Source organism: Perognathus longimembris, chromosome 3, assembly GCF_023159225.1.
Source record: "Perognathus longimembris pacificus isolate PPM17 chromosome 3, ASM2315922v1, whole genome shotgun sequence".
Taxonomy (NCBI): Eukaryota; Metazoa; Chordata; class Mammalia; order Rodentia; family Heteromyidae; genus Perognathus; species Perognathus longimembris.
In genome coordinates this window covers 48,092,630-48,164,718 of record NC_063163.1, presented here as the reverse complement: position 1 = coordinate 48,164,718, position 72,089 = coordinate 48,092,630, and the positions used below count along the sequence as shown (strand labels likewise).

General features: G+C 38.7%; 1 pseudogene; it reads left to right on the top strand.

The window, feature by feature from the left end:
- The first annotated feature begins 41,842 nt into the window (after window positions 1-41,842).
- Window positions 41,843-71,453, top strand: LOC125347599 (annotated as a pseudogene).
- The last annotated feature ends 636 nt before the right edge of the window (window positions 71,454-72,089 follow it).

Below are 72,089 nucleotides of genomic sequence, written 5' to 3'. Positions count from 1 at the left end.
AAGAAAATGTTCCAACTTCATAGTGTGTACTGTGTTGCAAAGGTATGGCCAGTAGTTTCAGAAAAAAAAAACAAAAAACAAAGAAACAATCAAGGTGACAAGAGTATCAAGATATGATTATTCTTCCCCGTGTAGTATAGTGCTGGTGAGCCACATAGGGCTCCCTTTCCAGTCATCACAGCCAAAATAAATTCCTGATTCATTTGTGTGCTTGTCTCATTCCTCACTGTGACTGAGAGAGATGAATGGAATCTTTTGGCTGTCAGCTTCATTCTTATTAATTGCTGCCCCTGGAGTACTGAGGTGCTGACATAGTTTCTTACCATCACTTCATAAAGAGGAAGGTCATGACCCTAATTCTAATTCCACATATCTTCAACTTAAAGGTTAAGGTATAAAGATCAGTGTACATATTCGTAAAAGGAAAGCAGCATAGAATTAATGCTTATGATTCTTTCTCTGTATATATTTTGGAGTCATTTCCTGCCATCTCTCAAAACCTCAAACGACTTCACTTACTTATGCGTGAATCAATGATGGTTTTTTAAGGAGGGATAACCGCTAAGTCATGGAGACATTTGTACCTAATCAATGCTTTGTAAAGAGAATTTTCTGAATGATATGTTAATTCTCTACTGAGATTCAAGCTTATCATTTCCTCCTTGTTTTAGAAAATCCACATCAATCATTTTTATATAAATATATTGTCAGATCTGTTTAGGGCTGGAAACCTAATACCTTATAAGACATGTCAAAACTTACTGCTTGCTTTAGAATTCCTTTAGAAGTTTATATGATGGTTGCAAAGAATCTACAAATATATGTGCACAAAGTACATACAGCATACGTATACATATACTGGAACTTTTCACTCGAGCATAGCCCACTGTGATGAAATATGGTGCAATTTGAAAGTGTTATTAAATTCATAATTTTTGCTCATTGTATTTTTTCAAACAAGAAGTAGAATAAATGATCACGATACTATTAAAAAATCAAAAGTACATTCTGATGATTTAAAAGTTTAGCAAATTGTTAGGATATAATGATTAAACAGGTCTTTTTTTTTCAACCTTTGATCACATATCTCTATCAGTTTAAAAACTGTGTGGTGTTGTATCTGCCTAGAAAAAATGAGATGCAAACAGAAATGGAGGAACAAAGGGTGAACAAATGCACCAACGGTACTAACTAGTCACTATGTTGAAAATGAACTATACAACTTGTTGGGAGGATGGGCAGGTTGGGGAGCAGGGTGGTAGAACAAGGGAGAGAGTGAAGGAGTGACAGAAAGGTGACATTGTTCAAAAAGAAATGTACTATTTATCTGACTTATATAACTGGAAAATCTCTGCACATCACCTTTACAATAACCATAAAATATGAGGCCCAGTGGGTTCAATTCCTCAGCACCACTATACAGAAAACGGCCAGAAGTGGCGCTGTGGCTCAAGTGGCAGAGTGCTAGCCTTGAGCAAAAAAGATGCCAGGGACAGTGCTCAGGCCCTGAGTTCAAGGCACAGGACTGGAGGAAAGAAAGAAAGAGAGAGAGAGAGGGAGAGAGAGAGAGGAAGACAGAGAGAGAAAGAGAGAGAAAGAAAAAAGAAAAAAGAGAGAAAGAAAAAAGAAAGAAAGAGAGAGAAAGAAAGAGAGAAAGAAAGGGAGTAAGAAAGGGAGAAAGAAAGAGAGAAAGAAAGGAAAGAAAGGAAGAAAGAAAGGAAGAAAGATCCTTAAAAAAATGAGGCCCAGTTCCATCCTCAGTACAATAATAATAATGAAAACAACAGTAATATTTATAATAAATATGCCCTAGCATATAGATTTATATTTGTAAACAATGTTTGTGTACTGCTATACTAATCTGTATGTACTTTATAAAAGTTCTGAAAAAAATAAAGCAATGAGCTAAATATCACAACAGCCTTGCAATCTACTGGTCCAATTTTGTAGAACCACTGGCTAACAAAGATGGGAGGGTGCTAAGGATTGTCCATAGGAAGAAGAAGAATTAAGTTAGCATCTTGTGGAGTAATTGTACAGGTTAGTTAGACTTGTGGAGGTGGCTTTTGGAAAATGCTGACTTATTAAATTTCCTACTGACTGACTGTTAGGATAGCAATTAATCACAATCAAATATCTGCACTGTCCCACCTGTTTTATATATCAACATTGCTCTTTGGGAAGAATTACTTGCTGGGAAGGGCAAAACCACTCCTGCTCAGGCACATCACCTGACTGACATCTGAAACCATTTGAACAGGTTGCTACACTTTGATTGCTTTCCATTTTATCAGGCCAGAAAGCTGGGCCTATAGCCAATACCGCAGAGTCATCACTGTGCTCAAATTAGTCCCTACAGGGGAGGGGACACACTGGGGCTGAGAGTGTGAAGCCTGCCGATGACCTTTCAGAATAAAATTTTTTTGCGGGGAAACTAAATCTAGGTCAGGAGAACTTTGATTTATGCTTTTTCAAGTTTGGATGTGGGAGAAACCATTTCCTGTTTCTGAAGAAACTTCATGATTATGGTGGCCAAGGGGAGATGTACCTATTCATGAAACACAGAACAAAAAAGCTGAACAGCCAGAAGACTGGGACAAGGGGAACGCGCCCCAGAGTCAACTATGGGATAGACATTTTGAGAACAAAGGAACTTCCCTGAAGAGCTCTTGGACCTAGTGGTGGCTAGGGGGGAAGAAATAGCTTAGCAGTAGACATCATCACAAAAACAAGTTCATCTGCTAAGTTTGCTATGGGGAGGGTCAGAATACTTGGAAAGTCAGCAGCAATGGTCTATCAGCACATAGAATGCCACCATAGACATGCCAGCTGGGTCACTGGGCAGAGAATGTGTCACACCTCCTCACCAAAGGGGACAGCCATTAACATTTGCCCATGGCCTGAGCATCAAGGATCAGGAAAGGTCAAGCTCTCTTCCCTAAAGAGATAAATTTTATGTTTAGAAGTTAGGGTGTCTTGGAGATTATTTTAGTCCTACTTCATTCACTCTGGGCCCACTTGTTTGATTTTGAAAGCCAAACCGGAATACAAGATTAAAGATGATAGGGCTGACTGGAAAATGGTGTGATAGTTCACAGAGGAGTCTTTCTCAGAGGAATTGGGAACATCTCTGATTAAGCAGAAATGTGGGGACCCATCAACAAAGGAACTGTGATGAAATTTAAGACAAGAAAATAACACATATCAGGATAAAACTGAAAAAATAGCTTTTCAATCAAGTATCGGTGACTCTTACCTGTATACCTAGGTATTTAGGAGATTCAGATTCAGAGGGTCACAGTTCGAAATCAGTTGGGGAAGAAAAGTCTGTGAGACTCTCTTTCCAAATCAATAAAAGCAGGGTTGGAGAAATGGCTCAAGTGGCAGAGCATTAGCCAAGCAAGCCAAGCAAGTGGAAGTTCTTCAGTTTAAATCCTAGTAAGGTCCCCCACCCCAACCCAACCAATTAAATAAATAATAACAACAGAAGACCTCATAGCTTTTCAAGATACACAAAAACTCTTAAACAAGTTGATGTGAATGTGTGTGTGTGTGTGCACGCGCACGTGGGGTGGTAGGAGGGGGATTTTAGGGCTTGAACTGAGAACACGGGTAGTATCCATTAGCTTTGTTTTTGCTTAAGACTAGCATTCTACCACTTGAGCCACAGTTCCTGCTTCTTGGTGGCTTACTGGAGATAAGAGTCTCACAGACTTTCTTGCCCAGATACCTTTGAACTGCCATCCTCAGATCTCCTCTGGCTGAGTAGCTAGGATTACAGGCCTGAGCCACCAATGCCCAGCTCATGAATTTATTTTGTCATTAGTTTTTACATATCAAGACTCTGTCCTTTTTAATAAATAGAAATGAATTTAATTAAAGAAAATAGGTGCTGAATAAGCTGTTGGAAGTTGTATCTGGAGAATGAATTCTAAGACTAATATTACAGAACTAGATTAGTAGAAAAATAATCACTATTTCTAACACTGCAAGGAAGAAGATAAGTCAGAAAGTGAGAACAATGAATGATTAGAAACATACCATATCATAGTCTTGGTAAAAGAATTGAGGACTTGCCAGGTACTGCTGTCTCACATTTGTAATCCTAGCTACTCAGGAGACTGAGAGCTGAGGATTGTGGTTTGAAGCCAGTACAGGCAGTAAAGTCCATGAGACTCTTATCTTTAATAAGCTACTCAGAAAAAGCCGGGAGTGGCACTGTGGCTCAAATGGTAGAGTGCTAATCTTTTTTTTTTTTTTTTGGCCAGTCCTGGGCCTTGGACTCAGGGCCTGAGCACTGTCCCTGGCTTCTTTTCGCTCAAGGCTAGCACTCTGCCACTTGAGCCACAGCGCCATGTCTGGCCGTTTTCTATAGATGTGGTGCTGGGGACTCGAACCCAGGGCTTCATGTTTATGAGGCAAGCACTCTTGCCTCTAGGCCATATTCCCAGCCAGAGTGCTAATCTGGAATACAAAGAGGCTTAGGGACAGCACCTCTGTCCCCAGTTCAAAAATAAATAAATAAAAGACATGAACACTAAAAGTTGTTAGCTCTAGATTCACATTAAGCTTGCTAGAATTATACCAAGAAAATAAGTGTCCTTGCCTGACTTACTTTCTACTTGATATGGTTTTGAATCTGAGTATTTCACAAGCACACCTGAGTGGATAAGACAAGTAAATTTACAGGCTTTGCCCCAGGAAGGCCGACCAGAAAGAGGCAGAACAGATGCCAGTTGGCCAAACTCCTGTACTTGTCAAATCTTTTAGAAGAAGGAGTCCCGGAATTTGACATTGTGCCAATACCCATATTCTTATAGTGTTATAATAGCAAATAAAATTGAAAAGGCTCAACACAATGATTGACAAAATGACAGGTAAAATTCTTTTTAATTAAAAAATCTGAAATGGCATAAACAGGGTGTGGAGAATATTGAGTAAGAATAGGGGAATAATTACTTCACAGAAAAGAAAGTTTTAATAGTACAGAAATAGCACGAGTGTTCCTCGTTGGTGAATGAGCAGAGAAAATATGATACATAAACACAATAGAATCTAATATTCTCCCATAAAAAAGTGAATTCTGCCTTTTGTCATATCTGGGATGGAGCTGAAGATTATATTAAGTGAAATAACCTAGGTACAACTCTAAAAACCATTGCACTGGTGTCAAGGTCCCAAGTAGATGAAATAAGAATCGCAGCATGTGGCTCCAGGTAGTGTACCTTCATCCTTTTAGGGGACTTTTGTCATCACTGAAGGGCTGAGATGGTTCACCTGCAGTGTAGGTTTGCATAAGGAACTGAAAGAGAGAAGAAAGAATAAATGCCAAGAAGCTGACTGTAAGCTTCAGATAGGCTATGGTTATGTAAACCCAAGAGCACCCTCCTGTGCTACTAACCATATCCTCTACAAAAAGTGGGAGAGAGATACAAGGGTACAGGGACAGATCAAGGTGAAATCCAATGGGGCTAGGAGAACATGTATTGTAAATATCACCCAGATGCTGGATTTAGGTAGAGGAACAGCCTGAATCCTCCAGGAAAATGACAGAGAGCTAAATGTGAAGGACCATAATCAAGAATATCAAAGGACAAGCTCTACATCGCATCTCTTGAAAACTGAGAGGATGAGAAAGCATGTGACAACCCAGATTTAATCCTAGGAGGTCTGTCCTTTGATAGTGCTTCTGATCTTACCAAAATGGATGGATGCTGCTGGATAAAGGTTAAGTCTTATGAGCACTTATATTGATAATTCTGCCTTCAACTCTGTTTGGAATATCAGGGCTACTGGATATCAAGAACTGAGGAATAGCTTAGCATCACTACAGAGGCTTGGTTAGCTGGTTGGGTTTACAGGACTGGACTCAGTCAACTACAAATAAACCAGAAAGAAATTTGTGAGTACTTATATTTGTGTTCTAGTGTATCATCAAACTCTGGGACTGTTCAGTGACACCAGCTTTTAAATGTTTTTAATTTAATTTTTAAAATTTGTTATTGCAAAGGTGACATACAGAGAAGTTACACTTACCCAAGTCAGATAATGAGTACGTTTCTTTTTGAGCAGTGTCACCTCTTCCCTCGTTTTCACCCAGTTTTCCCCTCCCAACATCCTTCCCAAATTGTATAGTGCATTTTCAACATAGTGTCTAGTGAGTATCAAGGGTGCATTTATTCATCCTTTGCCCTCTATGTCTGTGCTCCCATTTGCCCTCCCCCAATCAGATAGACTTACTTACAAGACAAAAGGTCAGGAAACAAAAACAGTGACAAAGGAGAAACAATAACAACAACAACAATAACAAAAACCCTACAAAACAGTATAACTCCTCAGGTTGGGCTGGAAATATGGCCTAGTGTCAAGAGTGCTTGCCTCCTACATATGAAGCTCTTGGTTCAATTCCCCAGCACCACATATATGGAAAACGGCCAGATGGGGCTCTGTGGCTCAGGTGGCCGAGTGCTAGCCTTGAGCAGGAAGAAGCCAGGGACAGTGCTCAGGCCCTGAGTCCAAGGCCCAGAACTGGCCAAAAAAAAAACAAACCCAAAAAACAAAAAAAACAAACTCCTCAGGTTTCCATTTCTATTTCTTGGAATTCATTTTGATAAACATAATTTTATATGATCACATACACATAGCTATTGAGCCTTTGTGATCCTCTTCTAAGAATATTCTCCTTTAGCAGTGGCATCATCTTGCCTCTGATAAGAGAGTATTAATGGGTCCTTTCCCTAATGGGAAGCTTAATTTATGATCATATGGAGTCTGAAACATGACTGCTCCTGGGCCCACTCTCCTACAAAGCTATTGTCAATAGTTGTTGCTTAGGCACCCTCCCCATTTCCAGCTACTCAATCCTGATGTATAAATTAAACCTGTGAATTTCATATTGGCATTGGATAGTTATGGGGGGAGGGGAGAAAAGAAAATACTATGGAATGTCAACCAATTTCTAGATTCTGACAAAGCAATGCATATATTCTCCAAAAGAAAATCTTACAAATAGCATGTTTATTACCTAAGAAAAACCAAATGGCACAACCATCATGCAATGAGCTCTGGAAAACTAGGCATTTGATATCACAGTCTCCGTGATGACCATAGAACTTTATTACTACAAATACATCCCCTAAATTGTACCTCATTTCCTATAGAACATGTTCTCTCTCTCTTTTTTTTTTTTTCCTGCCAGTCCTGGCGCTTGGACTCAGGGCCCAAGCACTGTCCCTGGATTCTTTCTGTTCAAGGCTAGCACTATGCCACTTGAGCCACAGCACCTCTTCTGGCCTTTTCTATATATGTGGTGCTGAGGAATAGAATCCAGGGCTTCATGTATGTGAGGCAAGCACTCTTGCCACTAGGCCATATTCTCAGCCCACATGTTCTCTTTTTAAAGAAAGAAAAGGAAGCAATCATAAATTAAAAAGAGCATAAACAGAATTAGGGCTGAAGCATGGAACCTCCTGGGGAGATGGGTAGGAGTGCCCCCACCTGGTAGGTACCATAAATACTCCCTTGGGTCCTACCTTGAGATGTCTGAGCAGGCTGAGATCACTCTACCATCCTCATTCTCCTTGTGGCCCTAATATGCCAAAGAGAATTCATGGCTCAGAGGCCCCTTTTAATCATCTTACTGTCTGTTTCTTTAAGTCACTTTTGCGTTTGCTTTGGGCACTCAGGATGTCTCATTAGAGCTTTATTTTGGGAGTGTGTATGCCATCCCTGCTGGCAATGTCAGGCCCTGGGCTACTAATGTGAACTACCATTTTTTCCAGCTCCTGATGTAGTCATCTGAATAAGAGAAAGTATTGTGTGCACAGGTCGAGTGGAGAAGCTGCTAAGAGTTTGCAACTGCCACTAATATTTGAGCAACTTCAGACAGCATCACAGGACTACCCACAGACTCAATTTCTTCCTAAGGAATAAAAACATGGATCTTCTAGAAGTCGTCCGCTCTCCTCCTTGTTCATGGGAGATAAGGGTTTCACAGTCTTTCCTGTCCAAGTTGGCTTTGAAATGTGATCCTCAGATCTTCACCTCCTGAGTAACTGAGGATGGACAGGCATGAGCCACCAGCTTCTGGCTCCAGGAGTTCTTTCATGCTAACAGTCTATGACAGAAAACTGCTTTTAAATGAAATCTGAGAGGCTACACTGAGAGATGAAGTCCAAAAATAATTGAGAAGAGAAATATCCAAGTGATCGAAGTGAATGGCTTACCTGAGCCACCATCGTATGTTGCTTGTAGCTAATATAGTTAAGGATCACAGAAAAAAATGAAGCCCAAACCCACAGGTTTAGGCTGCTCATATGAATGGGCCAGCCCTTGGACCTCTAGTTGTACAGCTTGTATACCATTGTTTGTATTTACTTAATTATTTATATTTTGATTTCCAAAAAAATGACATACATTAAGGTAACACAAATAAAACTGTAAAAATTAAAGTCTTCAAATTATTCTCAGTCCTTTTGTTTTGGACACACAGAAATTTGTGAGGAAGAAGGTATGATTGTTATTATGTTGTTGTTATTATCTTTAAATAGTTGTACAAAGAAATTGCCATTCAATGAAACAGTTTATGAATACAATGCATATTGATCATTGTCACTCCTTTCATCATTCTTGCTCATCATTTCCACTCCTTCCCACAATTTTCTTAATTTTGTAGGCTATACATTGAATTTTATGACTGCATGCTCCCTGCCCTGACTTCCTCTCTTTGTCTACACCCCTCCCTTTGATTCCATTCCTGGTGGGGCTTTTTATTTTTATTTTTTTTGCACTATGAGTTCGCATTTCTAAGAAATTAGATCGTTTGAATTATCCCCCGAATAGACCATAATTTAGTCAATAAGCTTATAGACACTTGGATCATATCCCCAAATGTTTACTTATATATTTATCAATTAACTTTAAGTTTGCAACAGTTGTTAATTTATCAATTTACCTCTTACCTCTTTTCTTTTTTTCGAATCATGGGGCTTGAACTCGGGGCTTTACACTTTTGCTTGGCATTTTTGCTTGAGTCTGGTGCTCTACCGCTTGACCCATGCCTCTATTTCTGGACTTTTGCTGGTTAATTGGAGGTAGGAATTTCCCAAATTTCTCTGCCCAGGTTAGCTTTGAAGCTAATCCTCAGATCTCAGCCTTTGGGAGCTACAGGCATGAGCCATCAATGCTTGGCTTTTTAGCTCCTTTTTGAAAGTTCTCAATACAGAACAGCCCTCTTACCGGCCACTTTCAGATAACCTATTCTCCTAAAAGATTTTTCTGTGGGTTCCGAATACTAGCCAGTGTTCTATCCTTGTCAGAGCAATAGTGAACTCCTGCAATGTACTGAAATCATGCACCCCATTATCACTCCTAAAACTCTGCCTTAACCCTTTGCCTTGCAAGACAAAAGCTCATAGTAGCCATAAATCATTTTGATGGTGAGGAATAAAGCCTGCTCCCCTAGAGTAAACCCAGATGATGTCTGCATTGCTGGGTTTTAATCACCAGCTGTCTGTAGCTTACACCTGTAGAATCAACTATTCAAGTAGCCATTTCTGCTATCGTTCAACCGCTTTTCATTTCTTTTCTCTTCCTCTTACCATCTTCCTACTCATCCATCAGCCAAAAAGAGGCACATGAAAAAGATGTCTTTTCAAAGAAAGGCATTTTTTTTCTATCTTCAGGCTAACCTGCAACTTGGATATATTCATCAATACTTAATAAAGTAATTTATATCATGCCTTGAGCAGAGGTTCTCAAAGGGCTTTGCAAGTACAGCTTCATAAATCTTTAGCCCAGAATATTATTATTGTATCATAGATAGGAAAAAAATGAAGACACAAAATTGTTACAAGTGTCTCAATGTCTTATGTTGAAAGATATCCCAAGATGTACATTTTGCACCCTGAAACCATGAAGCAAAAGAAAGCACAAGACAGTACCCAGGTCAGAGATGTGGAGGTACCAAGGTACCTGGTATTAGAGACGTTGGCCTTTTCTAGTCACTCAGCTCTTCATGTCTTGGAAGACCAGCTTCCCTGGGAATCCACTGCCTCTCTTGAATTTCCTAAGACTAGATAATGATATTTCAGCACACTGGGTCTTTCTTTTTCCTCTCATTTCTTCTCTCCTGTGTCACCAACTACTATTAATTCTACCCCTGAATTCTCTCGCAAATTCCATTTCCTTTTTCTTTTCACTGATACTGCTTGTCGTAAATCCATTATAACCTTTAACTTTAACACGAGTCTTCTAATTAATTTTCTACCCATCTGACCCACCTTTTATTTCGCCTCCTAGGGTGATATTTCTTTAAGGAAATGCAAATCTGTGTATGCCATTCCCCTTTTTATATATAAAAAATAAAATCTGTGTGTAATCTTTGCAATTTCTTCAAGTTGCATCACTGCTGCACACATTTGTTCCTATTTTAAAATTTCCTTCCTTTTCTTTTTTTAACTACAACTCTAGACTTAAAAAAAAAAATCAATCAGCCCTACCTCCATTGCTGTCAGCTTTCCTGCACACAGCCACTATCTGGGCACAGTCCCACCATGCCACTCAGACACCTAACATATAGCTTAGACTACTATCACCAGCAGGATGAGTTGTATATTTTTCAGTTGCCCTATGACTTGGAAACAAATTCCTGTATTGTGCATTCAGCTCTGTCTTAGGGTCTTTTGTGAGCTCCATTTGACTCCTCATCCTTCTCTTGAGTTCCTGCAAATATTCTTTCTCCTCCATCTGGAGCCTCCATAGTAGTTAGATGTGGGATATATTTCATCTGGTGAAACTGAAACTGCTTTTCTCATTCTTGCTGGAATGGGAAGCAAATGGTTCTTCTCTGGAATGGATTCCTAGTCAGGTATCTCTGCCCCTGCATGGGAAACAATCCTTTAGTGCCAACCCCCCCCCCCCCCCCCCGTGATTGATATTACTTGAGACCTTTTCTCTAGAATCTTGTTAGCTCCCGTGAGTATTAAGCAAAACAGTCACAGAGGCTCTTCTCTGTGCACTTCTTGCACTGTTGGGTTCAAATGGGTCCTCAAATTATGTTTTGATGTCCCTGAAATATCTGAAAAGTAAAAGCAGACATTTCTTATTCTATTATACATGAATCCTTTAAATTCCTGCTCTTCCTGTCTTTTCAGTCTCATTTTTCCCCCCTCATTCCTGTCCTGAGTTTTATTGCAGCAGAAGCCCCAAAATATGTAATCCACTAACATGACCCTTTTGGCCACAGATTCTTATCTCTGTCTTCTACTTGGAGTTCCTTTCTTGGAAGCCCTGACCATCTAACTCTTTTTCCAACATCAAGCCCTCGATCAGATGTTTCTTCCTGTGAAACCTTTCCAGACTTCTCCTGGAGGAGCTTATTGCTTGGTTCCCTATGTTCCCAGAACCACATGATTATCCTAAAACATTGTTAGTACATCCTTACCCACAGTGGTGAACCCTTGGAGGACAGATATAAATGAGTGAATGAAAAGGCCAACAAGTCCAACACAAAGTATATCCTCAGTGCAGGGAAGAAGGTTTTTGCTACTGCAGCATCACAGATGGGCTAGTCCCTTTTCAGGCTGTATAGATCTTCTGCCTTTTTATTTAAGAACATCATAGAAGGAAGGTCTTCTAGTCCCAGTGTACTCTAGCTGAGAAACGAATATCTTATTAAACCACCCCAATGGTATTTTCCACCCAATGTTTCTAAATTAGAAAGGATGACCTAAACTTAGAAACTACACTCTGACATATATCCTGTCCTTTGTAATTAAATATTTTGTTCACTAAGACTTTTTTAACTGTGAAGGAAATCACATTTAATCGTATTAGTAATAGCATTTCCAGAACATGTTAGATTCTATCATGTCATAGTTCATCCTTAATTAGACTTGCAAGTAAGTAAATGGCATGAAGAAGAGATTACTGTGGCATGATGACCCTATGATGTGGAGATTAGTTCTTTCCCTGAACCCAGCTTTCTGTCTTGCTATGCATATATAGTACATGTTCTTTTTCCCTTCCTCTGAGTCTTCACCTTGGCTATTGTAAATTAAATTTAAATGAGCATGGGGAAGCTCCATATTGAAGATTTCCATAGTGGTTGAACTAATTTACATTGTCATCAAGAGTTCATATGTCTTAAAAAAAAAAAAAAAGAATCACCATACTCTTACTAATACTTTTTGTCTGCTCCTTTCTGATTCCAGCCATTCACATGTCATACATATAAGTGCATAGTAGCATCTCATTATGGTTTCATTTTTTATTTCCTTAATTATTACTGTTGGAGAACATTTTTATCTTATGAACTTTTGGGGGGGCTGTTTTTAGGTTTTCTTTTTAAGAAATATCTGCTCGAATCTATTGTACATTTTGAAAGTCAGGCTGTTTTCTTCCTATTGAGTTGAGTTCTTTATTTATTATGAATCCTTTCTCAGATGAGTTGTTTCCAAATATTTTCTCCTACTCTCAGTGTTTGTGTCTTCTCCCTATCTCATTGTTTCTTTCACTTGGTAGATAACTTTTCAGTTTGATCCACTTCCATTTGTCTATCTTGGCATTGGGTGACAGTGTTTTTTGTAGGGGCTATCCAGAAATTTATGTTGAGATTAATGTTGGGGAGCTATGCTCTCTGCTACAATCCAGGTCATTTTTCATCCTCAGGTTTCACAGTTAAGCTTTGGAGTCAGTGTGTGTGTGTGTGTGTGTGTGTGTGTGTGTGTGTGTGTGTGTGTGTGTGTGTGTGTGTTGAAATAAAGAACCCATTTCATTCTTTTTCTTGTGAATATCTCCTTTTCCAAGCATCCCCCCTCCCTGGCCTTGGTGGCACTAGGTCTTGTGCTTTCTAGGTAAGCATTCTAGCACTTGAGACGTACACCTGTTTTTCTTTTCTTTAGTTACTATTTCTGGTAAGGTCTTGTGGTCTTGCCTGGGGCTGAACTCAGAGCCTAATGCTACCTGCATCACATGTATACTGCCATGCTCACCTAACTGACTGAAAATCCATCTTGCTAACTTTTTGTCTGGGTAGGTCTCAAACCGCAATCCTCCAAACATCCACTTCCCAAGTATGGCATTGCAGTTGTGCGTATGCACACCATTCTTAAAGATTTTTTTTTTCTCTGTTGTGTTGTTTTCAAATGGACTTCAAATAGGCTCCCCTCTCTAGAATTTATTTTTTATTTTTGCCAGTCCTGGGGCTTCAACTCCGGGCCTGGGTGCTGCCCATGAGCTTGTTTTGCTCAAGGCTAGTACACTACCACTTGAGCCACAGGGTCACTTCTGGCTTTTTCTGTGATTAATTGGAGATAAGAGTCCCCATGCACTTTCCTGCCCAGGCTGGCTCCAAACCATGACCCTCAAATCTTAGCCTCCTGAATAGTTGGCATTATTGGTGTGAACCGCTGATGCCCGACTGGAATTTTTATCTTTTCCCATGAATCGCTGTTTTAATGCCCAGTACTGGGCTGCTATGGTTTGAACAGCTTTATAATATATTATAAAATTAGGGAATGTGATACCTTCCACTTTTATTGAACATCGTTTGTGTATTTGGGATCCTCTGTGGTTCCATGTGAATTAAAGGGTTGTGCTTCATATTTCTGTGAAGTAACATTTGAATTTTGATAGAGATTGAATTGGACCTGTAGATCACTTTGCCAGATATTTTTTTTATGTTGAGTGAGTAATAATGACAAAATAGTCGATGAATTACCATTATGGTATCTAGTTATCAAAACTGTTATTTCTGAGTCAGTTAAGAGTATAAATATTTAAAATATAAGAAAAAACCAATTAATACTATTATTATTTAGACAAAATAACAGATCCTCTTGTGATTTAATATGGCAGATGTCCTCTGTGTGAGGCCATGTCCCCTGGGCTTGTTCAGGCTCTCTGCACTTCCAACCCCACAGCTTGGCACAGGGGTGGGAATGACTCATCCCTGACTTTGTGCCTGTGCTTGGCCATATGCTTTGTCTGTTTCCAGTGAGTTTTGCTTGGCTTTTGTTGCCAGTCTTCCTGGTTTGGCACAGGGCCACCCATGACTTAGGTTTTCACTGGATCATGGCAGGCCTTAGACCTTTCTCTAGCTACTGTAGCAAATTACCATAAACTTAGTTACTTAAACAATTTATTGTTTCTCACCTCTGGAGGGCAGAAACTTAAACTCATTAGATTAATATAGAAGTATGAAAAGATCTGTATTCTTCTTTAGATATTCTAGTACAATATACAATGTATTAGTTGCTTCAGAGAAATAGACTATATATATGTATGTATATATTTTTCTGTATTCTTATTTGTCTATGTGTGTTGTATGTATGAGCATGCAAGTGCTTGTACTAGGGTTTGAACTCAGGGCCTTGTGTTCTTGTCTGGCTTGCTTGCTTTTAGCTTTTATTCTACCACATGCCTTCAGCCCTACTATTTTCTAGTTGCTTTGAAGATGAAGTCTTCTGGCTGGATTTGAACCACAGTCTTCCAGGTCTCGATCTGGATTACAGGAGGGAGACTGTAATGATGAATCTGTTCTAGCCAGCCTACTTCCTCTGATTTTTCCTACTGAGTCCCTCAAAGGATTAGTACCACCCTGTTAGTGAGTGTCAGCTACTTTCCTCAATCTATTGACTGAAACAATAATTCCATTCAAAAACACCATCGTAGACACATCCAGAAATAACATTGAATCTACACACTCAAGGTGTTGACACATAAAATTAATCAGAACAGGGACAATCTATTTCTTCACCTTTTCTGATTTCTACAGGTTGCTTCCATTCCTTGACTTATCTCCACTTCCTGTTTCTCTAAAGCCAACATTATCCAGCTGTGTCCTAGTGACAGAGAATCCCTGCTTCTGTCATCATACCCCTTTCTTCTGACTCTGAATTTTTTTTTTTTTTTTTTTTTTTTGCCAGTCCGGGGCCTTGGACTCAGGGCCTGAGCACTGTCCTTGGCTTCTCTTTTTGCTCAAGACTAGCACTCTGCCATTGAGCCACAGCGCCACTTCTGGCCATTTATCTATATATGTGGTGCTGGGGAATTGGTGCAGGGCAAGCACTCTTGCCTCTAGGCCATATTCCCAGCCTCTGAATCATCTTTTGCTTCCTTCTTCCTGTGATCACATTGGAGTTGCTCTAATACATCAAGATCAGACTATTAATTTGTCTTATTTCCATCTGTAATGTTAATCCTATTTGCTCTATAACCTGCCATCTTCAAAGGTCCTGGGGATTTCAAGATGTGGTGGGCCTGAATCTACCACAACAGAACGCATAATCATTCATATGGTGAGAGTTATAAGGAGGGGATAGCAGAGTGCAGATGGAGTAGTATATTGATGGACCATATGACCTCTCCACTCACACAAAATGGAATTCCATTCAGGACCTACCACTTGTAACATGTCTTTGGGCAGGTCACCTCACAATAAAAAGGATAAGTTCAGTTCCATCATCAGTTTTAAAATGCAGTGGTTTAGCAGAGTCTAAGCCAAGTGTCAATAGCTCATTCCAATAATCCTAGCTATTCAGTTTGAAGCTAGCTTGGGCAAGAAAGTCTTTGCAACTCGTATCTCTGATTAACTACCTAAAACTCAGAACTAGATCTGTAGCTCAAGTGCTAGAGTGTTAGCTTTGAGCCCTAAGGGACAGTACCCAGGCCCTGAGTTCAAACCACAGGACTGGCACCAAAACAACAACAACAACAAAAATTGCAAAGTCTGAAACACAAGAATAACAATGAGAGTGCTGCTATTTTGGGGCATATCTGTGATGATAATGATGATGATGATGATGATGATGATGATGACAAAGATGATGATGATGATGATGACGATGTAGGTGAGAGTAAATTAGGTAATGTGTGGTGAGTGAACAATGAGGCCTCAAACCATAGCAAAGTTCTTGAGTCTATGTTCATGGTCATAATTACTCAAAACTAGCCAAATCGTATTTACTCCAGTGAAAGCCTGGGAAAACACTGTGCCCTCTTAGCTAAGTTGTGTAAAGTGTCTCATCTGCACTCACTGCCCCTACTGGCATTTGGAATCACACTGTTCACATCTGATCTAACTCTCCAAGGGCATTGTCCCATGGCAGCATCTCGCCATACAGCAAGACACTCAAAAATTCATCCCAAGAACCCCGTGTGGTAGTGTGTACTTTTCTACAATCAGGAGGCTAAGGCAGGAGGATCCACAGTTTAAAGAAAGCTGGAGCTTCCTAACGAGACCTTGTTTCCAAATATCAACCAACCAATCATCCATCCATCAATCAATAGCAGAACCAAATCCAAATTTTCAGAGTTTGAGACTGGTGTCTCCAAATATCTCTTTGTTATCTACTTAGGGTATATTCTTGAAGTCCTTTAAAAGGAAACCCTAAGTTAAATTCACTGTCTTATTTTACAAATCACATCTCTGTGGAATGCTTCAAGCTAATGACATGTTAACAAACAAATTAAGAACTATCACCACATAATGAAATAATAACATCTTAGGCTTCAGAAAGAGTCTAATTGAATAAGAATTTCCTGAAATAATTAGAATATACATATGTATATATACTTATAGATATATAGCAGCAAAGCATAAAAAACTGATAATTAAATACAAATATCAAGTTAGAAATACTTCCTACTTTGTTTCTGATAAAATTAAATAGATGTTTTTCTATTTGTTTTTGGTGCAGATCCTGGGGCTTGAATTTAGGGCCTGGGTGCTGTCCTTGAGAATTTCTGCTTAAGACTAGTGCTTTACCAATTGAGCCACAGCTCTACTTCTCACAGTGGTTATTGGAGACAAGAGTCTCACAAACTTCCCTGTCTGGGCTGGCTTCAAACCACACTCTAGCTACCAGCCTCCTGAGTAGGTAGGATTACAGGCATGAGCCACCAGTGCCTTTCAAGTTTCTTATTTTTTAAAAGGCACTTCCTGTGTTAAATTAAATATGGCACTCTAATGTAGGCTCCGTGATCTCAGGGACCACTTAAAATATGGTACCCTAGTTACAAAATCTAAGCATTTAAAGCAGAAATGAGCACTAGTGACTCTCACGCTCTAATCCCAATGATAGTAATCAATCAGCTAAAGAATCATGGCCATTCTTTCGTATGGTCAGGTAGGACAAAACAGACTGGATGACCCAAAGAAGAATCCAGCAAACCTCCAAGGACTACTGCATTTCATCAGAGAAGGTGGATGGTGGCTGAGCTCTGCAGTTACTGCAAGCCAACATTAAAAGCTGCGTGCATCTTTATGAGAGAAAAAGGATGGCAGCTAAGGTTATATAATGATCTAGCATATTCCTTAAAATTAATTTTGATAAATATGCAAATCAAATATTTTGCATCAAGCTCAATATCTCTTCAGGCACTCCCTCTCATCTCAGCAGCTTCTTATTTCCTCTCTATATTTTTTATTTTCTTTGGCTTTTCATTTTGGGTACTGTGGATCGAACCCAAGATGTTGCACTTTCTAGGCAAGTACTTTCCCAATGAGTTACATACCAGTTCTCTCTTTATGTTTCCTATATATTTAAACATATAAATCTATTCATCGAAAGAAATGACAACTGTTATTAGTATGTATACTAGCTGGAATGCTAAATAATTAATTACAATTCTCAAAGGTTAATGAAAAAAGCATATGAGCAAAAGTTACAAAGTAAAAAAAAACTACATATGTTCAAGAAACACTTGAAAACATATCATCTTCTAGAAGCAAAGATATAGAGACTAAAATGCTACCACTTTTTCTTCAGTACTACTGGTCTATGTTCCTTTGCTAGCCAGTGGTTGTGGGGTTGATACTGTCTTTAAGCCTAGAGGCAGTGGCTATTGATAGCACTTGTCTAAAATAAGTCTCATAATAGACATCAAGGAACTGAATAAATACTTATGAATATTTGTTATAGTTATTAGATATAATTTTAAATATATGTATAGTCTGGGTGCATATGGCTTATACCTATAATTCTAGCTACTCAGGAGGCAGAGATCTGAGGATCACAGTTTCAAGCCAGCCCAATCAGGGAAGTCTGTGTGATTATGATCTCCCATTTATCACGAAAAAGTTGGAAGTAGAGCTGTAGCTCAAGCATTAGAGTGCTAGCTGTAAGCAAAAAAGCTCAGGGAAATGCCTGGGCCCTAAGTTCAAGTCCCAGTATTGGCACCCATGCATACACATGCACACAGGCACACACGCACGTGCAGGCACACACACACACAATACACATCTATATAATATACACGTATGTTAATATGTATTCATCTTACTAATTATAATAATAAGAAATTAAGAATTACAAATATTATTTTTAAAGGATGATTTATAGGGTTGTGTGATTTTAACAGAATATACAGTAATTAAAGTATGAATCATTTTAAAAGGAAAAATGGATAAAAAGAGAGCATGACAAAAATATGCATGTATCCTAATTACTATTATGGAATATATACACCTGAACATATATACCTAGAAAACTAGAATAGTGATTATCTTCCTAATGAGAGATTGGTGTTGATTTTTATTTTCTCTTTGGACTTTTCTAAATCTTATACATTTTCTGTAATAAATGGTTTTGACTTTGATAATAAAAATACTTTAAAAATTAGTTAAGTAACTTTGCCACTTTCAGAGAAAGCGAGAATTTCTTTTAAAAAGAAATTCTTTTTAAAGAACATACATGTAATCCTAGCTAATCAGAAGACTAGATCTAAGGACTGCAGTTCAAAACCAACTTGGGCAGGAAAGTCTGTGAGATCTCATCTCCAATTAATCTTATTAAATATCTGGGAATGGAACTGTAGCTCAAGCAGTAGAGTGCTAGCTTTAAGCAAAAAAGCTCAGGAATAGTACCCTTGCCATAAGTTCAAGCCCCCATACTCACACATATACATATGCACACATACATACACATAAACACACACCCACACGAAAGACACAACATGCTACACACAACATAAAAATATTGGTACAGTGGAAAATGAAAAGCTATGCATTTGTGTTTTTAAATTTTTTAATGATATAAAATGGAATCTACAGAGAAAATATATTTGGCAATATACTCAACAAAGGCACATAACCTACAAAGTATACAAAATTATAAATCAGTAAGAATAGGGAACAACACATCAACAGTTAAAAAAATCAAAGAGAAAATAAGCAAATGATTTGAATAATCAACCTCTGTGAGAGGAAACCCAAATGATTAACAAGTATATTTAGAAGTCTATATAGTCTTAGGCTCATGTCATTAAATACAGTAGGATGCCACAACATGCCCACCACTCTAGTTAAAACAAGGGAAAATATCTGGAACTAGGTTGGGTAACAGCAACCTTCATACATTGCTGGTGGGATTATATATTAATGAGAAAAGTGTTTGGCAGTTTCTATTAAAGATTATTGTATAAACATCCTGTGACTTGAGAGGTCAAAGACTAAATGTACAATGAATAGAAACGCATGTGACTGAAAGACAAGAGCTAGAGTGCTTATGCCAGTGCTAGTATAGTGCTAGTATAGTATAGTATGAGCTACAGAATAGATTAGTGCAAAGTGAATATTAACCAAATAGAATTCAGGCAACAAAAATATAATCTTTCGCCACTACATGAATGAATGTCACAAACAAGGTTGGCCTAAAAAAACCTATTCTCAAAGTAGGGCATTTTGTCTGATTCTAATGATATAAATGACAAAAACAGTTAAGAGGAAGATAGGAAGAGAAAAAGAGATAGGAAGATAGGAAGAGAAGAAGGTAGGGAAAGAGATGGAATGATTTGTCCTGTGGTAACATTGCTTTCATGATTAGAGTGTAGGTATTGGGTCTCTTCAGCCCAGGAAAGTTTATGGAACTGCCCTTTGCAGTTACAAGTCCTTAATGATATTACTCTTATTAACATTAGCTATTCTCAGTAGATTCACCAACTTCACTGTAATTTATTTGACTTTAAATGTCCTTTATTTTCAAGATAGGTACAAATATTTCCTGCCTAAATCCAAAGACCTTTGAATTTCACACACACAAATGTGGTTTTTAAATACTGATAAGAAACTTTGAACTCTATTAGAGTTTATATGATTTCCTACATATTTTAGGGCCACATAACCCTTCTATCTTTAAAGATTAAACAAGCTCCAAATATTTGTCTAACTTCGGTGACATCATTCCACCCAGTGAGAGAATAAACATATCAAAATTATCTTGTTGAAAGTGTTATTGGCTTAAAAATTGTAGTGCAAAATATTTTTCAACTGAATTATTACTGTTGTTGTTATCATTAGAATTACATAAAGTAGTTGTGGCTCAAGCTTAAACATAGAAAGATGGATAAGATACATTAATACCACTTAATAAAGAGTGATGTATGAGAGTTGGAGCTTTCTTTTTCCCTCTTTCTACTCTTAGGTTAAGATAATAGCATTTTATTTTATATATGCTTTGATCATTAAATGCACAATCTGAAATTTTTATTTATGATTATTTTTTGGTTGTAGGGCTTGAACTCAGGGCCTGGGTGCTGTGCTTGATCTCTTTTACTCAAGGCTAATGTTGAGCCCCAGCTTCACTCTGGTTTTCTTGTCTCTAACTGGAGATACACGTCTCACAGACTTTCCTGCCTGGGATGACTTTAAACAGTGATCCTCAGGTCTCAGCCTCCTGAATAGCTAGGGTTACAGGCATGAGCTACTGATGGCCTGCTGTGATTTTCTAAAATAATCTTTTAACTGTTGTCACTATGATTTTCATGATAGATTACATAGACAAACAGGTATATTAAAAAATAATCACCTTTAGGGCGTGACAATAGGCCAGCATAGTGTGTATACTTTTTTAAGACCCTTGTGTGTGTGTGTGCTCTTTCCTGGGTCCTTAGCTTTGTCTTTAGAAGGGATTCTGCTTAATCTCAGAGCTATGGACTGCCATGTGCTGTGGAGGGGTTACTGCAGGCGTAAAACCCTGATCAGGAAATCCTGGCCTTCTTTGGAATCTCAGCAAAGAACATGCAGGCCAAGTCATTTGTGTTCTTGGCAACTCTGTGCGGCTCTGATATCTGTTATTCAGTCTCCTCATCCATCAGTAACTTTGCAGTTGAACATCCAAATGATGTCTTGGTCAAATAAGTTCCCTGGCATTTGCAAACTAAACAAGCATTTGATGGATAGAAAACGCAATGCCAGGCACCTGGCTAGAAATGTTTCACATCTATTGGCTTCAGACACAGGGTCAGAATTGGCCCCTTGATAAACCTGTTGTTTAACTATCTAAACATTTCAGTAACTGAAAAGGCAAAGTTCTTTTATATATGTGCCAGTTCTGGGGCTTGAACTTAGGGCCTGGACCCTGCCATTGAACTTTTTTGCTCAAGGCTAGTGCTCTACCATATGAGCCACAGCTCCACTTCCAGCTTCTCTTCCCTCCTCCTCCTTAATTGAAGCTAAGAGTCTCAGGAACTTTCCTGCTCTGGCTGGCTTCAAAACTCAATTCTCAGATCTCAGTTTCCTGAATAGTTAGAATTATAGTAATGAACCACCAATTCCCACAGCTCTAGGCTTTTATGTTATGTCTTCAACAAGAAGTTCAGAACCTTGGCCAATTTTTCCAAAGACTAGGGCTCTTAGGTATTAAACATAATGATAAATATCTATACCCTATATGCCATATAAATATATTCAGTCTTTTGTTCAGTTATCCTCTTATTGTTACTTTCCCAATAACAACCTTTCTGCTTTTTAGCACATTATTAATTTATATAATTATCAGTGTGAAATTTTAGACTTTGGTCTTGTCACTAATCATAATTCTAAGAGAAAGTAACTATGTGAGACTGTTCATTCTATCCTCAGAGCACACAAAAGTACTTGCACGTAGTATATAACCAATAAATACTATCCCTTTCAATATTTATAGTCTCCTGTGCAGAAGGCACAAAGGTGAATAAAAACTGTATCTGTCCTCAAGGAACTCCTATTGCAATGGAGAAAACTGATCAATGTTTTCAGCGTTTTAGTTGACACATGGAATAGACTTGAAGAACATAAAGCTGGCAAGTAGAAGCATAAAGAGGAACCAGGAAGACTTGGGGAGATGATAAAATCAGAATCATGTCTTGCATGGTTTGGTGTATAGCTCACGGGCAAAACACTTGTCTAGTATGTGTAAGACTGTAGGTTCAGTTCCTAGGAACACACACACACACACACACACACACACACACACACACACACATTTACAAATTGTTTAATTCGATTTTCTTCATCCACTCTTAGGTTCTTTGGGAATAGATGAGTGTCATTGACTGGAATTTCCTCAGACAATAAAAGTTAGCTAGATTTACAAACTTTCAACATCTTTACAAAGTTCTGAAAGCTTCATTTGAAGAAGACAGGATAGTCTTCCCAAGGCAGAATTCTATGCATTTTTGTTGTTGTTGTTGTTTGTACTATTGCATCGTTCAGTCAAGAGCCACTCTAAGCCATCCATAGAGAGTTAGGATAAGGGTACTAAGCCCAAGATCACAGGTTATAAATCCAGCTGGATATTTACAGACAGCTTGAATTAGGGCCTCAATTATTTTGGAAAATTCTCTTGTGATTAAAAACTTTATTTTTTGATCAACAAGAGTTTCTTTTTAATAGTCATCATGGCATTAAGTTGGTAATTTCTCCTGACACTCAGTAGGCTTTTGTGTTATTACTTATAGGTAGAAGCCAAGTTAATAATGTGCTTGTAGTAGCTACTTCTGGGAGAGTGCTACCTGCTACCTGCATTTGTTAGCTTTCCATTGCTGTAACAAAATATGACACATAAACAAATTAAGGAAGGGAAGATTTATTTTGACTCATGGTCTCAGAGGTTTCGGTTGGGGTCACTTGACTCCTTGACTCTGTTGTTTCTGGGTCCAAAGCAGAGCATAATAGCAGGGAACATGTGGCAGAGCAAAGCAGCCCCCTTCATGGGAAATACAAAGAGACAGAGAGAAAAGAGGCTAGGCATAAGATATACATTTCAAGGTAAAGCCCAGTGACCCATCTTCCCATAATATCTACCACCTCCCAATAGTCCATTTAATTAAGAATTTGTAAATGGATTCATCCATTGATTAGGTCAGAGCCCTCATCAAAACAGAAAGCTCTACTTCCAAAGACTGCATTAAGGATCAAGCCTTCAGTATGAGCCTAAAAGGGGTAAATACCTCAGACCCAAACCATAACACTAGAAAGCTATTGGAAAGGAAGCTGCCTCACACCGAAAAGGAATGGACAGTTGCAAGTAGGCCAGGCCAGCTGAGAAACTGTTGTTGCTCCTTGTCAAAATTTTGACTTGATAATAATTCAGTGGCTGTCTTTAAATTTGTAGCCTTTTTGAGAAATTCTAACACTTAACATGGTCTCTAGTGGGCCTCTAACAGATTCATCAAGTTCCAGACTGATCCACGAAGGTAAAATGAATAAATGAATGCAGACAGCCCAGGATACTCATTTCATAGAGGATAATGGTAAGGCTCAGACATACTGAACCCCTTTCTAAACTTGCATATCCAGAGAGTGACAAAAATGATAGCAGATCATGTGACATCAGAACATGACATCCACTTAACAAACTAAAAATTTCCTACTTCTTCATACTTGAAATTTTCAAAACTCAATTCAGTTTTTTTTCCCACTTCTTCACACTTGAATTTTTCAAAACTCAATTCAGGTTTTATTTTGTTTTTGTTTTTGTTTTTTTTGGTTGGTTGTGGGGCTTGAACTCAGGACCTGAGCTCTGTCCCTGAGCTCTTTTTATTAAGGCTAACACCCTACCACTTTGAGCCACAGAGACACTCCTGGTTTTCTGGTAGTTAATTAGACATAATTGTCTCACAGACTTTCCTGCCCAGACTGGCTTTGAACCATGACCCTCAGATCTCATTTTCCTGAATAGTTAGGATTACAGGCATAAGCACCAGAGACTGTCCCCAAATTTAATTTTAAAACTCCAATTTGAAAAGTTTTTGTTTTTTCCTTTAAAGACCTTTTGCCACTATGAAATGTTCATAGCACCAAGCCAGAGATTAAAATTATTATAAGTAGAGAAAAAGAGGGGACCTTAGGAGTAACTAGATAATTATTAGTCTCTGGAAAACTGTATAATACAACATGACAGCTTCTTCTCTTAAGTAGAAACTATTGGAAATCACTAAGCTTTTCCTTTCCAATCGATTGTCATGAGTTATGCCAATTCCCTACAGACATTTGGGCTGTTACCCATCACAATGTCTACAATGTGTTTTCAAGTAAGTACATCACCTGTCTCCTTGTCTTCAATCAGCATCCTCCTCTCAGGACTACCTGTGGAGGTGCTGTTAGCCCCATCAGGCCAGCTTATGTCCAGGATGAAATAAGAAAACAGAAAGACTATTTCCCTTCAAAAAGTAGCTTTCTCCCCTCACCACTCCATGGATAGCTGCTAAACCCTGATCAGCGAGTCAATCTCTCAAATCTTAGAGCAGCTAGCCATCTGGATTACATAAAGAGTTTATCTCTGGAGAACCATCTTTGCTTCTGGACCAGATGAAATGGATGCTGCGAGCTACAGACCTGCCATGGCTCATGGAAATCTGTAGGGATGGCTGGAACTTCACCAGCAAGACAGAGAAAAGGTTACATACTTCCACGGGAGAAACAATGAAGCCAGAGTTTGCCATTTCTGCTGATTGATGATTCTAGTTTCAAATGTGCTCTGCTAACCCTAATCCTGTCTCCCTTGCAGTTCGTGGACAGGGCTGCATGTTTAGAAATGTCTAACCTTTTTTTTTTTTGTTTATTTGTTTTGTTTTTGCTACATGTCAACTTCTAACACTAATGGCAAATGATTTTACTTTCTATTTGTTTTTTTTTCCTTTGTTAATTATTTTTTAAAAAACTTAATGAACATTTCTTTTTGGAATATGCGAATTATTCATCATTGTTCCCGGGGTGTATATTGCATGGCTGCTCAGCTGGAAATAAAATGGACCGGAGGCTTGAACACTTACAATGTAAAGAAACCAGATAGCTTGTGTTCTTATAGACACACAGACAATATTAGGGTCATTTGTTACAGAAGGGTTTAAAATTGAGTTTTTTTTTATTGTTCTGGTTCATACGACAAGGTTACTTTTAATGAAAAAAAAAATAGTCACTGCCTTGTCACCAAATAACTGCCTAATCCCTAGCATCATTCAGAGATCAACCAGAGAGGCAGACCATTATCACTCATATATTGAGAGATTTATTACGAGGCACTGACATGCCTACTTATGGGGGAGGGGTAGGCAACAGTAAGCCAGGGTGGGCTGGAAGGCTCAGGCCCAGAGATGCTACTGAATTTCTCTTGAGGACAGCCTTGACTTTGCTCCTAAATCCATTCAATTGATGGAATCAGGCTCACCAGGATGATTGAGGATTGATCCCTGTACCTCAAGGTCAGCTAATTAGCAAACTTAATTCCCATCCTCAACTTTAATTCTACCCTGCAATATAACTTAACATGTTCCCAGACTGTGAGAAGCCTTGTAGACTAGCACTATTACTACTACTACCTCTCTCTCTCTTTTCTCTCTCTGTCTCTAGCTTCTTTCCTAATCTGGTTCTTAATCAGGTCTATGACTTTGTTTTCTTTCTGAGATACCTGTGATTATGACAAAGAACTCACCCCTCCCCATAGCTAATGATCCTTGCAGATAAGAAAATTTGACAGAACTTTCTCTATCCACACTCATTGTTATGACTATATTGTAAGCTATGACTTCCAATCTCTTGATGAAGTAGTATATGTTGTTATTCGATTTTGGAAGAACATAGGAAATTAGATGTGCTGTGAGTACAAAACCCATCTATGTATATTGAGATGGCATCAGCAATATTTATTTCCATTGAAGCCTCAAAATAATAATTGTTCTAAGAAGGATAACTAAATATTAAATTGCATAATGTACATCAAATCCTGACTCCAGTGTCACCTTTCTGTCCTCTTTCCTCATTCCAGCCCTATGCCGAGCTCAGCAATCCAGTCCCCAGCCAGCCTTGCTCTGCTGGGTTCCTTGGCCATTTTGCCTCAAACACCCTCCTCACTACCTGGTTACTTTGGATATATGCTCTTATCTGTTAATTGTCTACTGAAGTGTCACTTCATTCAGGAAGTCTTCCGAGATCAGCTTCATCTTTGGTGGCCTCACTGTGTTCACCTTTATCCAGCCCTTATCACAGTCCATGCACATTTCTTGTTTCTTTCTGTGCCTTCCTCTGGAAGACCTGCCATCTTGCTATCCCTATAATCCAGCATAGCACTGTAGCACATGATGGACGCCCTGTACATACCATGGAATAATTAATGAAGGAAGGAAGCCTATTGGCTCCTTATTCACTCAGGCCATGGTTATAGGGTCAATTAGATGGTTACACCCCCATTCACTACTTTGCTTCCTCTGAGGAAGGCTTGCTTGGGGACAATGGTGTAGATTTGTGTGCTACATATCCAAGAAGAATGCTTGCAAAGGCCCAGATTGTGTGTGTGTGCCTCTTGCTGGTGTTTTGTTTTTTTTTTTATTCCTATGACTCCTAAGAGACACTTGGAACATAGCATAAGGAGTAGAATGCTATGGCATTGAGAAGTAATAACAGCGTGGACAGCAGGCAGAGCACAAGTTGTCAATACCACCACCTATTGAACTCTGGGAGATAACAATCTACATAAGACTTTTAAGAAGCTTATGTTGGGAGAAGAGCAAAATCTGTATTGAATGCTTTAGAAGAAACATTCTCTGGCCTCTAAACTGTTTTTAACTTAACAATACTTGGTGACACCAACTGTGTTAAGATGTTGTTTTTGTTTTTTTCTATAGCAATCAGTTTTCCAATTCTCCAGACACCACGAATAATTCAGTTCAGTTCTTTGCCCCTCAGTCAGTGCATATCCCACAGGCTAAAGGCTCGGTCCCACAGATTTCTGCAAGCCCTGGGTTACCACTTGCACTGTAACCAGCTAGCTATCCATTGAGGTCTTCACAATCTCCTCCTCAGGTTCAATAATTCACTAGAACAAGTCATTTAATGTGAAGAAAGCACATGCCATACAATTACAAGTGTATTGTAAACAACACAACTTAGAAACAGCCCAAAAAAAGACAAGATATGCTTAGGGCAAGGGATGAGAGACATAAGCTTTTAAACCCTCCCAAGAATACCAAGCTCTCAAGACCTCCATGCATTTGCCAGCTTGGGAACTCTTCACACCCCCATTCCTAGAAGCTTTTAATTACATAAACACCACTGCCTAACCCACTGCCCCTTGGTGCTTTACTAAATCCCTGTGCCTCTCCCTCCCCATCCTGGGAGAGGAAGGTAAGGCAGAGGGTTGCAAACTTTTAATCATGCCTTGCCTTTCTGTCCAGGAGCTTGTTCTCTTCATGTCCAGGGGCTACATGTTCTCAGATATGAAGCTAAGGATTTCAGACATTTCAAAGGTTTTTGGAGCCAAGTGCCAAAAAGTAGGAGTAAAAGACATATGCTGCATTGTAGAACTTAGCATCTCCCTTAAATTATGTTATTAGAAACACAGCCACTATGGAATACAGAGCAGTAGAATTGAACAGAATTGCCCTCCAAACCTTCTTTCCACTGGCCTCACAAGCAAGGTGCTGGCCCACAGTTTTCCTCATCAATCACCTCTAATTCTCACTGGTGCTGTGACTAGCCTGACTCATTAGAAAGACATTCATTGTTCCAGTTCTTTTCATTCTTCCCTCATGGGGCAAAAGAGATGGAAATGGAAAAGGAGGACATAGATTTGTTTTAGTGATGAATGTAAGAGAAAAATCAATGGTCTCTTACCTAATCTGAGAGTTGACTTCTTTTTTCATTCGCAGCTCCGATTCTTATTGTAAACACAAATAATTGTTTAAAGCTCTTGTTCTTGATTTTGGCATGTAGGCGACAGGAGAAGCCAAATAACATATCCCCCAAAGATCATAAAAGCATTTGACTTGTACAGAATAGAAACTTTAATCTTCCTGCTTTATTCCTTCTGCTACTCATCCATCTACATTTGAAAGGACCTTTTAATTTGTTTTTCTTAAAAGTGTGTTTTTTAACTTGTTTTTTTGTGCTTGCTCAAAATCAGACTGTGTGCTGGGTGTTTGGTTGCCATATAGTAGTTTTAATGCTGGCCAGAGAATAACCAGAATAAATGCGAGATTAGAAATGTTCATCTACCAATCAATTTCTTGCAGTTGATAAGCAACAACAACACAAAATTCTCAGCACCAGGGTAGCATACCCATTTCTTTAGCTCTGCTGATTGGGTGGGGCTGGCCAGTGTTTAAATGGCTCTGTTCAGAAGCCTGTTATCATTGGTTCAGGAGCTGGTGCCTAGCCCAGAAGTCCTCATCTCGTGGCAAAGGCAGAGACAGAAGGCTCCAGACTAAGTGTGCAAGCACTTTCCAAAATTTTGTATTACCTATGCTTCAAAACACTGGCCAAAATATAATGTTCATATTACATTCAATATTCCCTAGAAGCTAGGAAAAATTTACTTGTGAACACTCAAAGTACATCCAGATAGAATAGAGTCAAATAAGACAAGATATAGTTACTTTTTCTCTGCATAGCTAGGACAATGACGATCTGAGCAAGTTCTAATGTGCGATACTTAGAAGTGTACTTTAATAAATTGAGCATTATGAAAGGGGATGTATGATTGGTTGGTAATGCATAGAAGCATGAAAACTTTCTTCTGTAACTTGTATATGTTTAGTAAGGAAGAGGCAGCAGCCTTCAGTGGGGAAGGGTAGAGACTCCAATATCAGGTAAAGCCATATGCACGGCTCAGTCTACAACATGGACTCATTTCATCACCATCCTATGCTTTTGTTTCCTCTTCTTTAATTTATAATCTTGTGAAAACAAGATAAAAATAATACATAACACATACATATTCAATAGTAATTACTATGCAATTCCCAAAGCAGAATATATAATATATTTCCAGTTCTAAGAGACTGGTGATTACTAAGAGTCAGTGGTCTCCCATGTAGCCATCTTGATGTCTCATCCTCATTGTCCCCTGAACCTTCTGGGTAGGAATATTTGCTTTCTGCTCCAGAAGCCTTTGTACTCATTCCAGGAAGTGGCTATCATTTGTGCTGCAGATGCTCCCAGGAGACATCGTCTACCATGTCTTCATGAGTCACCATCTCTAGAGGACTTGGCTTTCCCCCAGTCTGCTCTATAAAAGGCCGGCTCTCCGCCACACCTTGGGATAGCATGGAAGTCCTCTTTTCTGAGACCAGAATTTGACAGAAGATGGAGCTGTAAAGAAAGATTCTAGACTCATCACAGCCGCTGAAAGAGGGTCTCCTTGCACAGCTCCCTGTTTCCTGAGAGCATATTAATTATGCTCTAGACACACCAGTTCAGTGACATTGCCATTTAATCATGTCCTGCTTCTGTTATCAGTGCTGGAATTTTTCTACACCTAGCATCATTACCTGGTCTGTCTGGGATGGCTATACCTTTAAGACCTGGGACTGCTGGCTGCTAGCCACTCCCACCTTCCCCCCCTCCCCCGTATGGAACCTCCCCCAAACCAGCCCTGACTCTCCTCTGCAAGCACGTGTCTCATAATGGTGCCAGAGACCAGTCCTTGGGGGACTGTGGTCTCCCCCTCTGTGGGAAGTTCCGTGATATCACCGTGATGGACATGCTCACCAGCCTACCTTTAGCACCTGGTCAGTCCCTCCCCCTCCCTCATCATTACTGTTATATAAACCCCTCCCCTGAATAAAACTTTCGGAAGTCGGTAGTCCATCAGACAGCTCCCTGAAATCTCCATGTCCAGTGTCTGCTCTTAAAAGTAAGGGGGGCTTGGGATGGGTGGTTTCGGCGGCCCTACTCCATCTCAGTTTAGCCCCAACCGGGACATGCTCTGGCCTCTCTTGGGTGGGAGAAGCGTGTAGGGCTGTCCCCACAGCCAGTGAGTGTAGTGTGACACTGGTCTATCTCAAGATACTGATATACCAATATTTCCACTACAGTAATCAAACTTCCAGGTTCCCATTGTACTCTGTATACCAGGATTTCAAATGTCCTCAACAGAGTACTGCTATATTCAAGGTTCAAGGTCAAGTGGGGTTGAGATATGCTGGACACTGTAGTTTCATTTAAGAGATTGATAAATCATCACTAAAAATCTGTACCACCTTTAAAAAATCCATTTCATCTCAATTCACCATTACACAAGCTTACTTAATCATAAAAATCCTTTAGTTACAGCCATGTGCTAGCAGCTCACACCTGTAATCCTAGCTACTCTGGAGGCTGAGACTTGAGAATCAAAGCTTAAGGCCAGCCAAGCTAAGAAAGTCAATGACATTCTTGTCTTCAAATAACCACCAAAAAGCCAGAATTGGAGTGGTGGTTCAGTGAAAGAGCTCTAGTCATAGCAAAAAAGCTCAGGGACAGTGCCCAGGACCTGAGTTTGAGACCCAGAACCAGCACGCACACACACACACACACACACACACACACACACACACACACATCTCTTAGTTACTAACATCTAATAATAGCATATAGCACTAGCATTCCAAGGAATACCTTTTGGAGAATGCTGCTCCACAGGATAAAGCTTTATTCCTATTCATTTCAAATATTGCTTCTACAAAATATTCTGCTTTGGAATACCATATACCAGTGATCTACTTTGTTCTTCTCAAGTTTCATATGATATCAGTAAATTTAGTACCTAAGTGGCTACATGATTACAATATAAATCTGAAGTACATGCAAATTATCCAGGAGTTTGTATAGTATTAGACCTATCATAAAAGATACAATGCAGTGGGTGAGCAATTAAGTAGTTTAATAAAATTAGAAAGCAGAACAAAAACCATAAAGCTACCAACTAGGAGCTAATTCATCTACCATACTATTATTTCTGTGCAATTAATAAACATGGCATGACTCTGGAGTTAAAATAAATATTATCGTTCCCACTGTTATGTGGATGTACAGATTAAAAGTTTAAGATGTTTCAGCTAGACAAGTATATAATTAGAATAATTGTGTATTTTGCCTAGGTCTTCAGTTTTAGAATGGGTAAATGTGATTAAGTATATTATTTGTCTACATGGAAATATTACAATGAAACTTTCGATAGTGGACAATTGCATCATTTTTTAAAAGTCATCAGCTTTCCAGTGTCTAGAAAGTTGACTTACTTTCTCTAAAAATAACAATTCCAAGAGGTTTGTTTGTATATACTCCTAAGCCTTAGAGTAATCAAACTGAATTCAGATTTGGACATTCGTTTTTGGAGCAATCGCTTTTAAAGTTAGGCTGCATCATTCCTATTATGAAAGAAATATTGATAGGAAATGGAATATCTGGATCTTTGATTAGTTCTGATAAATCTGCTCATAACTCACCTTATATTCAGGATTCTTCTTCTTCCTTGACATCTTCCTCCCTATTCCTATATACCTTTTCTACCCTCTTCCATTCAATTCTTTTCCAACTTCACCCCCAAGAAAAAAAGTCAAGATGAGTTATTATCTGGAGAGTGAAGAGAATCTGATACTCTTATAAAACATTTTATTTTAACTATTGTAAAACCCAAGAAGATGTTCTTTCTCCATTTATAAAAAGAATGAAACTCTCCAATCTTCTATTTCTGTGAGCTCCTGTATCTCAGCTGAACCTGAATAGGAGTAAATGTTGAAAATGCCTTCCTTCAGATTATGAAACTGACACGCTGCCTACTGCGCTAAGGAGGCAATTTTTTTTTTCTTGCCAGTCCTGGAGCTTAGACTCAGGGCCTGAGCACTGTCTCTGGCTTCTTTTTGCTCAAGGCTAGCACTCTGCCACTTGAGCCACAGCGCCACTTCTGGCCATTTTCTATATATATGGAGCTGAGGAATCAAACCCAGGGCTTCATGTATATGAGGCAAGCAGTCTTGCCACTAGGCCATATTCCCAGACAAACGACTCCAAAAGAAATACTTACAAAACCATTTGGTGTAAACCAACTGAACAACTCATGGGGAGAGAGGGAAAGGGGAGGGGCAGGGGGAAATGAAGGAGGAAGTAACAAATTGTACAAGAAATGTACCCACTGCCTTACCTATGAAACTGTAACCCCTCTGTACATCACTTTGACAATAAATAAGTAATTATTTTAAAAAATAAGAAAATGCCTTCCTGTGCTATTTTCTTTGTTTTCAGTCGGTCACGAGGTTTAAGGTCAGGGCCTGCACACTTGTCCCTGAGCTATTTTTCTTAAGGTTTTCTGATGGTTAATTGGAGATAAGAGTCTCTCAAACTTTCCTGCCTGGGCTAGCATTGAACCGTAATCCTCAGGTCTCAGCCTTTGAGTAGCTCCAGGCATGAGCCACCAGCACCCAGCTTTATTTCTTAAAAAAAAAAAAAATTGTAAAAGTGATGTACGGAGGGGTTATAGTTTCATACATAAGGCAGTGAATACATCTCTTATCAAACTTCTGACCCCTCCCTCATTTTTCTCTCACCTTTCCTCCTCTTCAATTCCCTCCCCCTCCACCCAAGTTGTACAGTTGGTTTACAGCACATTGTCTTTTAAGTATTGCAGTTGCATTGGTTTATCTTTTATCCTTTGTCTCTCCATTTTGATGTTCTCCTTCTTTTCCCTAGTTCTGCTAAATGTATATATATAATACCCAGGGTACCAAAATCAGATACAGTGTCATCAAGGGTAAAACCACAGGAAGAACAACAAAAGAAAAAGGCATAATTTTACACTGTAAATTGAAAATAACAACAATGATAAGCCCCTTATTTCCGTAACTTGGGGGTCATTTTGCTTAGCATCATCTTCAAGCATTTTTTTCTTTTTAAAAAATTCTCCATGAGATAGGCCTAGCCTTATTCCTCAACATGACTTGTTATTATAGTTGATAATTTAAGAAACAATTTCATCAATAATACATATATAAAATATTTAGATCAACGTTATCTTCATTTCTTTCTCCCTTCATTCTAGAATTTTTAATTTACAATTGTTCATGACATTACAGTTATGTACTGAAATGAGGTAAGAAATCCTTTGATGGAAAGCTGGATAAGGCTTTTCCAGATGTACTAAATTACATTCACAAAGTGGGAGACAATTTCCTCTAGACTTCAAAGAAATGTATGAGAAGCCTATTGCTACAATCATGAGTTCAAAATGGCTCCTTCAGGGCTGGGGATATGGCCTAGTGGCAAGAGTGCTTGCCTCATATACATGAGGCCCTGGGTTCGATTCCCCAGCACCACATATACAGAAAATGGCTAGAAGTGGCGCTGTGGCTCAAGTGGCAGAGTGCTAGCTTTGAGCAAGAAGAAGCCAGGGACAGTGCTCAGGCCCTGAGTCCAAGGCCCAGGACTGGCCAAAAAAATAAATAAATAAAATAAAAAACAAAATGGCTCCTTCATTCCTTATGAAACATTGGAAGAACACAATAGCTTACTGCGTCCGTGAGGAATGACTCAAAAGATAAAATGTATGTGCCAGAAACTGGTAGCTTGCACCTATAATCCAAGCTACTCAGGAGGCCTGAGACCTGAGGATTGTAGTTCAAAGCCAGCCTGGGTTAAAGAAAAGAAAAAGAAGTGTACAAGACTGGAAGTAGAGGAGAGGCTCAAGTTGTAGAATATAAGCCCTGAGTAAAACAAGCCAAGTGCAAACACACAAAAAATACATGAATCGAAAGAGCATTCTTACTACTTTCATTATGAAATAGTTTATTTCTTGATAGGCAATAATTAGACCTTTTATGAGGACACAGAAGCTGTTTTCGTGCACCGTGGAATTATCAATTTAGGCTATGGGTGACTCATATTCTTAAAACATTTATCACTTCTTTGTGATGAAAATATTCAGAAATCTATGCCTATTTTTATTTATATAGCACTTTATGGTTGACTACGATCAACCCTCTAGGTACTAGAACTCTAGAATATTTTCTTCCCATTCAGCTGCATCAAAGTACCCTTAATGCATCTCTTCCGTAGTCCCCAGTCCTCTACTTTCCCAGCCTTTGCTAACCACATTCCTACTCACTCCTGCTGTAAACTCAGCTTTTGCAGATTACATATATGAATTGAATCATGTGGTTCTTGTCTTTCTGTGCCTGGCTGATTCCACTTAACATTAGGATCTCCAGGTGCATCTGTGTGGCTGCAAGTGTGTGTTCTGACTTTATATATCCTCAGGGGTGGATTGTAGCTTGGGCTGCTCAAGCCATCAAGCAAACCAGTACTTCTTTGCTGGACAGAACCAAAAGTCTCACATTCCATACAGCACGCTTCTAAATTGACTCAGATTTCTTTTCCAGAGTTCAGAGCTGTAAATAATTAGAGCAGTCTTTTCAACACAGGCCGCTCAGTTTCACTGTTTTTTTTTTTTTCTTCTTGTTGTTTGTGATTTGCTTTGATCATAGGAGTTAAGCATGTTGGCATGGGAATTCTTTAATTATAGTAAGTGAAATAAGTCAGGCCCACAGAGACAGAAGTTGCATGCTTCCCTCATATGTGGAAGCTAGAATTAGTTTATAAACATATAAATACATTGGATGATGTGCAAGTGCACACAAATTTATTAACCTGAATATGGTAGATTTAAGGAAGACCTCAAATAGTTTAATTCCTTAAAAACTCAAAGTAGGGGCTGGGGATATAGCCTAGTGGCAAGAGTGCCAGCCTCGGATACACGAGGCCCTAGGTTCGATTCCCCAGCACCACATATACAGAAAACGGCCAGAAGCAGCGCTGTGGCTCAAGTGGCAGAGTGCTAGCCTTGAGCGGGAAGAAGCCAGGGACAGTGCTCAGGCCCTGAGTCCAAGGCCCAGGACTGGCCAAAAAAAAAAAAAAAAAAAAAAAAAAACTCAAAGTAAAAGATCAACAAAATAACCACCAGGAAATGGATACTTGAAAGGGCTGGGATGATGTCAATGGGAGAAAGGTAGAGAAAGGGGGAGAATGAAGTCAGGAATTTAATGTATATCCTACAAAATTAAGAAAAAAAAGAGAAAGGGTGAATTTAGAGGGATAGGTGACAATGTTTAAAGAGGTGACATTGATCAAGACACATTGTCTTCATCAACTCGTTTGTTAAGTGGCAGCTCCTTTGTACAACTTAAAAATAATAAAATTTGAAAAAAGTAGGCATATTAAGTGATGTCAGAGTAATCAGGATCATATAATATTACTGAAGTATACGTAGTATTTAAAGTTTACTAAGTGTCTTCAGACTTTCTCATTTACTGCATTTCTAATGGAGCAACCAGTGGACCAGTACTGGAAATCAGAAGGTGGTTAATAATGAATTCTCGGCATGGTACGGTGGACTTGATTCATTCTTATCTGACCTATGATGAGTTTCCTATCATCATTAGTTTTTCTCTGCAAATTTGTGCAATCTAATATTTTTCAATTGCTGTGGCTTCTTTAATGGCTCCCATGTTCTGTAATTTTTATCCTAAACATCCCTAATATTTGATGCATATGATTTGCTTGGCCTGCTATTCTATCCCAATCCTTTGCACAGGGTCTTGCATACATTAGGTCCTCAACAAATATTTGTTGAAGAAATCATATATCATGCCTGTAATCCTAGATACTCAAGAGATTGAGAAGGAAGGATTGAGGTTTGAAACAGCTCAGGCAGACAAATTTATAAAACTCATATCTCCAGTCAGGAAGCAAAAAGCTGGAAGTGGAGGTATGACTCAAGTGATAGAGAGCCAGTTTTGAACATAAAAAAAAAAAACAACCAAACAAGCAAGCCCTCAAAACCCTTAGTTGGAGTCACAGTATCAGCATGAAAGAAAGAAGAGGCGCATGGAAGAAGGGAGGAAGGAAGGAAGATAGAAGAAAGAAAGAAAGGAAAGAAAGAAGAATGGATGGAAGGAAGAAAGGAAGAAATGAAGGAAGAAAGAAAGAAGCTGCTGGGGCTGGGGATATGGCCTAGTGGCAAGAGTGCTTGCCTCGTAGATATGAGGCCCTGGGTTCAATTCCCCAGCACCACATATACAGAAAACGGCCAGAAGTGTTGCTGTGGCTCAAGTGGCAGAGGGCTAGCCTTGAGCAAAAAAAAAGCCAGGGACAGTGCTCAGGCCCTGAGTCCAGTCCCCAGGACTGGTCAAAAAAAAAAAAAAAAAAAAAAGAAAAAGAAAGAAGCTGCTTAGAATATGCTTCTTCTTTGCCTTTCAAAACTCATTTGAGCTATTGGCTTCTCAAAGATTCTTTTTTAAACCTCTGTCATGTCTAGTCAGACATACTGCTCTGCATAAATCTTGTATAGTGGCCAGGTGCTTGTGGCTGATGCCTGTAACCCTAGCTACTCAGCAGGCTGACATGTCAGGATTGTGGTTCAAAGCCGACCCAGGCAAGAAAGTCTGTGAGACTCTTATCTCCAATTAACCACCAGAAAATCAAAAGCAGCACTGTGGCTATAAGTAGTAAAGCACTAGCCTTGAGCACAAAGGCTCAGGCCAGTCCCCAGACCCTGAATTCAAGCCCCAAGACTAAAAAATAAAAATTCCTACATAGTGCTCAGAGCACCATGTTGCTATTATTGATTCCTGTCTTTCTAAGTTATGACTACCTGGTAATAAAGGCAGTATCTCATTCACATTTATATCACTAGCACCTAAAGAGCACCTGTCAAACAGAAGGCTCCTGAGAATAGGTTGCAGAAGAAATATGGGTCCTAGCTAGTGGCCTGTAGTTTGTAATGCTATACTGATGAAATCCAGGAAACTTTGGTCCCCAGACTTACCAGAACTCCTGGAATTAGTCACTTTTTTTTTTTCAATACTACTTGAGGTCCTACTCAGAGTCTCATACTTGCTGGATGGTTGCTTTACCACTTGAGTCAACACACCCACACTCCTTTTGCTTTTTACTTTGTTATTCAGATGAATTTTCACACTGTTGCCCCATCCTGCAATCCTCTACCTCCTGAATAGTTGGAATTACAGGCATGCACTTCCATTCCTGGCCCAAAACACAGTTCTAATGCAACCTGTGTGTCTCCTGCTTCAATGGCTATCATGACCACTGTCACCTGCTTTGTAACACAAATCTTCAGGGCCTGGCTTTGTATCAAAATAATTTTTTAAATACTATCATTGGTGTTGATTTGCCTTTTCAAATCTTTCTGTTGTCTTTGATTGATGGACCTGGGAGTGTTCCTAATCTTAGCAGACCCTGAGGCTCAGCGACAGAGGCAGAGTGCCTTCATTTGTCTCGTTCCCTGCTCACTAAAGTCTATTTTCTCAGCTGACTTCTCTGGGTTCCAGGCCCTCCATTCTCATTCTAGATCTCTGGGCTAGTGAGCTCAATGGCCTTCCTCTCTCTGGAGGGTATATTTATTTTTCATACAAGTTTGCTGCCAGAGGAATCCAGTGGCAACCTGCGTGCTCTTTTTACTTGAGAACCAGCACTACAGACAATCCATCAATGAATCTAATAACAGCCTCTCTCTGGAGACTCATCTGTCCTTGTGTAAGGGGAGCCCTTGTCAATCTATTGGCTGGTTTTCACTGACCTGTTATATACATTCCTGATTCCAGCACAGAGCCCACAAAGTCATCACTTAAGGACTCCACATAAAATAGAAAAGGACATTTGTGTCCATGAACACCCAGCCAGTTATAGTTTCATGATTATTGATTATGATGTGGATAAAACTTAGCAAAAACACTCAGAGGCAATTGCTGGGACAATGGTTGTCCTATAAAATTTTCCCTCCAGAAGTCATACTTGTATTCAAGAGGGTGACTATGAACCTTTCTCTGTACATGTGTAATAACATGTGTGACACAGTCTTGAAACCAAGTTTCTTGCCTGCCTAGTGTGCTGCAGAATAAAAGATGAATTAAGCCACTTATACCTCTCTTTACTTACAGCTTTCATCTTCAGAGCCTTTTCATCTTATTCTTATCACTTACTCCCACTCTGTACATTTTGAATATGAAACTATGTGTTTCCAACGAAGTTCCCAACAGAACTGTAAATTAGCTACACTGTGACAACATGGTAGTCAAAAGGCAAATGTAGTTTTCTGATGCGAGTCATTACAAAAAGTATGCAAATCAGACACATGAAGGTAAATGACAAGTCCTTCAGTACAAATACAGAGCTCATGTGCAGGTGCATGCATGAAAGGTGAATACTGCTACATTAAGCATCTGCATGCAGGTGTCTTGTGTGAAGAGAAGCAAAGAACGGGAGCGCCAAGTACTAGACAAAGCTTCCAGATCCACTCTCTACTCAGGAAGCCTCCCAGGCTTTCTCCTTGATTTTTAGATGGCACAGGGATTCCTGTGTTTCTCTCCCTGACCAGCACTGCATTCTGCACCATTATATCAGATCAGCTCCTGGAATCATTCATATTATTTACATTGCAAACTTGACCATGTTTGGCACATAATTTGGAGAGAGAAATAGAATCAGGCATGGGAGGCATTGGAAACTCAACTATTCTTATCTTTCCAATCAGTCAGATGCCTGAAAATCCTTTTACTGCTAGACAAGGAATAAGCAAAAATGAAAGGGCAGACCCTACCTAAGCAGTATTTCTAATGGCCATGGCATGACTATGTTATTCATCATGCACTATGTCTGGGCCTAAATTGACTTATCTGTCAAATAAGGAAAGGCTTCAATAGCCTCTCCCTTTGACCATTGTGAAACATGGCAACTAAAATGTAATGTGTATAAATGAGATGAAACTTCCAGGAGCCGGTGGCTCATGCCTGTAATCCCAGCTACTCAAGAGGCTGAGATCTGAAGATCATGGTTTGAAACCAGCCTGGGCAGGAAGGTGAGACCCTTACCTCCAGTTAGACACTAAAAGCTAAAAGTGAAGCTGTGGCTCAAATGGTAGGTAGAATCTTGACCATAAAAGCTCAAGGGACAGCATGTAGGCACAGAGTTCAGGACCTGTGCGTGGGCGTGCACACACACACACACACACACACAGAGCCAACAAATATTACCTTGAATAATACTCATTATCTATTTCTTTCACAACAGTGAAAAAAAATAAAAACAAAGATATCAGACTGGCCACTGTGGTGGCTCAGGCCTCTAATCCTAGCTACCTAGCTAGAAGGCAAAAATTAGAAACTTAGGCCAGCCCTGAAGAGATGTGCATAAGAGCTCCTCTTCACCAATAAAAGGCTGATTGGGGTGTTGTGCACCTGTCAGCTCATCTACACAGGAAGTACACAGAGGAGTTTCATGGTCCAGGTTACCCTCAGAATAAATATAAAACCTTATACAAAAAAAATAACAAAAAACCAAAAAGGGAAAAGGGTATGGCTCAAAGGTCAAACATTGTACCACTAAAATTAAGTAAACAAATAAGATAAAAATAACCTAAATGAACAATTTCACTTTATAAGAAGCCTTTATTGCAATCACAGCAATCAAATATTTTGAATGACCTTGCGAGTGATCGTGAATTCTTATAAGAACAACATAATTAGTGCTTAGCAGTGGCTGATGGACTCTCAAATCTTTCTAAACAAGCAGAGCATTGTAACATATAAGTGAAAATATATGTGGTAAATAACAAAGTGCCACGGGATAACTATTACAATGGCAAATGTCCAGAAGTTTAATGATGCCATTTGCAGAGTAATAGAAATGCAAATAGAATGTTTTGGAGATGGGATGGTACAATCCCTGGCATTTGGCCCCAGGTCTGCTGCTAGCTTAGCCTCTTTGAACCTTACCATCTTCCCCTGTAAAATAAAGGGGTTAGCCTAAATGGACTGTGTGCCTTACAGGTTTTCCCCTCAGAGGACCTGGAGCATTATCTGCATTATCCTAGGACTTGTTGCCAAAAGGACCCCTCCACAGGTGGATAAAGTCTAAAGTTTTAGGTTTTGGGGGGGAATTTTTAGGTCCTTTACATATTCTTCATGATTGATAGAGATATTGACATTTCTAGAATGAATGTATTTCAAAGTACTTAATCTTAAATTACAGCAGAAAACGATTTGTCAATTTCCTTCTACTAGACAGTTGAACTGGTGCTTGAGGGATACTCCTGCTATGCATATTCTGTGGCTTTTCAGATACTTATGGTATTCTTATTCCAGTTCCCGTATCAGCAAGACTAAGGTTTCCTCTAGCCCAGAATTTCTCCATTTTGAAAATAAAATAACGCTTTATTACATTCTGAAACTGCAATCTATACAGATGTGCAGATTACATCTGTACAATAGGATACAGGAAGATGTGTCAGAGTCTGCCACCAGAGAAAATGAACATCACTTCTCACAGGCTCTAATTTAAGTGTATCCACACTAGCCTGTGCAACCAGTAGAACCTGTGATCAACATGTGGCCAGTTTTACTATCCTCATGCTTGCTTATAGGGAGTTAATACATTTATTTCAGTTAGGTGCAAGTTGGCATATGTTATGGCCAGTGAAGGATTAGAGAACTAAAAAGTCAGTTTTTGTTTAAAATATCCTATACCATTTTACGAGGTACAAAATTAACTTTAAAATAAATTAACAACTCATTCATCAAACCGGTTTTAATCTATTGATTAACTGATTAACAATGTATTAATTTGTTCAGGTAATACTTTATGTTTTCCTTCAGGTTTTCTTTTTCTAAATTTATGTGTGTAATTAATCAAAGGCTTCTTTTCCTCATTATACAAGCCTCTCTGCGAATTGTTGGTGACAAGCTAGCTTGTCAGAGAGAGAAAGAAAGGAAGGAGAATAGTATATGACAGAGAGAGAGAGAGAGAGAATGAGCACTGTCTTCTACTGTATCTTAAGTTTTAAGTTATATCCCTACTTCTACTATATCCTTGTTAGTAGAAACATGTCCTTAAGTCCATTTCACACACACTAGTAGAACAGTTTATGATTATACAAAAACATTCATAATAGAAAGCAAATGCTGGTCATCAGGACTTTTTAAGAAGAGGGCTACCATATGTCAATAGTCCAGTACATTATCTGACACCAATTATTTGACAAATTATGTACCTTGAGATCTATATGCTAAAGTAATGCTCACATATACACATTTGTGTCCATTTGAACAGTGTAAGAGCCAGTAGCAAGACTGGAGACCTAAGTAATTCAAATGTTCCCTTAAAAGATGAGTTAATAGTCTGATCCCTCCCACTGTTAAGTCTTTGGTGTCCCTTATTGGTGTGAATAGATATGTTAGAACAAAAGGTAAATTCAGCCTTGCTTTGTTTGGACATGAGCTTTGCATGAAAGTAAAGTTAGGATTAGGCTCAAAAATAATTTTGTACTCAATCAACCTAGACTTTAGACTATATAGTCAAGATGAAGTTTATTATGAAATTACTTGCTCAAAACAAGCACATTTGCTGAAAGACTTTCCATTAAACCAATTTTGTTGAATCCAATTACAGTGATAGTGAGTCACAGCTGCATGCAAACCTCTATTCTGATCATCACTGTAAGCAAATGCTGAGGTTTATAACATACTGCCTGCCCTAGAGGACCCGTATTTTGAAACAAAACTGGCATAATTGCAAACTGCTATAAAGAACAATTTACTCCCCCCAGTCCATCTTACTATGTTTATCCAGTTTAAAAGGGCACCAAATGAAAAGGCATTGATTGCCATATGTGGAACCCTGTTACATAATGCAATATACAGTTTCCCATGGAGTTAATCACAAGTAGGTACAGGTTAAGAAAAATCACAGTGAATTTTAAGGATTCATGAAATGGAAGATTTGGCCCTAATTACAAAGGGTGAACATGCTCTGTCCGTCATAATGGAAATGGAGATGAAAGTCTGTAAGGGCATCCTTTCATCAACTCTTCCTGGGAAAGCCAAGAGAGCTTGCAATTCTTGTTGCGTCCCTATTGCTTGGCACTGCCGAGAGAGGTAAAATGACTAACTTTCCAATTTCTTCTTTTGTTAAACAGCAACATGCACTTAGGACAGAATGTGTAGTAGTATTACAAAGATTAGTTTTGGCCACTTAGAGTCATGTTTATAGCCACGACTATCCCTAGAACAAACATGGTGAAGATCTCACCATGGAATCATGCTCATTGTAGAGTAGCTTCAAGGAATGTGTGTGTGTGTGTGTGTGTGTGTGTGTGTGTGTGTGTAGGCCCACATGTATACATATACATATGCATGCATGTATGTAAGCACATGTGTATATGCATGCATGTGCATATACAAATATACAAATAGACATTTGTGTATATATATGTATATGTATATATATATACACCTACTATATACATGTACATATGTGCACAGAGCCCCAGGAATGTATCATAATTTACATTTCACAAATGACCCCATTTTTTTTATGCCAGTCCTTGGGCTTGAACTCGGGGCCTGAGCAATATCCCTGTCTTCTTTTTGCTCAAGGCTAACACTTTACCACTTGAGCCACACAGCACCTCTTCTGTTTTTTTCTGTGTATGTGGTGCTGAGAAGTTGAACTCAGGGCTTCATGCATGCTAGGCAAGCAATTCTACCACTAAGCCATATTTCCAGCCCAAATGACACCTTTTATTTGTGCCAATTAGTTACACATTTCTATCCAAACATGGAAGTACTAGTTTAATCGTTGCAGGATCACAGTTTTTATGGGCCAGCACTGTGCCTGGAAATATCTGCAGATTACAGATGGAAGTAGATGAGTATTTCAATGACACAAGCTAAGTGAGAAGGCCACTCTGGTAGGGTACACTCCCTGGGAAGCAGTCGACAAAGCATAGCGACTAAGGTTATTTCTAAGATAGCACTCATATTTGCCTGCCTTGTGGAAGGGAAGAGAAAGAAGCTGAGCTGCAAGTTTGTCCAGATGGGTATCAGATGATATCATATGGAGCTCTGAAGGTAAATAGCCCATCAGAGTTATTTTTTTATTGGACCCAAATTGCCTTTCCCTCATTAGCTGGTAAAGGTGGGCTACTTGGAAAACAGATTATATATTCCTGCCTCCTCATCCTAAGTGCTGGGATTATAAATGTGTGCTACCATGCCTGTTTATATATTTTCTATTTAAGATATCTTCTAAATTATTTGGGAAATATATCATACGATATCTACATATTGCCATTATTTACTAGAGTCTGAGAAAATTTTGTTAAAATTTTCTGTCTCCCTCAATATAGTGAATATTAATTAAAACTCACTTCAGTAAGTTCACAGCCATGGTTATGTAATAACCAACACATGTAAATATTACTCTGTGAATAAATTGTGAAAAAATGTGACAATTTATAGAAACAGAAATGTCTCACTAAAGGGACTTTTTTCCCCTTTGGGTACATAAGTAAAATAATTTTCAAGGTCTTTCAGAGATATATTAAAAATGCATCCAAGTTGTTAGAGGTGGAAATATTGCCTCAGGAAGATAGGTGAAGGTAAAAAAAAAAAAAGGAAGTAAATTTTGGCTAATGATCTCAGGGAGAAGAAAAACATTTCACAACATAGCTACTCTTTGCTATTCCACTTGTCAAATGTTTAATCCCTTTTATGTTCTCTCTAGTTATACTCTAGCTACACACTTTTAAAAATTGAAAACGAGGTAAAGGGATATACCTGGCCTTAGCTGCAATATAAACTAAAGGTCAATTTATTACTGAATGGCTGAAGATAAATATTAAAAATGTAACCAAAATCCATTGTGCAGAGGGGATGGTTACAGTTTGCGTGGTGCTATTAATAGGGCCAATTGTAAACCATGGAGGGTTATTGTCTACAGAGTACTAAGCTGAGCCTGCACGCACCCCAAGGACCCAGAGGTGGGGAGGTGAGCTATGGGGAGGAAAGGTGGATGTCGTTCTCACACTTCCCTCATGATCTGTGTCTGCAGAGTCGGCAGTTCTGAGACACAAAAATCCCAACTTGCCTCTGTGCTGATCTTAGCAAGAAAAAAATCCTTACTTATTTATAAGTACATTTTGCACTTCTATTTTCATCTGAGGATTCCAAATAGCTTTCTGGGCAAAGAGGCACGATTAATTCCACTTTACATGATTGGGCTATGGCTTGCCAGAAGCCACCATCTTTCCCTTCATATTTCCAAGTTAAACTTTTCTGCACAGAAGGACACATGTTGGAAAAGATTTGTCTTTAATAAGAACACAAAAACTTAGCACCTACAGTGCCTTCCCTGCTTTTTTTTCCCACTATGGAAGATGGATTCAACAGAGCAAGCATAAATCCTATGCTGATACATCAACAGAACTCCATCAGAAAATGTACTACTTTCTCATTTATTCCATGTATGAAATGTTTCATAAAAGCATTCTGGGCTCTACTAGTTCTGAACAACATACATGTAGAAATGATGAAATTGGGTGCTTTTTCCTATTTTTGTTTCAAGAAACTTAACCTAACAAGAAAGAAAAAGATTGTAGGTATTTATCTGTGCAAAATAATCAACATGTAACACAGTGGTTCACGCCTGTAATCTTAGCTTCTCAATAGGCTGGGATATGAGGATTAAGGTAGGAAACCAGCCAACAGAAAAGTCTATGAGGCTCTTGTCTCCTGTTAACCAGCAAAAAAGCCAGAAGTGGAGGTGTGGCTCAAGTGGTAGGGTATTAGCCTTAAGCAAAAACCTAAGGGATAGTACCAAGACCCTGGGTTTAAGCCCTAGTACCAGCACAAAATAGACAGACACATAGATAGGTAGATGATAGAAATAGATAGAATCCACATTTGCTCTTTAAATAGATAGTTTCAGTGACTGCGAACATACTATCCTTTCGAGATGACTATGTGATTCCATGCTTTGGTGGGAGTGACTGGTCTGAAATGACTGGTTTATTTCTACACAGGCCCAGTGGCTAAAATTCATGGTGGTTGTGAGGGAAGTGACCAGAAGTTTCTTGACAAAAGACATGCAATGGAAATTAAAAGCAAGATGTCTTGGTCATATTTCTGTTACTACAACAAACACCTGGGTTAACCAACTTTAAAAGGTGGAAGGCTTATTTGGGCTCACACTTTCAGAGATAGCTCACAGCTCAGAGGCTCACAGTTCATGGGAAGTTGGCTCTATTGTTTTGAGGCTTGTGGTGAGGCCACAAAGCATGATAGGAGCACACAGCGGAGGAAACCCTGACCCCAAAGGTGGGAAAGAGGGTTATCTGAAAATATCAAGTCTGTTTCCTTTGAAGACATACCAGCAATGACTGAAGACCTCCCAGTAGGTCCTATCTTCTTAAAAAGTTACACCTCCCAACAGTACCACGGGATGGGGAACTAAACTTATTAACATGTGGGGCTTTGGGGGACATTGGGAGATATTTAAGAGATATGATTTAAAGCTACTAGAATGTCTGGTCTCCTCACCTAGTAAAAAATGACTATCAGCCAGGTGCTAGTGGCTCACATTTGTAATCCTAGGTACTCAGGAGGCTGAGAGCTGAAGATCATGGTTCAAAGCCAGCCCAGACAGAAAAGTCTGTGAGACTCTTATCTCCAATAAAATACTCAGAAAAAGCTAGAAGTGGTACTAGTGTTGAGCAAAAAAAGCTCAGGGATAGTGCCCAAGCCCTGAGTTCAAGCCCCAGGAAACCCCCTTCCCCCCCAAAAAAAAGACTATCACAAAATAATATGTTACGAATGATTAGTTATCATTATTTGTAATAAGAAATACTAACCACTGGATTTATATTTGTTCTATCAAATCAGTTAAATGTTTTCATTCTTTCTTTTTTTCCCTGCCTGTCTGCCAGTCTCTTCCTTCCTTACAGATGTGAGCTACCAGTGCCTGTCTTTAAATGTCTTCATTTTTTAAAAAAACTACCCATTTAGTTTATAAGTAGAAGTGTAATTTAAGTATCTAGGCTAATATATTACTGTTGTAAATTTTATAACATAATTTTTAAAAATGGATGAGAAGTACAGTTTAATTAAAGATGTCAATTCCAGACACATACTGAGGTCTCTTCCTTCACCTTGGGGCAACTCACGTTTTAAAAATAGACTACTAGAGGAAGAAAGAGGCCAGAAGACTTTTATCACCCTCTAAAAGCGAGGCCTTGGATGATAAGGGCGCTACATGTCACAAGACAATGAAATTTCTATCTCCAAAGTGCTAAAATAAAAGTGCCATTTATTGGAGGTCCCCCAAGATAGTATGTTTCATTTTTATTTTGTTTTGTTTTATCTGTTTGTTGGGAGCAAATGGTATCCTAAGGAGAAATACAAAAGCTGCTTCTGTACTGTGATTGGAAAAGTACAGACAGCCTTTCTGTTTGGATAATCGGATCTTATCCTCCAAGTTTATTGAGGCAGACATTTACCATGACATTAACTATGAGTAGAGAAGAATGCTCCAGTTTAAAATGTGTAAATATCATCTGACAGGAGCCTTAAAGACTCTTCTCAGTAGCTTCAAAGAAAATAGAATCATCAGTTAGAATGAAGATGATCCTTTATTTTCAGGATGGATGAGAAAAAGAGGAAACATGAAAGTCAGTAGGATCTAGTCCCCTAAAGAAGAGAACCCTCTGAAACCAGCCAGGTTTCTATGTCTGTATGCTAGGCTAGTCTTATGGAAGCAGAAGCGAAACTGTTTTTCCAATGTTTCTCTGCTGTAGAGACGAAAATAGTGGTCACTAGGGTTGAGTGGAAGGGAAACAGGAAGTAGGGGTTGTAGTTTAAAGAACATAAAGATATTTGGGATAAATGAGTCTAGAGATCTAAATATAGTAGTTAATAAAATTGCTTTGCATTAAGGACTTGGTTAAATAAGTAGAGTTTTATCAATTCTTGACATAAAAATAGCAACTCTGTAAAATTCTAGATACATTCATTTGCATCACCATAGTAACCATTAAACCACCTTATGTATCATATAATATCATCCTGTAAATCTCAAATATGTACAATAAGGTTTAAAAGAAGGTTTCTGTGCTGATCCTGTTCCCTCCTCCTACTGCAGCAAAGATGAAAATGGGAGAGGGAGAAAAAGGCAGAGAGAGGGGAGAGAAAGAGAGAGAGAGAGAAATTACTGAGGGGGAGGATAAAATAAGAAATGTCACACTGTCACCATGTTACATGCCAGAATTTGCAGGAGAATCTTCAAGGGCTCATGGTTTCTTCCCTGATTTTAGAGAGAAGAGAAGTTTAGAGGAGATCACGCTTTTCCCATTTTAGAATGATTCAAGCCAGGCACAGGAAGTTGAAGAAGTAAGAGGTTGAAGAATTAGGTTTGAGGGCTGGGGATATAGCCTAGTGGCAAGAGTGCCTGCCTCGGATACACAAGGCCCTAGGTTCGATTCCCCAGCACCACATATACAGAAAACGGCCAGAAGCGGCGCTGTGGCTCAGGTGGCGGAGTGCTAGCCTTGAGCGGGAAGAAGCCAGGGACAGTGCTCAGGCCCTGAGTCCAAGGCCCAGGACTGGCCAAAAAAAAAAAAAAAAAAAGAATTAGGTTTGAAGTTAGCTTAGGCAGAGACTTTCACAGAAGAGACTCCATTTGTTAAGAAAAACAAGCCAGCCACACTTGAGTAGGGCTCTAGTGGTAGAGTGTCAGTTGAGTAAGTGCCGATTTCAATACTCCCACACTAAAAAAAAAAAAAAAAAAATCAGTGCAGTACTTGCTAACTTTAAGATATTGCTATGATAATGATGCTCATTTGCCTCAGGTCTCTAGTGAGTTTGAACAGACTGACAGTGGGAACCCACATGGCTTAAGGTATTATATAGTTCCTATATTTTTTCAAGACTGAATTTCACATAGTTTAAATCCAAGTGCCGTTGAACATGTCGTTGTCTATTCAGAGCTCATTCATTTTCCAACTCCTTATCAGACAGCTGAGTTAATGAATTTTTGCCAAGCAACTGAATGATCTAGTGGAAAAATTTCCACTGTTACAGCCTGAAGAATTAGGCTTGGGTGATTGCTGTTGATTAGCCTTGTCACCTTTTATAATTCACATAAACTCACCTTGCAACCCATGATGGAGGAAAACAGTAATATGTACAAAAGTGTTATGTAAACTGTAAAGCACACAGCAATTTTCTTTCAAGGGTTATTTTAATAAACATCAAATTGAACCTGGCATTGAGCTGAATGTTTTATAAGTTAAATGTACATGGTGCAAGTTGGGTTCTCATTAGCTATAACATAGACTATAATAGGACTTGAAGTGTCTTTAATCTACACCCCATCCCAGAGTACGGCCTGATAGAGAACATTGCGACCAATAATTAAAAACCTCTACTTTCCAAACATGAATCCTTTAGCAAGAAAAAAGTATCATCATAGACACACATTTGTTAGTATTTTTTTTAATTTTTGCCGTCCTGCAGCTTGAACTTGGGCATTGGGCACTGTCCCTGTGCTGCTTTCGTTCAAGGCTAGCACTCTACCACTTGAGCCACAGCACCATTTTTTCTATTTATGTGGTGCTGAGGAATCAAACCCAGAGCTTCATGCATGCTAGGCAAGCACTCTACCACTAAGCCACATTCCCAGCCCTGTTGGTATTCTTTTTTTTTTTTTTGGCCAGTCCTGGGCCTTGAACTCAGGGCCTGAGCACTGTCCCTGGCTTCTTCCCGCTCAAGGCTAGCACTCTGCCACTTGAGCCACAGCGCCGCTTCTGGCCGTTTTCTGTATATGTGGTGCTGGGGAATCGAACCTAGGGCCTCGTGTATCCGAGGCAGGCACTCTTGCCACTAGGCTATATCCCCAGCCCCTCTGTTGGTATTCTTGAAGGAACATTTACCTCCACAACTTGTTCTGCATAGCTTGAGTTATTATAGTTAAGACAGGAGAAACCAAAATGACATTTTTATAATGGAATGGTGAAATGAACAGAATGAGCACCGTGTAGCAGGAGAGGCTAGGGCATTGACTGAGGGCAGAGATAGAAACCTTGCCCACAGCTCAGCCCAATAGCTCGTTAAGAAAGTCTTGTGTTGGAATGGAGGGAGGAGAGTGAACAAGTGCAGTCATGGTATTCAATATGCACTATGTAAAAAGTGAACTATGTAACTTATGGGCCAGGACAAGAGGGGGCAAATGGGGAAACGTGAAGGAAGGAGTGACATTGTCCAAGAAGCACTGTACTCATCCTCTGACCTATGGAAGTTTAACCGCTTTGTACAACTCCTTAATAATAACAAAAAAAAACCCTTTAAAATAGAAATTCATATGGCAGATCTTGTCCCACGAATTAGAGGGTAGAATGCATGTTTCCTGAAAACAACTTGCTTCCAAGAAGGTAAAATTGGCTTGTCTATACTCAACTTAATTCTTTTTTTTTCCGTGCTAAGCATATGACTTTTATTACATTGATAACTATGCCCAAGAATAACACAACTTGATTCTTATACTAGAATAAATCACCATATCACCACTTCTCTGAGGAGTATTGAGTAAAGAGGCCAAGGATGACTGGAGTTCCATTTCATTGTTTCTCATTACAGGAAGAAAACATCAAGAGCAGTGAAGAAATATTCCTCATAACATTTTCCATTTTGATCTCTTGACATTTTGGGATTAATTCTTCATAGAAAGAGGACCTTCAATTCATCAGGACATTTCTAACCCCATCTTTCAGCCATTTCACCAGTAAAAAAGAAATCACCATTTATAGGCATGTGTCAGTAATGAAATCTCATGACACTGAAATCATAGTGTGCCAGAACTGTCCTGACAGAGCATCACAAAGCAGCAGGACTGAATTTTTCTCACAATGCTGTGGCTAGAGGTATGAACACAATGCTATTTTGTTGTTGTTGTTGTTGTTGTTGTTTTCCTGTGGCCACACTCCTTGGTTTGTAAGTGACCAGTTTATCTTCTGTGCCCTCATGGCCTATCCTCTGTACCTGTCCCTATCCTCATCTCCCCTTCCTATAAAGACAAGTCTTACTGGATTAGGATCCACTCTAATGGCCTCATTAACCTAATTACCTAAAAACCTTATCTCCACAAATAGTCATGCTCTGAGATAGTAAGGAATCAGAGCTTCAATGTGAGTGAGGAGAAGAAGGATTGGCTACAATGCAGACCCTAATAATTGAAATGCCTCAGAATTTAACATTAACTATCTTTTCAGTTTCAAAATTCCAAAGAGAATTTAATGCTAAATCTCATTACATATTGAAGTTCAAAGTCTTCACAGACTAAAATTAAATTATCTTGCCCTGGTGACTGAGAATTCTGAAATCCAAAGTTCTTGTTAAATTAAAGCCAAGGACTATTTCTCTAATGGCTATATGGACTCAGCCTGTACAATTCTCAAGAGTACAGTAAACAGTTGCCATTTGCAGCTGTTTTCTCCCATGGAATTGTGGAGCTTCTTCAGGTCCTCAGAAATGATAACAGCAAGATGATTATCTACTTAAGGAGCTAATAGAAAATGCAATTGTCTTCAAGTCTCTTGTTCAACAAGTTTAGAAAACAAACCAATCAGAGCCTCCAAGGCAGGGGTCATATGTATCCATGTGTTGGGTGCCAGTGGCTCACGCCTATAATCCTAGCTACTCAGGCGGCTGAGACCTGAGGAGCCAGGTTTGAAGCCAGGCAGGACAGACAAATCTGAGAGACTTTTCCTAAATCTCCAGTCTGGAAGTACTAGTATGGCTTACTTGGTAGAGTGCCAGCTCTGAGGGGGGAAAAAAGCTGATCAAGAGCAATACTTGCAAAACCATTTGGTGTAAACCAACTGAACAAATCACGGGGGGAGAGGGAAAGAGAGAGGGGGAGGGGGAATGAGGAAGGAGGTAACAAACAGTACAAGAAATGTACCCAAGGCCTAACATATGAAACTGTAACTTCTCTGTACATCACTTTGACAATAAATAAGAAAATAAAAAGAGTATTAGGCCTTGAATTCGAGCCCCATTACCACCAAAGGAAAGTGTGTTCAGGACCTAGTACAATTAATACCTAAGGTCATAACAGAAATTCTGTAGGATCAATTATATCCAGTTTCAGCTTTGCCAGGAAACCAGCCAGTTATATTTCTTTAGAACCTCCAACCTACTAACCAGACAAATTGGGACCAACTGCCCTGGAATAGATTAATTTTGGCATTATGAATGCAGCCTCCATGCTCTCTGTGGCACTGTGGTCTACTGTGGGCTCACATCAACACACCTTCCCTGGAGCCCAGAGCCCAGAGCTCCAATAGGAGCTGCCAAAAATAACTGTGAATGAGGGATGAGGTAACAAACAGTACAAGAAATGTATCCAATGCCTAACATATGAAACTGTAACCTCTCTGTGCATCAGTTTGATAACAAAACTTTGAAAAAATAAAAAATACCATAATAAAAAAATAACTTACTGTGTAAAAAGTCATCAAAAGTTGCAGTCATATATCAAATGTCAAAATACTGTAAGACCTAAGCCTTAAGTCTCTTGTAGGCAGAAGTTAAATGTGAGTCCAAGATGAACTACAACCATATACCCTAGTTTGAACTCTCTGTTTATACACTATAGTCCAAACCATAAAGCCTTCTTCTTGGGCACAAAAGCCATATGAGTACTTGTCCCCATAAATTCCTTTGGTAACCCACTTAACAGCTATCTATTCATGCTATTATCTGGTATTGGATAATTTTTAATTTCAGATTCACAGAAAAGTTGCAAGTGTAAAGAATTCCAAAATTGTATTGTAGTAAATGTAATACCTAAATATATTAATTAAGGCTGATGTATATGTACTGAATATATACTCCTATATATTATTGAAATATATTCTATTAAATATATAGAGAGAAATATATTATTGAATTTTTTTTTTTTTTGGCCAGTCCTGGGCCTTGGACTCAGGGCCTGAGCACTGTCCCTGGCTTCTTCCCGCTCAAGGCTAGCACTCTGCCACTTGAGCCACAGCGCCGCTTCTGGCCGTTTTCTGTATATGTGGTGCTGGGGAATCGAACCTAGGGCCTCGTGTATCCGAGGCAGGCACTCTTGCCACTAGGCTATATCCCCAGCCCATATTATTGAATTATTAATATATGCACATACTAACACACATCACAAATTAGTCAGCTGCTCTAAACTTTCCTCATTCTATAATTCTATGTTGTGTCTACACTTTCTCTTTCTCTCTCTCTCTCTATCTATCTATATACATCAAGAAATTTTACACTAACAAAATTCTGTTATCTAGTTCAAGTTTCTAAAGCAATGTTGTTTCATTGTGGAACTGGTTGACATTCTTATCTGGCTTCCAGTTTTCCTGTTCAGAATAATAGTTGCTGGTTTTCTTCCATAAATAATGCTTATTTATTCCCATAGAACTGAGAATCTTTGAATTAAAAATACTGCTCCATTTCATTAAATATATTGTCAACATCTGTTCATCTGATCACATACTTTCTTCTTTAATTTTAATGAATTGATTTAGAATGAAGATGCTTTGATAATAAGGAAGATGAAGATTCTCTGATAATTAAAAAAAAGCCTGGCATTTTTGGAATGCATAAACTTGGTCATAATGTATTATTATTCTGCTGACATTTTATTTATTTTTTCACTAATATGTGATAGAGCTGACAGCTTATAGCTGTCTTAACTGTCATATAGTTATAACATTTGATATTAAACTTAGGCTGGATTTATGAAAAGAGCTACTGAGTTTTCCATCTTTTTCTGGGGTTGAAAATGATTTAACAAATGATAATTATTTTACTGGTTAAATAAAACCCAGCTGTGCACCCATCTGTTTCTAGTGCCTTTAATAGAGGCTCTTTAATCACCTTTTCAGGCTTTTTTCTGGTAATTAATTTAATCAAGCCTTTTATGTCTTAATTTGAGTATTATATATTTTTTCAGGAAATCTAGTACTTCTACATTTTTTCAGATTTCTTACACTGGTGCTATAAGTTTTTATTTTATAACTCTTCTCCCTCCAATTATCATATTTCCTGCATGCTTTTCCATTCCACTATTTGCCTAAAGGGATAAAGTAGGTAGTGTACACACACACACACACACACACACACACACACACACACACTCCCCACTAAATGCTTTGGGAGAAGCAACTGCAGTGACTAAGTTCATAGTATCCATTTGTGTTTGGCCCAGGATAGGCACTGGGAAATGATGAGTTTTACCTAATTCCTCAGGCTGCCATAACATAATAACATAGTCTGGGTCTCCTAAAGAGTAGAAATTTATTCCTCATATCTGGAAGGCTAAGAAGCTTAAATTCAAGGTAGGCTTCCTATGTTACTTTTTTACTTTCTGCCTTTGTATCCTTATATGAGCGAGAGAAGGAAGGGGAACGGGGGAGACAAGAAAGTCAGTAATCCCATTATGAGAGCTCTGTTTACTTAAATACATCTAAACTAAACTAACTCCTAATGACCCCCACTTCCAAATATCACATTGGGTTTGAAATTTTTCATTCTATGTATTTACAACTTGCAAAATTAGGTCTAAAGCTCCTATCTCAGTACCAAGTCTTCATGTTACAGGTTTGTGTCCCTTAAAGATATCTGTCTGTCTACCTATGTATATGTATGTATGTATGTATGTATGTATGTATGTATGTATCTATCTATCTATCTATCTATCTATCTATCATCTATCATCTATCTATTTATCTATCCATGTTTTTCCAATCCTAAAACTTTTGTACCTACAAATGAAACCTTACTTGGAAATCGGCTCTTTATTGACTCAATCATGTCAGGATCCAATCATCATAGACTAGAATGGGTCCTAATTCATTGATTATTGTTCTTATAGAAGACAGAAATTGGGACACAAACACAGATAGCAAGAGAACACTATCTCACCACAAGAGCAGAGAATAGAGTGAGTCGTTGAAATAACAAGGTAAGTCAAGGACTTGACACAGCTAAGAGAGTCATGGACAGATTCTGGACCTCTTTCTATTTGCCACTAAATGGAGGTAACTTTGACTATGGACTTTCAAGACTATAATCCAATAATTTTTTGTGTTGTTTTAAATTATAGCACTTCATTAATTCAGCTCTAGGAAGTTAACAAAATTTCACATCTAGTATCTTTGGTGTTTCTATTTTCTCCTGGAGCCATTCAGCTTTATTTTTTCTTGTTTCTTCTACATTATATCACATTGTTTTTCAAAAATGTCCAATGAGACCTGTAGATGTAATAGAGAAGTCGTAGAACACTTGCTAGCCTATGTAAGGGTCTGGATACTGTCCTCTGAACTGAGAATAATCTATTTCCTCAAGTTATTAGTGAAATCTCCTTTACCTTTTCAAGACCACAAACAATTCACTTTTTAGTTTTTCAAACTTCTTTTCTCTCATCAGGCTGCATCTATTGTCCAGATGTGTTCTTTTCTTCTTTTTTACTTCCAGGGTTGTTGTTATTTCCTTTCAGGCTGTCTTTCTGATACCTTTTTATTCACACTTCATACTTTCTTTAAGGTCAAAATTAAAATTCAGATCAACTTTACCATTCATTATGCTGACACTCCTTGTCTCTCCTCGGAACTTACAGAAATGTAGTCATCTCTACCACTAAATCTGGTTCCTTAGGACATATCATAATTATAATTGTTTTATCTATGTTTATCTTGGTAACTATTCTGAGGTCAACATCTTTTTATAACTTCTGAGCTTGCCAGAGGCCAAGCACAGTGATAAGATATGCAAGAAAGAGTTTCTAATTAATTTGTACTCACCATATGCATGATAAAATACTGCAGTTAAACATGCATGTGTAAATACTGGCCAAAGATTACTCTGTTATGATTGGCTATATTAGTAGTGCCTTTGATCTAAAATTTCTCATACTTTAAGAAACTAAGAGGAAAGGAAGCTTCATTTAGTCAAAATATAAATAGGATGTAGAGAGTAGAAATGAGTAAGGTTAAGTTCAAGTGCTGTAGTCTGTAGAAACCAATCTATTCTAGAGAAGAACAAGATAAGGAAACAGGATTTTTTTTTTTGTCAGTCATGGAGCTTGAACTCAGGGCCAGATTTTTTTAAAATTGTCATTCACTGTATCTGAATGCTTTTATGTGTGGTTTTGAGGTTGACTAGAATACAGTGCTTGAAAACATATGTAGCTTCTTTATCTCCAAAATAAATGAACTTAAAAAGATATTTTAGAGGCTGGGAATATGGCCTAGTGGCAAGAGTTCTTGCCTAATATACATGAAGCCCTGGGTTCGATTCCCAAGCACCACATATATAGAAAATGGCCAGAAGTGGCGCTATGGCTCAAGTGGCAGAGTACTAGCCTTGAGCAAAGAGAAGCCAGGGACAGTACTCAGGCCCTGAGTCCAAGGCCCCAGGACTGGCAAAAAAAAAAAAAAAGATATTTTTGAAGGTGTTCAATCATTCTAAAATTTCTCTAAAGCAGAGGTTAGTGTATGTATATACATAAATACACATATATATGAGTTTGAAGACTAAAGAGATACAAAAAATGAAAAGGTAATAACTTTAAATTAAATAACATTATGATATACAATACGATTTTCTATGTGCTTATAATTCACAGTAATTAACCATTATTTCACATATATTTCACATGTGTAGCTATGTAGCGCATCACACACTCTAAGAAGAAATTTTACAACTTTATCTATATCTTTAATGCTTATATTCAAGCTGGTCAAAAGACTAGTTTTGGAAAAATTCACTTATATCAAGATTGCTTATATCCAAGCATATAAAGGACTTTTGAGTCTACTTACAGCAGGCTATGTTTGTGTCATGGCATTGTTGTAAGAAAATTTTGTTAGGTAGCCATTTACATTGTCAAGAAAATGAAGCTGGGTGCTGGTGGCTCATACATGTAATCCCAGTTCCTCAGGAGGGTGAGATCCAGGGACAACAGCAAAAGCCAGCCATGGGACTAAAGTTTCTGAATCTCTTATCTCAAACTAGCTAATAAAAAGCTGAAAGTGAAGATAAGGTTCAAAGGGAAAAGCATTATTATTTTTTTTTTTTTTTGCCAGTCCTGGGGCTTGAACTCAGGGCCTGAGCCCATTCCTCGCCTGCTTTTTGCTCAAGGCTAGCACTCTACCACTTGAGCCACAACACCACTTCTGACTTTTCTCTGTTTATGTGGTACTGAGGAATCAAACCCAGGGCTTCATGCATGCTAGGCAAGCTCTCTACCACTAAGCCACGTTCTCAGCCCAAAGCATTAATCTTGAATGGACAAGTTAAGAGTGAATTCTTTGCTCTGAGGTAAGCCTCAGTACCAGCACATACACATACACACAAGCCAAGAAAACAAAAGTACTTTGAGAGTAAATTGATTGGGCCTGGAGACATAGTTATAAACTCCATGCTGCTGCCTTTCCTTCTTGGTTCTCATCCCAGAAGAGGAAGGATACAGGAACTCTTTCATACAAGTAGGACAGTGGACATAGGAGTCACTCAGGAGCAAATTGGAGCTCTTACGAAGAGAATTGGACACTCAGAGAAGATGCAAGAGGGATGGTGTCACTGATGGATTAAGGGCCCTTTGGCGGTAGCCTGTCTGATAAATGCATGAAAAAGTTCAAGTTTAAAGGAGATGAAGTTGATGTAGAACCAAGAGTCCCTGAAAGAGCAATGAGCTGAACTAAAATGATCTGAGTGCATAGAAGCATCATCTGCTATCAATCTGTGCCCTGCTCCAAAAGGGGAATTCAATTGGTCTGGGATAGGGCCAAGGCATCTTTAAATAAAGTATTCTAGATTTGAGCTTTAGATCTCTTTGGCAGAGATAGAAGTTGGGTCCAGACTATTTAGAGGAAATCAGTACGGTTGGTCAAAACGAAAATGAAAAATGGATAAAAATCTGAGTTTACACTTCTATTCTACCACTTTGTAGTGTAGAATCTAAAGTAACTGAACTTTTGAGACTCATTTATCTTTTCTAAATGATAGACAGTCATTTAAAAGATCAATATAGATGCTAGACTGATGACTGCAGAATGTCCTCAAGTTTCTACTTTCCCCTTTCCCTATCAAAGTCTTGAAAACTGCATATTTTAATCCACTTGAATAATTTATAGTATATAATTTAATTTATAGTATGTAATTTATTTATTTATATATGTATTTCCTTCTTTTTTTGTCAGGACTGAAGCCTAAACTTAGTGCCTCATATATTCCTTCTGCTTTCCCACTTATGACTAGAGCTATCTTTTAAGCCACACCTACATGTCTCCATTTTTGTGGGTTATTTGGAAATAAGAATCTTTTGAATATACCTAGCTAGGCTGGCTCCAAACATAATTCATAAATCTCAGCCTTCTGAGTAGCTGAAATTGTAGGTCAGAGTCATGGGTCATGGCTTGTGATTTCTTTCTATGATAAAAAAATAGTTAATGCCCAAGTGTATTCTATCTTTGACCATGTCTCACATTCTGTTTCCTGGCTGCTCAAGGAGCCACCACAGCCATCAATACAGCCTTGTGACAGATGGCAGCCATTTCAGCTTCTAAGATAGACAGTAATTGCTCTCATCCAACATTGGAAAAATATGCATAAAACTCCAAATGGACCACAGAACTGACTTTTCAATGTATATGTATGACAAACACTTGTATTAAACGTGCAGACACATGTTTTTAAAAAGCCTTCTATAACCTTTACATATATTCAGGAAGATGCTTGTGTAGCTTATTTCCTTTTATATATCATAGAACTCAAAATTCAACATGTTCCATGATATACAAATCTTTATGCAGATGCATTCAATAAGAAAGCAATGATGTTTCAAATAAGAAATAGAGTTATGATCCCTGGTGATCAAAAACAGAAATAAAGGGAGAAAAAGAGACAGAAGGAAGAGGAAGAATATGGGAGGGAGGGAGGAAGAGAAAGAGAAAAGAAAACTCCACTCAGTTGAACTAAAAAGAAAAATTTAGAGAGAATTTTGGATAATTTGGACTAGTAATGCAATTTGCAAAACTAGTTGAATTAAATATCTGCGTTGTGTGTTCCCATTTGAAAATGTTTCATTGACATTGAAGTTTTGGCAAACACCCATTTTTCTCTCAATAGCAGGAATTCATCAAACACAGCTCCAGGAGATAAAGCCAAGTCCATCTGACCCTGAAAATGCTTCTTACTGTAATTCAACTTTAATCAGCTACAAAATTATTTAATACCATCCAGAAATAATCATTATTATTGTGGTTCCAAAGTTGACCTTTAACTTTCTATTTTTTATTTTCATGGTGTTGAGTTAAAAAAAAAAAGTAGATCTAGAGACAAAGACTCATGTGAACTTGATTTGTAAAGGAATGCTTATTAGGAGATATTTTGTCATGAGTCCCTTGGATTTCTATGTATTTTATTTTTGTGCATTGTATTTCTGTGTATTTCACGGGCAGCGTTACTGGCTTCTTTTGTTTTGAATGATCTTTTCAAGGTTATTTTCAGAATAGATATGTGAAAGCTTGAGATACTATCTCCATCTACCACAAAAGCTAGGTTTGTTTATGGTCCAGTATAACAAGAATAGCACATTATGGAACTTAAATGGTTAGTATCTTACATTTTCCCACAAAGCCAAAATTAAAGGTTCAGTCATCATCCTGTGGGACTGTTAAGAGGTTGTGAAATCTTTAGGAGCAGGAGGCTTGTGGAAGAATGGTCTGGGGGATATACCTTTGAGAGACACTCAGCTGCTTCCTCTCTCTTTCTTTGATTCCTAGCTGTCATGAGGTAAGCAGTTCTTCTGCTATGACCTCCCACTACAGTGTTCTACTTCAATAGAGGCACACAGCAATAGGGCTAAGTGACCATGAAATGAAACTACTGACACCAAGAGTCAAAATAAGACTACATTTCCAAGTTGACTAATCTTAGGAATTGCTTTGTTACAACAATAGAAAGCTGGCTAGGTAGTTTGCTCACTGCCTAATATACAAGATTGAGGCTATCTAAGCTTAAGGCTTTTCTCCTAAAATGCAATCAACATTGTATCTGATTATTACTTGGCTCTCTTTGCATCATCCTGTGTTAAATGGAATCTAAGGAACACATGGAGAAATGATGGGCTCTGGTTATTGCTACGGCTGTGTGCAATAAATTATTCTTTGTCTCTGATACAGGAATATCTGCCTATTTTGTACAGCATCCATGAAACTGACAGGTAAATAACTCATTAGCTTACAAACAGAAGAAAAATCTCACACTCTTACTCGTTTGGGGAAGTTTTAGTAGAAAAGGATGTAGTGCTTAAAACCATGTGACTTGAGAAGAAAAAATTGAGGATCTATTGGACCAAATTATAAGACTTGGAAAAAGTGAAAATAGAGGTGAATCTATAGTAAATATTTTGGTCCATCAAAGGAAACATGTATATATACCACATTCTCTTGATCCATTCTTCTACTAAGGGGCATCTGCGTTGATTGTCTATCTTAGCTATGGTAACTAATACTGCAATGAACATAGTTGTGCTGGTAGCTTTGGTGTGGCCTTGTTTGTGGTCATTTGGGTAAATGCTTCCATAAGAAAGAATGGCATTGCTCCATTCATTAAAAAAAATGGAAAGACCTGGAATACATATATTAACATATATTAAGCAAAGTAAGCAAAACCCAAAGAAACATAGGCAGCATGGTTTCCCTCATTTGGAATAACTATAATGTGTACAGGATATTCTTAGGAGAGGATCACAATGGCTCAATGGTATGTGCATTTGACCATATAAAATTGTGCTTATCAAAATGAACTCCAAGAACTTCCGGGAAGACGGCGGAGGAGCAGCAGAGCCCTAGCTGAGCTCCCTCCGACATCGCAGTTTTCTCACCCCATAGAAACTTTTACTCCTAGAAAGACAGCCAGAGTAAGTTCTAACAGAGGGATTCTGGCCAGGAAGGAAAAATCGACTTTGCTAGTCTGAAAACACAGATTTGAGCTCCGTGCTGCGTCCCACTGCCATGCCAGTGCCCACGCCAGCATAGCCCCCAGCACAGCGACCCTCACTCTGCGCGGCTAAAGCACACAGTGTCGACCAGGGAGAAATCCTCCAGAAGGTGGCTGAGCACGGACGGGCTGAAATTGCAGAGAAAGTGTGAGTACCCCACGAGGAGCCAGCTCTGCCCAGGAGAATGCCCCCTGCCCAGGCGGGAGGCTCATCCTGGGCTGTGACTTAGCCAGAGGTGCCCCTCCCTGCCCGCCAGAATTTCTAAATTTAAAGCCACAGTGGCGAGCAGGCTACCGGAGGCACAGAAACACCAGATGGGGAAACAAACAGTTCCTGAGACAGATAAATGGTCCCATTACAGAGGAAGCCCAATTCCCAGCCTGAAATGGAGCTGAATTCCATAGCCATCTCCACCCAGGAGGCCGCCCCACCCAGGAGGGAGGAACCTCCCCCAGGCAAGCAACTCTCAGCTGGGGAAACCAGGCCAGAGGCATCCCGCCCTGCTGAGTCCACAGCCTATTCAAAGCCAGGCATTAAAGGTCACGGCCCCACAGCAGACAGAGGAGCCACGGTTCCCGAGACTGTTCACGTCCCCCATCTACAGTGGATGCCCAAGGCCTACCTGCAAGCTGTGTGAACCACAGAGACCCAGGATTGCACCAACAGGGGAGAAGGGTCAGAACAGATCCACCCCCTGCAAACTGAAAGTAAGTCAAACCAGCCAATCAGGAAAATAGACTGCAGACCATGGCAAGGAAACCAGAGACTGGGGAAAGACCACCCAAACAATGAGGACTCCATTTTTTTTCCTTTAAACATTTTTTTAAACATTAAAAAAAATTTATTCACTTTTGAAATGTCGTTGGTTTCTTTGTTTTCCATTTTTACCCGTTTGTTTTATCAAGTTTATTTTTTTTTTTTTGGTTGTTCGTTTTTCTGGTTTTTTTTCCTTTTTATTTTTTATTTTATTATTAAAAATAATTTTTCTCTGTTTTGTGCATCTGTCTTCCAGTATTTTTTCTTTATTTCTCTCTTTGCATTCTCTTTCTTTAAAAATTACTTTCCTAGGAAAAGATGAAGTTATACTTTCTCTCTTCGCAGATGACATGATCCTATACTTAAAGAATCCCATAGACTCTACCCCCAAGCTACTAGAGCTGATCCAAAACTTTGGCAAAGTTGCAGGATATAAAATAAGCCCTCAAAAATCAACGGCCTTTCTCTATGCTAACAACCCGAAGACTGAGGCTGAAATCAGGAAACAACTCCTTTTGCAATAGCCCCAAAAAACATAAAAATACCTAGGAATAACCTTAACCAAAGAAGTGAAAGACCTCTTTGATGAGAACTTTAAAACCTTGAAAAATGAAATTAAGTCAGGACTAAGGAAATGGAAAAACCTCCCATGCTCCTGGATTAATGTAATCAAAATGGCAATATTGCCAAAGGCTATCTACAAATTCAATACAACACACATTAATATCCCAACACCATTTTTTAATGAAATAGAGGAAGCAATCCAGAAATTCATATGGAACAATAAAAGACCTAGAATAGCAAAAACAATCCTAAGCAGAAAGAACAGTGCTGGAGGAATTACAATACCCAACTTCAAGCTGTATTATAAAGCTATAGTAATAAAAACAGCTTGGTATTGACATTGGAACAAGCCTGAAGACCACTGGAACAGAATTGAAGACCCAGAAATGAACCCACAGAACTACGCCTACTTAATCTTTGATAAAGGAGCTAAAACAATAGTTTGGAAGAAAGATAGCCTCTTTAACAAATGGTGCTGGCAAAACTGGTTCAACACATGCAACAAACTAAAACTAGATCCTTATATATCACCTTGCACCAAAATCAATTCCAAATGGATTAAAGACCTCGAAATCAAAACAGACACCCTGAAAACACTAAAGGAAGGAGTAGGAGAAACACTTGGGCTCCTTGGTGCAGGACAGAACTTCCTTAACAAAGACCCAGAAAGGCTACAAATCAAAGAAAGGTTGGACAAATGGGATTGCATCAAACTGCAGAGCTTCTGCATGGCAAAGGACATAGCTTGCAAGATAAACAGAAAGCCCACAGACTGGGAGAAGATCTTTACCGGCCATTCAACGGACAAAGGCCTCATATCTAAAATATATGCAGAACTAAAAAATTACCTTCCTCCCAAACAAAACCACAAAGAACCAATAGCCCCCTCATCAAGTGGGCTAAAGACTTACAAAGAGACTTCTCTGATGAGGAAATGAGAATGGCCAAGAGACATATGAAAAAGTGCTCTACATCACTGGCCATAAAAGAAATGCAAATCAAAACAACATTGAGATTCCATCTCACCCCAGTAAGAATGTCCTATATCAAAAAAACTAACAATAACAATTGTTGGAGGGTCTGTGGCCAAAAAGGAACCCTACTTCATTGTTGGTGGGAATGTAAACTGGTTCAGCCACTCTGGCAAGCAGTATGGAGATTCCTCAGAAGGCTAAATATAGAACTCCCTATGACCCATCAACCCCACTTTTGGGTATCTATCCAAAAAACCACAAACAAAATCATAGTGAAGCCACCAGCACAACAATGTTCATGGCAGTGCAATTTGTCATAGCTAGAATCTGGAACCAACCCAGATGCCCCTCAGTAGACGAATGGATCAGGAAAATGTGGTACATATACACAATGGAATTTTATGCCTCTATCAGAAAGAATGACATTGCCCCATTTGTAAGGAAATGGAAGTACTTGGAAAAAGTTATACTAAGTGAAGTGAGCCAGACCCAAAGAAACATGGACTCTATGGTCTCCCTTATTGGGAATAATTAGCACAGGTTTAGGTAAGTCACAGCAGAGGATCACAAGAACCCAATAGCTATACCCTTATGATCACATAAAATGATGCTAAGTGAAATGAACTCCATTTTATGGAAATGTTTGTTATATCACAGTTGTAACTACTTTCAACATCCCATGTGTATCTGTAGCTTCTACTATTGATGATGTTCTTGTATCACCTTCCTGTGGTTGTATCTACACTATCTCTGTAATCTTATCTGAGTATATTGGAAACCGTCTATACTGGTATAGAACTAGGAACTTGAAAGGGAATACCAAAATCGAGAGACACAGGGTAAAAAAAAAAAGACAAACAACTACAAAAGCAATACTTGCAAAACTGTTTGGTGTAAGTGAACTGAACACCTCATGGGGGGGAAGAGAAAGGGGGAGGAGGGAAAGGGGAATGAGGGACGAGGTAACAAACAGTACAAGAAATGTATCTGAAATGTATGAAACTGTAGCCTTTCTGTACATCAGTTTGATAATAAAAATTTGAAAAAAAAATGAACTCCAAGAAATGGAAGCAATATTTTTATACTGTTTTCAGTTCTTTCTTTTTTCTTTCTTTTTCCTTTACTTTATGCCCTGTTGTCACTGTTTTGTTTTGTTTTAATTTCTGTACCCTTTGTTTTGTATATAAGTTTATCCTATTTGGGGAAGGGAAGAAGAATCACAGAAAAAGTGGGACAAAGGGTGAACTAATAAAACAGTGATACTCAATAGACACTATGTTGGAAATGGACTTCACAAGTTGGTGAGGAGGGGAGTAGAGGGGAAATATGGGAGAAAATGAGTGGGGGGAACACTGTTCAAAAAGAAATGTACTCACTACCTTACTTATGTAACTATAACCCCTCTATATCACTTTACAATGAAATTTTTTAAGAAAAGGGAAAATGTGGTCCTCAGTTTGATTTCTGTTAATGAAGGTAATTGGAAAGATAATTATAGGCCAAAGTCTCAGAAGCATATTCAAAGGGAGTTGCCAGAATAGTGTGGCTAATGGTTGTTGCTAAGTCCTCTATGGGGAGGAATTTCCGTGGCAGTTGTGACCCCTGGTATGCAAGTTGGCAATGAAAGTTTCTAACACTCTATAAGAAAGGTCAATGGTACTATAAGACTCTCAACTATACTGAGTGTGAAGGAAGACTTCACAACCACCACAGACAGAAACCAGATGGGTTATTAGAACTTAGTCATCATTAGGGGATGTTTTCTTCCAAAATCCAAGAGAACATTGCTGTTGTCAGTTCCCCAAGGGCCTCTTGTGTTTCTCTATGTCCTGTGGGCAGAGGCATTGGTTGCTTTTGTTCTGGATTATCTTTACTAGGATGTTGGCCTAATGAAGAACTGTAGAAGACAAAATGAGAAAATCCCCACCCTACACTATCAAATGAGAGCAAGTTTGCTTCTTTCTTGTTATAAAAGACGAGACCTAAGCTCAGTAAGCTTCTGTAATACAACTTCCTGCAGTTGTCATCTAGCCTCCTTTGACAAAAAGGGGTGGAGAAACCAACTCCAAAAAATGATAGTGCTCTTGCTAGTGCTGTTGTTACATAAAGGAGATCATCACCTATCTTCTTCCAACATGGATGAAAGTGTAGCAGGCTCACTCACAAGTTTGTAGTTGAGTCAGATCTCCAACCCCATAATCCTTTTCATTGGTGTCAGGAGAAATATGCAGGAAAGAAGCAAAATAAGGAAGAATAAGCAAGATAGTTGTTTAAAGTGAAGTCTGTGCTTATCTTCATCTAATGAGAGAGAAATGGAGTTTAAATTGGACCTCAGGATCCTCCACTAGATCTGAGAATGAGTGTTCTGTATGCCCCTTCCTAGTCAATCTATCTTTGGTCCATTTAGGGACCATATAGAGAATGAGAGCATCCTACCCAGGCACCTCCTAACAAGGAACTGCAAAACACAAGGGCACACAAGGGCAAGTGTCCTGAGACAGCTGAATTATGGATTACTAGCAACATTCACAGCTGCCTGTAGATGAAATTCCTGGGGCACCAACTGTATGTGCTACAATGACATTAATTAAATACATGCAAGTTGGATAGCAGTATTCTAAGAATGATATAGTTCAATCCAAGGTTGTGTTATGAAAGAAAATAATTCTGGATGAGCAATGAAGGCCTGAAACAGGTCAAATAAAGAGACTAGCAATGACCTGGCTTTTTGGAAGCTTCCAGCAGCTTAAAAAAGAACAGAGCGAAATTGAGGGGTGGGGGGAGGTAAAACTAAAGACATTAGAGCATTTGCTTTCCTGCCTACATTTCTTTCTCTTCTCTCCCTTTAGAACTTGGTTCTTGTAAGCTATCAAGGAGAAAATACAGCCTCTCTAGATACTGGAAGAAAGCCAAGAAATAACTTTTAGAAAGAGGATTTTAAAAAGATATTAAATATTAATAAATTTTTAGGGTCAACTGTAGGGTGACTTCTGCAGTGCTGTGTTGTTGTATTAAAAGTTGTAAAATAAAAGATCAAAACTAAAGACTGAAAATAAGAGGTTAAGAGGAATAAATAGTAATTCAGAGAGAGTTGTTTTCTTTAAAAAAAAAAAAAAAGCTTCAAAGCTATTTGGAGACAGCACTTCCCTAATTTAATCAATCCCCCTCTCCTCTTCCAAATAGAATAGTATTCATAATTGTATTACAGGAGCTCCTCATATCAAACATAAAATGTGTTTGTCCAAACACATTTGGACCATGCTGGAGAAACCATGCTGGAACCAAGTGCTGATAGCTCACTCTTGTAACCCTAACTGCTCAGGAGGCTGAGATCTGAGGATTGCAGTTTGAAGCCAGCCTGGGTTCAAACTGGTTGAGACCTTTATATCTAATTAACCATCAAAAAAAGCTGGGAGGGGAACTGTAGCTCAAGTGGTAGAGCACTAGCCTTGAACAAAGAAGCTTAAAAACAATATCCAGGCCCTGAGTTCATGTCCCAGGATCAGAATTAAAAGCAGCAGCAGCAGGATAAGGAGCAGGAGGAAGAGGAGCAGGAGGAGGAAGAGAAGGAGCAGAAGGAAGAGGGAGAGAAAGGAGAAAGCAATCACTTAGTGACTCAATTTTAGCAGTTTCATGAGATGATAGTAGTAAAAATGTCTATTGTAAAGGGCCCTACCAAAAGTACCTTCACAGTTGTTCAGCTTGATTATGTTGTGAGCCTGAGTCGTAATATGGATTCCCACAGAATAAGCAATTAAACCTTACAATTATCCAGTAATTTTCTGTCTCAAACACTGGCCTTTCTTTCTCTTAGTCCTAAGGGTAATTATGGTCTTTATTTCTGTGTAGGATATTTTAACATATTCAAAATCAGGGACATTTATAGTGTCAGAAGGTATTTGTGTGTGCATGCATGTGTTTGAGTGCGTGTCTGTGTGTATATGTGTGTGCTTGAACTCAAAGCCTAGGCACTTGAGTTTTCTTGAGTCCTTGAGTTTTCTTTTTTGTTTAAGAATAGCATTCTCACCCTTGAGACTTGAGCCACAATCCTACCTTACTTCTGGCTTTTTGAAGGTGAGTTGAATATGAGTCTAAAGGACTTATATGCCAAATTGGTTTCAAGCCACAAACCTTAGCTCTGAGCTTCCTAAGTAGCTAGGATTACAGGCATGAGCCACCAGCACACATTTGGATATATATTTTGGTCTATATCTACATCTGTATATCCATTTATTGCTATGGATAGATAAATAAGTAAATACATGCACCTCTGTACTCTCTGTAGTTTCTGTAGTTTACTACTCAACACTATGTATATAGCAGTTTTTTAGTTTATTATGCTTGACAGTATACTTTTTTTTTTTTTTTTTTTTGCCAGTCCTGGACCTTGGACTCAGGGCCTGAGCACTGCCCCTGGCCTCTTCTTGCTCAAGGCTAGCACTCTGCCACTTGAGCCACAGTGCCACTTCTAGCCATTTTCTATATATGTGGTGCTGGGCAATCGAACCCAGGGCTTCATTTATATGAGGCAAGCACTCTTGCCACTAGGCCATATTCCCAGCCTAGTATTCGTTTTTGAATAAAGCACTCCACCATTCTGCTTTCACTAGCTACTCAAATTGCTCCTCATTTCTCTGTTTTACAAAATGCACCACTCTATACAACTCTGTACATATCTTTAGGTAAGTTTTTGCATGTGCTTATTTGTGCATATGCACACACAATTACAGAAATGCTGGGCTTAGATCAGGTATATATTTAAGCTCCACAGTATGATCCATAGAGGCTTCTAAAGTGGTTTTACAGGGCTGGGGATATAGCCTAGTGGCAAGAGTGCCTGCCTCGGATACACGAGGCCCTAGGTTCAATTCCCCAGCACCACATATACAGAAAACGGCCAGAAGCAGTGCTGTGGCTCAAGTGGCAGAGTGCTAGCCTTGAGCAAAAGGAAGCCAGGGACAGTGCTCAGGCCCTGAGTCCAAGGCCCAGGACTGGCCAAAAAAAAAAAAAGTGGTTTTACAATCTTCACTCTCTTCATCAGAGCAAAAAATCCCTGAGCCTCAACAGACAATGTTTTCTAGTCATCTTTTTAATTTTAGCCTTTCTGGTGAGTCTATAGTGATGTCAAATTATGGCCCTAATCTTTCGTTCCTTGAGTACTGAATCATTTTAGAGATTCATTTTGTGAAATATCTGTTCAATTTTCTTGGACATATTCCTATTGATTTATATCTTTCTCTTATACATCTCTGTTTGTTTTGTATATCTCCTGAACATGATCCAGATACATGTCTAAATTCATTTTGTTAATAGTTTAAGTTTTTTTGTATCTATGCTAATAGGAGAAATTGACTAGCCTAGAGCAAAAAAGCCCAGGAACAATGCCCAAGCCTGGAATTTAAGCCTATGACTGACCAAAAAAAAGCGCCTAATTTTAAAACATTTAAAATATGTATATTTTATTTGTGATACATTTCTCCTGGGGTTTATCACAGTAATTTTTTTATGTCAAATATAAAATTGTAAATCCTTTCTATTCTATTTCCATTTTCCTTTCTTTCCTTTTATATTCTTTAGGTTCAAATTTGTCTTCTTATTTTTTATTTGTTTGCTTGGGTCATTGATGGTCACATGTTCTTTTTGTCTAGTCTGTGTATTTAAGGGTATAAATTTCCTTTTGAGCACAGCAATGATTACAACTCAAGAGTGTTGGTGTCTTTTTTTTTTTAAATTGTAATTCAGTTTAAAAGGTTTTCTTGCCAGGTGCCAATGGCTCACATCTGTACTGTAACTGTAGCTACTCAGGAGACTAAGATCTGAGGATAGTGGTTCAAAGCCATCCTGGGCAAGAGAGTCCATGAGACTCTTATCTCCAATTCAAAAACATTATGAAAACTGGAAGTGAGCTGTGGTTCAAGTGCTAAAGCATTATGTTGAGCACAAAAACTCAGAGACAGTGTCCAGTCCTTGAGTTCATGTCCCAGGACCTGCAGCCCCGCCCCCACCCCCCACCCCACCCCCCCAAAAAGTTGTCTTGTTTCCATTCTTCCTTGACTCAGGGGTTATCTAGAAGTATATCATGTAATATCTAAACATATGAAAATATTCCAGCTAGTCTTTAAGTCATAGTTCCATGTCCAGGTTTTTTGTGGTTAATTAGAGATAAGAATCTCACCACTGTCCTGCCTGGGCTGGCTTTGAACTTCAGTCTTCAGATCTGAACGGTCTGAACAGCTAGTATTACAGACATGAGCCACTGGCACTTGGCCTCTTATCTATTTTCTTTTCTTTTTTTTTCTTTTTTAAACTTTTTATTAATTAAATTTTATTGACAAGGTATTGTGCAAAGGGGGTACAGTTACATAATAAGGTAGTTAGTACATTTCTTGTGATATCTGTTACACCCTCATTTTTCCCTTCCCTAGATCAGGTAGGCATATACACAATAGCCAATGTACAAAAATCATATACAGTAACCACATAGGGTATGCCAAAGGAAATTCACCTAGAACATTAAACATAACGTCAACAATAGAATCCTCCTGTGTCCTTCTCTTGGAGTTGTTTTTGTGTATCCTCATCTTATATGATCATGTGTACATAGCTGTTGACCTATTGTGCACTGATAGGTTTATTCTAGACCTTTTTATGTTTGTTTAGTAGTTGTTTGGTTTTAGATACATAACGTAAAGTCGCTGACCCAAACATGCGGAAATGCCATTAGAAAAGAAGTTTGTTATTTTGCAGACCTGGTCTCTACTGTTCCCCCACCCCCACCCCAACAATCATATATCAAGGAGACCATGACCCTTTGTTCTCTGTGTTCTAGGCTTGTCTCACTCAACACTATTTCTTCAGGCTCTGACAATTTCCCTGCAAATACCAATATTTTATCATTTCTAATTGCTATGTAGTATCCCATTGTGTACAGGTACCACATTTTTTGGACCCATTAATCTGTAGTGGGGCTCATATCTATTTTCTTAGAGAGAGCTTGTCAGTAACTATTTATGAGTGACTAAACAGTTTCATTCAACTTTCTTACTGTGACATATAATTTGTGTATTTCTTTATATGCTCAGTATTTGCTCTGTATATTTTAATGTTATGCATTAGACAGATATAAATTTAGAATTGTTTTATCCTCCTGATAGATTGATCAATGTAAGATAACTTCCTTTTTATCTAAGATTAACTTCTCCATAAAACTGCCTTGTTTGATAGTAATATTCCTGCTTTTTTGATTTAGTGTTTACATAAGTATGTATTTTTTCATACTTTGCCACCAAACTTTTACATCCTTATATTTTGTCAGATCATAGGCAGGAAATTATTGGGTTTTGTTTTGTACAAGTCTTTAAGTAAATTCAAATTCAATGGTATTACTGATATAGTTGTGTTTAAAGATTGTTATTATTGAATTTACTAATCTTACTACTCACTATACATTTTTGATTAGTAATGTCCTTCACACCTTATTTATTATTACTATTATTATTACCAGTCCTGGGACTTGAATTAAGTGCATAGGCACTGTTCCTGACCTTTCATGCTTAAGGCTGGCATTTTATCACTTGAGCCATGACTCTACTTTTTGTTTTTTGCTGGTTAGTTGAAGATAAAAGTCTCACAAACTTTTTGCCCAGGCTGGCTTTTAATTATAATCCTCAGATCTCAATTTCCTGTATACCTAAGATTTCAGACATGAGCCACCAGCATCTGGCTTTGTACCTTATTTTGATTTGGTACAAGGACTGTAGGGTGATTTTCAGTGAAGGAAATGGAGGAGAAACTAAATCCCAAGATGAACAAGAAATAATGTGGTCTGGGTCAGTTCTGTCACAGAATATCGAGATTACATTTTTTGAAGATTCATGAAACATTGTCAGTAATCTTCAAAGAGCTACAACAAATGGCTGAGAACATATGACCACATATGGTTTTAATTTTTGAAATGAAGAAAGAAGATTATTTTGCTCTTGACAGCAATCTTGGTGAAAATTCTAAAGTTAATGTTTTAGAAAGAATGGTTTGTGAGGCAGTCTTCAGAAATAGTGATTGCCTGACTGTGTTAATTTAAAATGTCAAATAAAATTATCGATATTTTCTTTTTCTGTAAAAGGATCACTAAACCAGCAGAACAGAACATGATAGATATAATAATTCTGGAATTCAACAACCCATGTGGCATAATATCTATTGGCCATGCTGAAGAAATTTAGATTGAATGACATTACAATTTGGTTTTATGCAGAACTAACTAATCAATAGTTGCTAAATGTACTGATTTATTGTCTTCATCTTTGTGTGACTTAGTCAAGCAATGAATTGAATAAATATAGAATAAAAGTGCTTACAACCATGTTCATTGCTGCACTACTAACCATAGTCAAGATATCAAAACAGCCTAGCTGTCTTTCAATAAATGAATGGATCAAGAAAATGTAGTGCATATGCACAATGGAATTTTACTCATCTATTAAGAGTGATACTATATCATTTGCAAAGTAATGGATGGACCTGGAAAAAAAATGTCAAATGAAGAAAGTCAGGCCAAAGATACAAAAGATGCATGTTGTCATTTGTATGTGGAAGTTAAATCTAATTCATAATTTACAAGTAAATACACTTCAGGTCATATATACAAATATGTTAACCAACGTATGATATATGCAGAGGAAAATTAAAATGATGAAACTTCTTAGATCAACTAACTCACAGTCCAACAGAATGAATACCAGGCAACTGGTACTTTAAAAATATGTGGGGAGCTTTCCTCAGCTGCCACCAAGGTGCTCGGTTCTTCGCTAAGGCGGAGTTGGGGTGAGGTCCTCACTTCCTCCGACTAGCACCGCGCCAGGCAGTCCTGCCGTGGCTTCTGTCTCCGAACTCGCCTGTATCTACTCAGCCCTCATCCTGCAGGACGACGAGGTCACCATAAGGGAGGATAAGATCAAAGCCCTCATCAAAGCAGCCGGGGTGAATGTGGAGCCTTTCTGGCCTGGCCTGTTCGCAAAGGCCCTGGCCACTGTCAACATCGGAAGCCTCATCTGCAATATAGGGGCAGGGTTCCCGCCCCCTCGGGCGCTGCTCCAGCAGAAGGTCCTGCTCCAGCAGCTGCTGCTGCCCCAGCTGAGGAGAAGAAAGTGGAGGCAAAGAAGGAAGAATCAGAGGAGTCTGACGACGACATGGGCTTTGGTCTTTCTGACTAAACCTCTCTGCAACTTAACTCAATAAAAGCTGGACTCTGCTGCTGTTCTGGCACATAAAAAAAAAATATTTGGGGAGAGGTGAAACGGAGAGAGGGTAGATGAATAAAGAGAGAAAAAAGGAAAAGAATACAATCATAATATGTATTGCATATCCGATGAAACTAGGAAATCTGAGGGAACAGGTGGGGTTGGGAGGGATGGGGGAGAATGATGAAAGGTGTGATATTGCTCAAGATGCATTATACTCATAAATTGACACGTTGAATTGTAACCCTTTTGTAAACTACTTAAAGATACTAAAATATAACTTAAAAATAAAAAAGTGCTTTCAAATTAGGTGACATGAAGCTGTAAGAGGTGAACTATGTGTTTGATGGTAGAAGTGGATTCAAAAGGATCCCTGGGTGCTCACACTATTTAGGATGGGGAAGGTCAATAATTTGAACTCAAATATAAAATCCAGGAGACAGGACTTGACAGTAGTATGTGTGAAAAGGGTTTTCAAATCCAAGTTAGCAGTAACTTCAATATCAGTCAGCAGGGAGAGGGAGCTTCTAGAAAGTCTATTTGGCTACTCTCATAAAAGTATTATACATCAAACAGAGATGGCACTGATCAAATAAACTTGTGATATCAGGTTTATTCCCCCTCTCCTTACCTCTGTAATCCCCCTGAAATGTG